Source organism: Mauremys mutica, chromosome 16 (genome assembly GCF_020497125.1).
Source record: "Mauremys mutica isolate MM-2020 ecotype Southern chromosome 16, ASM2049712v1, whole genome shotgun sequence".
Classification (NCBI taxonomy): Eukaryota; Metazoa; Chordata; order Testudines; family Geoemydidae; genus Mauremys; species Mauremys mutica.
In genome coordinates this window covers 10,582,668-10,654,756 of record NC_059087.1, presented here as the reverse complement: position 1 = coordinate 10,654,756, position 72,089 = coordinate 10,582,668, and the positions used below count along the sequence as shown (strand labels likewise).

Below are 72,089 nucleotides of genomic sequence, written 5' to 3'. Positions count from 1 at the left end.
TGGTAAAACAATAGACAAAATTCAAGTTTTTTAATAAAAAGTTCATGACTCAGATGGACAAATAACAATAATTCCTGGCTGCGGGAATTGAAGAGCGGGCCCCCAGTTTGCCGTTGCCTGATACTTCGTGTAGCCTTTCACAGCAGTGTTAAGTGAAAGTGGAATGAAACCATGTCGGGATGGTAGTGTGACCCCCCCTGCACTGGTGTAATAGGCTACACAAGGTGTGGTGTTACTGGAGCAACACAGTAATGAGTCAAGCCCACAGCGCCAGAGCAGGGCAAAAGGTTTTCATGAAAAAATAGTGCAAAGGTTTTAACTGATTTGTTTCATGTGATTCTGGATCTCCTCCACCTTCTTCCTCTCCTGGGAATTTTGGGAGGCTGAATATTGTCATTAGCAAGGGGAGCAAAAACTCAACCGGTGTGTGCAAACTGGGGGAAGATAAGGAAGTAATGATGGCCCACAAAGGGGCCCCATACTGTGACCTCATGTTACAACTAAAATGTGTTTCAAGATCCATCTCCAATCCAGCCATAAACAGACAGAGCGTGGTTGTGAACCCTTGAAACCTGGTTGTGATTCCCAGGTTGAAGACCCATGGGCTTGAGGAATTAGATGAGCTAAGATCTCAAAATAGGGTTTACATGAGACTTGAGTGGTCCATAGGCACTGTGCTGGCCTTTTGCTCAGGGGTAAATTTCACACTCAATGTCCTTCTGTGCCCTCTCTCTTTTTCTGCCTGAGGTCTTTTCTTTTCTCACAACTTCAAACTTCTCCAGTTTCCTGTATCTTTTTTTCCTATGTTCCCTGACAACTTCAGATCTCTCCTCTGGATCCCAGACGTCTACTTTGTGCTAGCCCCTACATTTGTGGCTTTTCTTAATCTCCTAACAATGACACAACATTTTGATGCACTTAACGCCCCACTCTCTGACTCACTGCATATAACTGCATCCACCGTCTAGGTCTAATGGCTTGGTATCATCTCATTGTGTCGGTTCTATGAACTCATATTAACGGAACACAAAATGCAGCTTGTAACATGAAAATCATATTACATTTGTAAATAGTTCCAGAATCCTTTCTCCTGGTGATATGGAGCTCTATTAAGAATAACACAATTGCCAGGTAAATTCTAATGAGTCCAAGGATGTTATTGTGGCTCTGAACAGCCCATGCACAGAAAACATATCAAACAAACCTATTACAAGGACTATAATATTTATCTACAGTAGGATAGGATAAAAATAGAGTTTCAGTTGCAACACGGAACCTCCTTACTTGTGATTTGTCAGTCTTAGCCCTAATTAAAAATAAATTGAATTATTACAGTCTTTACATATATAGAGGAGGGTTCTGCCATTTTCAGAGGTTCTACTGGTTTGGGAGATACAACAATGAGATTGCTTGAAGAGAGGGTGAGTAGATACAACAATGAGACTGCTTGAAGAGAGGGTGAGTAGATATGGCAGAACTGGCACTTAATTATTAGATCTTTGTTAGTAGTAGTAGTAGTAGTTATATCATTGTGGTGTCTACAGGTCTAATCAAGATTGGGGGCATATTGTGCTAGGCCCTGTACAAATACACAGTGAGAGAAAATCCTTGCCCAGATGAGTTTACAACCTAATGAGAAAAACTGAAGGGTGGGAGGAGAAACAGAGGGATAAAGTCTCTTGGCCAATGTCACACAACCTATCAGTGGCAGACCTGGCAATGGAACCTAAGGGCTTGTCTACACTGTCCCACAATTCAAACTACGGGGGTGTGAGTAGCAGCGCACGCCAGAGTGCCGCACTGTAAGTCTCCTATACGGATGCGGCAGGCACAAACAAAATGGTCCTTAGTTAGCATTCACTTAGTCTTCTTCAAGTAGGATTATGACAGTGGGTACTAGGAACCTTTTAGTTCACCTGCAGCGTCCACACTGGGGAGTTACAGCACAGCGCTTTGGTGCGAACTGCTTGTCACACCCCCATAGGCTGAATTGCAGGGCAGTGGAGACATTGCCTAAGTCTCCCGACTGTCACTCCCCGTCTGGATCACAACCGAGACATGGGCACTTGGACCTAATGGTCAGAGCCAGGGAGTGACCAGGTCTGGGGGTTAGAGCAGAGCCAAGCTGGAGCCAAGAATCAAGGCCAAGGAACACCGAGGGGCATAGGTCAGAGCAGTGTCGAGGTCAGAGCCATGGATCAGAAGCCAAATGCTGAGCCAATGAGTGAGCCAGAGACGTGGTCGGGGAGCGGAGAGAGGGCTCAGAGCCAGGGGTGTCGAGGACAGGGAAGGGCAGGAAGCGAGGTGGGCGCAGTAGCAATGGGAACAGAATCAGGCACCGGGAGCAGGATCACATACACACACTGAGCAGCCAGCAAGCGCCGGCTGCTGCTTTGCTGGGTCCTCTCCTAGCTGCGCCCAGTCAGGAAGCGCAGTTGATCAGGCCGCTCCTGCAAGGGTCAGCTGGGCCCAGTGTGTTGCTAGGAGACCCTGCTGCAGCTGGCTCCCTGACACTGTCATCTCACATCCCCAAGACTACGCTGCCTCAGAACTGAACAAATATACGCCCTTCAGGACTTGGCTATTCTTTCTATACCTTCCTATCCGAAGAGTCCTCGAGCACTTTGTGTTTGTGAGGGTTCAGAATACACTGTCCACCAAGGGTAAATATTTCCCAGATCACCCAGGTGCTGAAGGAGCAAGCAAAGAAAACAGCAACTGTGACTGTCTAGCAGCCTGATGGCTTTTTTATTGCTCTCATTGTGAGACAGTTTTTCTATCACTTTTATCTGGGACAAATCTGTGACTCCAGTGGTGAAATATCAGCTGTCAGCACCATCTGATTGGTTATACAGTTTATCTTGACATCAGGCTTCTTGGATTTACTTTGACCAAGCCAGAAAACAAATGTTTGTATTTCCCCTTATTCCTCGGGGATAAATCATTAAATATGAAAAGATACCTCCAGACAAGAAAGCCTCCGTATATAGTCACTTGCCCATTAGTGCTCAGATACCATGGTGACGGGCACTAGAGAGACAGATCAGTAGCAATGGCGGTCCACGTTGCTGTAACATTTCAATATTTTCTCATGGATAAAGTCTAAAAAGGCAGAATGAAATATGAATTGGCTGCTGTTACAGAAGAGTTCCGTATTTGTATAAATGTAAATAGGTTGGCATTCAAGAATATGTAGCATAGTTGCCGTGTGTTGTAGGACAAATAAAACTTGCTTTTGTGTACTGCAGATGGCTTGTTGTGTGCAACCATTTACATCAACTCTCAACAATTGCAGAGGATTGAGGTATTTTAATGCCCTGTAGAAAACTGGGGATTGTTGAAGGAGAGTTGTCAAATTGTGAATGATGGGAATTGTACTTGCATAAGGATTGCATAAAAACTATGGGCCTGGTTCAAACCCCATTAAAATGAAGGGGAGTCTTTTCATTGGCTTCTGGGGCAGTGGATTGGGTCCTAAGGCAGGAGCTCAGAATCTGTCCCTTGAAGAGCAAATGTGCATCTGGATTCTGCTGAGAGTTGCTTCCGTCTTCTAATATACTTTGTATTATGCAAATATATGAATAGCAAAACATTGTATACATTAGCAGATGGAAATAAATAGATTTCTGGGCTATTATGGTTAAACTTTTAGTCCTAGCACTGCAGTTTAGCTAGCTGCCTTTACACAGAACTACAGCTGCAGAGAGGCCAGAAGAATTCAGCAATCAGATAACACAAGTACAGTAATTTTTAAAACACCCCTTCACGTGCCCTTTCTACTTATTTTGTTTCCCTTGTATCCTCTGCACACTATAGCACGTACTGGAGTCCGATTGGCAATCCCCAGAAGTAAGTAGTGGGCACTGGCATGTCATATGTGGCCTCATGTTGCAGCACTGGAGACCATGTCTCACGTTGGTTGATAGAGAGTCGCACACAGAAACACCCCAAAACTGATCTAATGCCAATGCATTTCTCTTTCCTAATGTGAAATTGCTACTGGATTAGCAAACCTAGTGACCTGAGTACTATATTTATCCCTGGTGCAGGAATAGGACAGGTGTATCCCACACACCTCCTGGGTGTTGTGCTCTGTCCTATCTAGTGCCACTGAGACCATTTAGAGAGAGATTAATTAATCTGCTCTACAGCCTTAGCTAAGGGCCATATGGCTTTTATCTCATGCAGTAGCAGCTCATGCACTAAGCTTCAGAGGTCTCAAGTGTGATCCTGCCCGCCGACGCCTGCGGTCTGTCAGCGTTACAAGTGGGGGCTCGTCCAGGATTTCAACTGGGAAGCCTCCGAAGCTCGGGACTCACTTCCTCAGCTAGGGGAAGTATGTAACCTGCACACCTTCTGGGTGTGATGCTCTGTCCCATCTAGTGGCACCAAGACCACTGAGAAAGAGAGATTAATGAGTCTGCTACAGCCTTAGCTAAGGGCCATGTGGCTTTTAGCTCATGCAGTAGAGGCTCATGCACAAAGCTTTAGAGATCCCAGGTTCGATCCTACCTGCCGACAACCAAGATCTCTCGGTGTTACACAGGCAGTGGTACTAAATGTTCCTTCATGCTCTCCCTAATAGGTTTCAACTCTTCTAGAACAAGAGGGATCATTTCCAATGCTAAGAGATCAGTCCACTCTCCATTCAGTTCTTGTCCTCTCTGTTGAGACTGCCAACTCTTGTGACACTCATTGGTAGCAGTTTTCCTGGTGTGGATGCCTGTCTATATAGGTCAGCATTACATTTCCAAAGCACAGCAAGTTCAATGGGACTTTTTCCAGTGGCCTACTTGGACTTTGGACCATGCTCTAGATGAACTGTGATCACCAAATCATTTCACGTGGGCCAGAATGTGTTACTGACCTCCAGCTGCCACTTTCTTATTCCAAAAAGCATTGGCTGAGGAGGGGAGTACTTCCAAGAATGACTTTCAGCTAGGAAATTCTTTATAGATATTGTCATGGTGAAATCATTTGAAGCACTGGCCGGTGGAGATGTCACTCTAGAAAAGACATCCAGTTTGGTGATACAGAGGTTGCTATTTAAAAGTCAGCAATGTGCCAACAGTTATCTGATGGTGGTGTCTGAGATCCTGTAGTCATCCCTCATTCGAAGAACAGGAGTTAGTTAGCTCACGGCACGCTGAGAGCTCACAACCCAGCAGCTCAGGCAAGGCACTTTAAAAATGAACACAGAGATGGCCCTTTCCTTCTGACTAACTCTCTTACTGCTGTCTCAAGTAGCCTTGTCCATACTCCCCCAGATAGGCAGAGCTACTGGTAAATGGTTGTGTATATAGTCCAATTTCTTTGATTTAACCTCATCCGGGGGTGGGGAAAAAGAAAGAAAGAAAAGAAATCCTTCAGAAATTGCAAGCTGGAAAGGGAAAATGCCGCCCAGCAGGAAAGAGCTTTCGGAGCCTTTGTACATCAAAGCTATGACGATAAATCTCACCCTTAAGGATTACAGATAAGTGTCATATGGATACTGGTGACAACAGGTCAGGGAATTATCTGAAAAAAGGCAAAATAAGGAATTACTGTTATGAGCCATTGAACAAAATTCTAGTTATGTTTTATGTGCTGCTGAATAAAGACCTCATTGTTATTTATTAAAGTATCATCACGAACTGATAATCTATGTTAGAAGAGGATGGATTTATTATTGTTCCCTTAAATGTAAAAGGTTAGCATGCTTCTGACTGGGAAATAATAATACACTTTGCAGCTAATGGGAGTATTTAGCATTTGATAGAGCTCTGGAAAAATGTCCTTGATATTTATTAATGGGCCAATAGAATTTTCCAGGCTTGACTTGTAAAACCTTCTGACACTGACGTGGCTTTCAGTTAGTTTTTCTTGAACAATCCAAACTCAAATGTTAACAAATGAAAATACAAATAAAAAAAGAACAGGAGGCTCCGAGCACAAATTGCTTCTGAATCTTTTTAAAAAATGGAATAAAAAATACAGGTAAGATTGGTGGAAAATCCCACTCTGTCCCAACACTTTCTTCTTACATCACCTTTAAAGCTCTGCATGCCATTTGTTAGTATCAAAAGTGTCCTGATGATAATGGAACTGCTAGGGTTGTTCTTTCCAGAGTCATTGAGACTATGTGGCATTGGGAGTGACTGTAACTTAATCGTGTTGTAATAATAAAGTGGCTGGTCTGAATGTGAGCAACACTAACCACTCCTAGATAGACTTAATACACTCACCTGTGTGTCACATCCCCTATACTTCAGTTAGTGGGGATCCTCCATTAGCTTACATGGCAGTGGTGAGCCTCCATTAGCTTACATGCTGTGAAGATCTGGTTTCTATCCTTGTTACTAGCCTGAAGTTCTTTAGGCCATTTGGTGGAGCACATTTACTGACAACCATGCATTTCCTAAGTGGGCCCAGATCTATCTTAAGAAAGACATGAGAAGTCAGCTGGTTGATGAAGCATTGATAGTGATGCAACTCTGTTGTCTGAAAGCCACCACATATGTTGAATAGTCAGGCTGGGATTTTCAAATCTGCATGGAAGATTTAGATGCCCCATTCCCATTAATTTTAATAGAAATTGGAGTGTACAAACCCCTTAGCTAGTTTTGAAAATCTCAGCCTAAAGTTATTCATCTTGAACACTTGGCTTGTCATCTTTAACACCTAGAGTACCACTTTCATAGGTGGTTCTTTGCAGGTGTAGCAATGGCTCTGTATTCCTGAATCATAGAATATCAGGGTTGGAAGGGACCTCAGGAGGTCATCTAGTCCAACCCCCTAAATTAGAGGTAGATCAAGGTAGCCTTCTGATTAGAGGGTAGCTCAAATAATTCCTTTTAAATGCTGTGGCTCATTTTGTGCTGCTAGCAAGGTTTCTACCTGGCTCACTGGTGTAAATGACAGGGTCTTTTCTGCAAAATGATACAGAACATTGAAAGCATAATCTTTAAGGATACATTAAAAAGTGTGAATATCAGCTCTTGGAGAGATCAGCCCACAAGTATAAATACAGGGTTTTTGCTTCTCTTGTATCGAGGAAACCCCATGGTCAGAAAGAGAAGACTGAGGCAGGGCAATGGGATGCCTGCAGACACTGAGCAAGAATGCTCAAGAGTGGTTAGGGCTTTAAGGGAGGGAACTGAAGTCTTTAAACCACTATTTGAGGACTTCAGTAACTCAGACATAGGTTAAGGGTTTGTTACAGGAGTGGGTGGGTGAGAGTCTGTGGCCTTCATTGTGCAGGAGGTCAGGCTAGATGATCATAATGGTCTCTTCTGACCTTAAGTCTATGAGTCTATGAGCAATTGCATACACATGTTTCTTTTTTTGCCTAGATAGATGGTTCTCCTGCGCTTTATCTATGAGTAAAAGGACTGGTTTAGAAATCCCTGTGCAAAGGCTGTGTCTTATTTCTGTCATATATCCCTAAAGGGTTAAACTATAAACCGAATACCCCTGAGCTGCAGGGAGGATGTGTTTGAGTGCCTGGGTGGCCTTAGGAGGGTCAGCACTGGTCCTGGGGGCCCAAGGCAGTAGGATTGCACAGTCCCATTCATTAGAAGTGGCCCCAGGCAGAGTGTCAGTACCTGGAAACTGTGCCCTAGAGGCCAGAGCCATGCAGGGATTAGAAGCCCACAAATCCAGCCTGGGGGTCCAGACATGGCTGTGTACTGAGCATCCAGAAGGGGGAGCTCAGGACGGTGACATCACCTTTACTGCAATCTTCTTTAGTGCCTTAAAAGATGAAAATGGGAACTCTCCGACTTCTAAGGGAGCTAAACTAATACCAAGCAACAGTGTTTAATAAACATTGACTCACTTATGCATCTTACTTCTTCATTCTAAGCACTTGCAATTTATCCTAATGTATCCAGCTAAAAGTGCTACGTTTGTTCCAAGAGAGAACCGTCTTCCACTTTGTACTTTTGTATGTAAATTAAACTGCTTAGGCCATAAAACCTTGGAAAAGATGGTCTAAAGTAAGTTTCAAGTGTTACTAAAAGCCCATGGGCATCTAGCTAAAGGCTTGTTTGTCATTTAAAATTAGGTTGTAGGATACTGCATATTTATGGCCTTATGCTGAAAATACTATACTGTAAATTATAAAGGAGTGCATCTCCTGGAGACTATAACTGCTTCTTTTACGGCAACAATATTTTCCCACAGATAAAGCAAAGATAAATTTCGCTGAGGTAGAGCTAACATCAGCACAGGTCATGTATTAAGCCTGACGTGATATAATGTCCAGTTGGATGCTGGAGAACAATAACCCAAGCCAAATGGAGTGAAGGCTGTACACACATGTGACAGAAAGTATTGTTAAAAGTTTCTGCTCTTTAGAGCTTATGGTTACGCTCATGTTCTATTCCAGGGGTTGGCAACCTATGGCACGCATGCCAAAGATGGCACGCGAGCCAATTTTTAATGACACACTGCGGCCGCTCTCTCTGGCGGGGGCAGGGAGCAGAAACAAGCTTGGTCCTGCCGGCTGCTGCTGTAGGGCAGGCTCCGCCGGCAGCCAAGCTTCCCCCAGCGAGCTGCGCCGTGCCCCGCCTCCTCTCCCTCCCTGCTGCCGATGGCCCTTGCGAGGGAGGGGAGAAGAGGAGCCCCAGCGCCCTCGCTGCTCAGACTGGGAAGGAGGTGGAGAAGAGGCAGGAGCGGGGCCTTGGGGAAGGGGGGTGGAATCGGGGTGTATCCCTCCAGCTCCCTGCCGTGAGCTGCTCAGCCCGCTGCCGGTCTGGGGTATCGGCCCCACTCAGCCCGCTGCTGGTCTAGGGTCCCGGCCCCTTGCCAGCTGGTGTCCTGGCCGCTAGCCCTGCTCAGCCTGCTGCCAGCCTGGGGTTCTGGCTGCTCGCCCCTTGCCAGCCAGGGTCCCGGCCACAGGCCCCGCTCAGCCCGCTGCCTGCCTAGGTGAACGGAACCCCAGGCCAACAGCGAGCTGAGCAGGCCGGCAGCGTAAGATCAGCATTTTAATTAATTTTAAATGAAGCTTCTTAAACATTTTGAAAACCTTGTTTACTTTATAAACAAGAAAGTATTGCTGGTTAACTTAACAGGTACTCCACAAGGAAAGAACCGAAATAACCGGGAGAATAAAAATAACATGTGTGTATGATCGAATCTGTATGTACATGTCATCAATATGCACAAACATACCAGCCTATGGAGTTAGTGTACCCTAACATTTTTGTTGGTGAGGACTGAAGTTTGGGCACAGAAGGAGGGTTCAGACACCTGTACCCCATAAAAGAGGGCCTTGTTAGAGAGCTTGTACTTGTTTTTCTTAAAACTTTTTAAGTTCTAAGGGGACTAGGCTAAGCTTGGTTTCCCTATAGAATCATAGACTTTAAGGTCAGAAGGGACCATTATGATCATCTAGTCTGACCTCCTGCACAACACAGGCCACAGAATCTCACCCACCCACTCCTGTATCAAACCTATGTCTGAGCCATTGAAGTCCTCAAATCATGGTTTAAAGACTTCAGGGTGCAGAGAATCTTCTAGCAAGTGGCCCGGGCCCCATACTGCAGAGGAAGGCAAAACCCCGCTAGGGCCTCTGCCAATCTGCCCTGGAGTAAAATTCCTTCCCGACTCCAAATATGGAGATCTACTAACCCCTGAGCATGTGTGCAAGACTCACCAGCCAGATACCCAGGAAAGAATTCTCTGTAGTAACTCAGATCCCACCCCATCCAACATCCCATCACAGGCCATTTGGCATATTTACCGCTAATAGTCAAATACCAATTAATTGCCAAAATTAGGCTATCCCGTCATACCATCCCCTCCATAAACTTATCAAGCTTACTCTTGAAGCCAGATATGTCTTTTACCCCCACTGCTCCCCTTGGAAGGCTGTTCCAGAACTTCACTCCTCTGATGGTTAGAAACCTTCGTCTAATTTCAAGTCTAAACTTCCTCATGGCCACTTTATATCCATTTGGTCTTGTGTCCACATTGGTACTGAACTTAAATAATTCCTCTCCCTCCCTGGTATTTATCCCTCTGATATACTTATAGAGAGCAATCATATCTCCCCTCAGCCTTCTTTTGATTAGGCTAAACAAGCCAAGCTCTTTGAGTCTCCTTTCATAAGACAGGTTTTCCATTCCTCGGATCATCCTAGTAGCCCTTCTCTGTACCTGTTCCAGTTTGAATTCACCCTTTTTAAACATGGGAGACCAGATCTGCACACAATATTCCAGGTGAGGTCTCACCAGTGCCTTGGATAACGGTACTAATACCTCCTTATCTCTACTGGAAATGCCTCACCTGATGCATCCCAAGACCGCATTAGCTTTTTTCACGGCTATATCACATTGGTGTCTCATAGTCATCCTGTGATTAAGTAATACGCCAAAGGTCCTTCTCCTACTCTTACTTCCAACTGATGCGTCCCCTGCTTATAACAATAATTCTTGTTATTAATCCCTAAATGCATGACCTTGCACTTTTCACTATTAAATTTCATCATATTATGATTACTCCAGTTTACAAGGTCATCCAGATCTTCCTGTATGATATCTCGGTCTTTCTCTGTATTGGCAATACCTCCCAGCTTTGTGTCATCCGCAAACTTTATTAGCACATTCACACTTTTTGTGCCAAGGTCAGTAATAAAAAGATTAAATAAGATTGGTCCCAAAACTGATCCCTGAGGAACTCCACTAGTAACCTCCCTCCAGACTTATAGTTCACTTTTCAGTATGACCGGTTGTAGTCTCCCCTTTAACCAGTTCCTTATCCACCTTTCAATTTTCATATTGATTGATCCCCATCTTTTCCAATTTAGCTAATAATTCCCCATGTGGAACTGTATCAAAATGCCTTACTGAAATCAAGGTAAATTAGATCCACTGCATTTCCTTTGTCTAGAAAATCTGTTACCTTCTCAAAGAAGGAGATCAGATTGGTTTGGCATGATCTACCTTTTGTAAAACCATGTTGTATTTTGTCCGAATTACCATTGACCTCAATGTCCTTAACTACTTCCTCCTTCAAATTTTTTTCCAAAATTTGTAGTTGCCTGGATCACTTTTTCCCCCTTTCTTAAAGAGAGGAACTATGTTAGTAATTCTCCAGCCATACGGTACAACCCCTGAGTTTACAGATTCATTAAAAATTCTTGCTAATGGGCTTGCAATTTCAGGTGCCAGTTCCTTTAATATTCTTGGATGAAGATTATCTGGGCCCCCTGATTTAGTTCCACTAAGATGGTCGAGTTTGGCTTTTACCTCGGATGTGGTAATATCTACCTCCATATCCTCATTCCTATTTCTTATCCTACCATTATCCCTAAACTCCTCATTAGACTCATTAAAGACTGAGGCAAAGTATTGTTTAGATATTGAGCCATGCCTAGATTATCCTTAACCTCCACTCCATCCTCCGTGTTTAGCGGTCCCACTTCTTCTTTCTTGGTTTTATTCTTATTTATATGGCTATAGAACCTTTTACTATTGGTTTTAATTCCCTTTACGAGGTCCAACTCTACATGGCTTTTGGCCTTTCTCACTTTATCCCTACATGTTCTGACCTCAATAAGGTAGCTTTCCTTGCTGATCACTCCCATCTTCCACTGCTTGTAGGCTTTCTGCTTTTTCTTAATCACCGCTCTGAGATGCTTGCTCATCCATCTTGGTCTACAACTCCTGCCTATGAATTTTTTCCCCTTTCTTGGGATGCAGGCTTCTGATACTTTCTGCAACTTTGACTTGAAGTAATTCCAGACCTCCTTTGTCTTTAGATCCACAAGTTCTTCAGTCCAATCCACTTCCCTAACTAACTTCCTTAATTTTTTTAAGTTAGCCTTTTTGAAATAAAAAACCCTAGTCACAGATCTATTTTTGTTTATCCTTCCATTTAGTTTAAACTTGGTTCATGATCACTTGAACCAAGGTTGTCCCATACAACCATTTCTTCTATGAGGTCCTCACTACTCACCAAAACCAAATCTAAAATGGCATTCCCTCTTGTTGGTTCAGCAACTACTTGGTGAAGGGATCCATCAGCTAACTCATCTAGGAAAATCTGAGCCCTAGGATTATTTCCAGCACTTGTCCTCCAGTCTATATCTGGGAAGTTAAAGTCTCCCATGATCACACAATTCCCATTAGTATTTACTTCATTAAAAACATTAAAAAGGTCTCTATCCATATCCAAATCAGATCCTGGTGGTCTATAGCACACCCAAGCACTATTGCAGGGGAGGCTTTAGTAGCTTTCTTCCCCAGTGTGATTTTTGCCCAGACAGACACTGTCTTATCCATTCCATCCCTTTTTATTTCTTTACAATCTACCTCATCATTGATATACAATGCTACTCCACCACCTTTGCCTTTATTTCTGTCTTTCCTAAACAGAACATACCCTTCAATACCTGTACTCCAGTCATGACTACTATTCCACCATGTTTCTGGTATCCCTATAATATCCGGTTTCACTTCCTGCACCAGTAACTCTAGTACCTCCATTTTGTTACCCAGGCTTCTCGCATTGGTGTACAAACATCTTAATTTTTACTGTTTGGCTTCGCTCACATTCTTTACCCGATTAGGCCCAGACATTCTACTGCCAGTATTACCTATTAAAATGGTATCTATACTACCCTTCCTCCTTATGTCCATTCTCCTACCCACAACCATATCCTTTCTTACTTAGTTTTTTCCCCTCTCGATGTTAAAATCCAGTGTGGAGATTATCTGGACATCTCCCAACCTTATCCCCCCAATTCCTAGTTTAAAGCTCTCTTAATCAGTTGTGCCAGCCTCTATCCTAAAAGTCTATTTCCCTCCTTACTCAAGTGAAGTCCATCCCAAGAGAACAGTCCTCAGTCCATGAATGCCTCCCAGTGGCCATTCATCCCAAAGCCCTCCTTATAGCACCAAAGCCTGAGCCATCTGTTGATCGTCATAATCTTGTCACACCTTTGTTGCCCTTCCCTAGGAACACTGAAGATCACCTGAGCCTCAATTTCCTTAAGTGTATTCCCCAGCCTGGCATAGTCTCTCTTGATACGTTCCAGCAAGAATCTAGCTGTATCATTTGTTCCCACATGAAGGATAATCAGTGGATTCTTTCCTGCTCCTGTTAGGATCCTCTTCAGCCTCAGGTCCACATCCTGTATCTTAGCACCTGGCAGACAGCACACCCTTCTGTTCTCTGGATCAGCTCTGGTTACAGGCCTATCTATTCTTCTCAGTAAGGAGTCCCCAATCACGTAGACCTGCCTTTTCCTGGTGATGGTGTGATTCTCCGGTCTATCCCGTTCCCTCTGGTTGCAAGTCCTCTTGATTCCTATTCACCCTTGCAATCCTCTGCAACCCATCCCGTATCCTCCTGGGGCTCATTTTTGGTGTTGTTATCTCCATTGACTCTTCCCCTCTTCCTATAGGACTAGCTGCTCTTCTCTTCTTCCTTGCCCCCTCACCTTCAGTGACCACCTGCTGTGCCCCTTCTTCATTTTCCAACTCCACAAACCTGTTCCTGAGCTTTATTTCTCCTTCACTGGCCCATCTTTTCCTCTGCCTGGTTCGCTTGGTCACATGCTTCCACTGTCCACTTTCCTCACCAAACAGTCTCCCCTCAGAGTTCTTTGGTCCTGCTTCCATCTGCAAGTCTGAGCTTTTCCCCTCAGACTCCTCAGGTTTTTGCTCCATCATCTGCTCGAACCCCCTTCTAAACTCAACCAGAGTTTCCACCTGCATCTCCAATCCTCGGATCTTTTCCTCCATCAGGCGGCACTTCATGCAGACCAAACTCTTTTTAGGTACCCCTTCCAGGATCATGTACATGCCGCAGCTTCCACGTCCAGTCATCTTCATTGTGTCTTCCACTGCTTGGGTCACTATGACTGCTGCCTCTGTATCTGTCATAGGCTTCCCATCTATATCCCGTACATCTGGGAAACAAACCAAACCACAGCACCACCACCCACAGCAAAACATACCCTCAACGAGCACTAAAACACTGCTAGAACACCACACACTCCCTTCACTAGCCTGTCTGTTTCTCTGCCTACCTCTTGGTCTTCCCCCCAAACCTCCCTTGCAAACTCCCACTCAAACTCCTCTATTTACAGCTCTGCTTGCTGGCTTCTGTAGCTGTCTGTGCTGCTGCCTGACTGGGTACCTTTATAGGACTCGTAGTCAAAGAAGCCTCACCCCAATCAGGGCTCAGCTTCTCTCCCAGCACACTTCCCCTACCAGCCTCTACACATACAAATACAACTACAAATACCTACGCTTTTGTTCTTAGTTTTGTGTATTAGGTTTTGATTTTAAGTTAAAGTTCGTTAAGTAAACTCTAAGGTAGCTCCGATAGCTCTTGGCTCTAGCTTCTTCTAAGCTTTACATCTCTCACTCAAGAATTGAGGAACCTGAACCACCAGAGCCAAGGCTGGTCCTGTGTCTCTTACCACCGGGTTATCAAGGAAGGGTGTGAGTATATTAATCAAAGCTTTGTAGCATACAATACCATATGTATCTTTTGAATAGCAATAATACAATTGTAACTTTGTAATTCTGATTATTTTACCATTTAATTACTACTTCATTTATCTTAATAAAAAGTCTTTAAGGCTATATCTGTCTCAGTGTGAGCTTCCTGTCAGATCCCCCAGGGTCATTTGTAAATTCTGTGGAGCCTGATTCCCGACAAGAACCTTATTGTCTTCTGATCAAACAGATTGGCAAGCCTAAAACCCATACTATCCAAATTAATGTTATTAACCTCCTAAATGAGGCAACACTACTCCTTTACTCCCTCTGCTGTGTACAAAGAAGATTAATTTAGAGGATGGCATGGTAAATGAAAGGCAGAAGTCCTCAACTTGGTGGGAGGAATAGCTCAGTGGTTTGAGCATTGGCCTGCTAAACCCATGGTTGTGAGCTCCATCCTTAAGAGGGCTATTTAGGGATCTGGAGCAAAAATCTGTTAGGGACAGTAATTGGTCCTGTGGTGAAGGCAGGGGATTGGACTCAATGACCTTTCAAGGTCCCTTCAGTTCTATAAGATAGGTATATCTCCATATTTAAAAAAAAAAGACTGAACTCCCCTCAGCCTCCATATCTGTTACACACGCATATTTTGTTGTGAATTTCTGCATAGGCCATGGTTTTCAGAAATGAATTCTGGAGCCTATATTAGGACATCTACATAAGTGGCCTATTTTTAAAAAGGCAGCTCCCATAGACTTCAGTGGCAGCACCTCTGTAAATCAGACCACTTATTTAGATGCCCAAATATGGATTTAGGAGTCTACATTTAGGCATCCATGTTTGAAAATACATGATATGCCTCATCTACCGCTAATTAAAGACTTGTATAATCCACCACATGGTTGTCTGCCCTCACGTTGCCTGGTGTGGATAAGTTTACTGGGTGAGGGTTTTATAGTAGAGAATATGTGGTGAGCTTTATGGTTTGCAAAGAAAGTGACAAATAATAATGATCTTGTCTCGGACCCCACTCTATGTCAACTCAGGTTTGATTTAATGCAAAGGCAATGGAGCCTTCTGAACTGGTTTCATACCAGACATGGAATTTGTGCTGCAGCAGAATTTCAGTGGTACTTTAGAGACCCTCCTATTTGTCCATGTGAGCAGCCACAAACCATGACACATATTATTGAGGACTTCAAAATGACTCAACTTCCTGGAGGTCTTTGTGCCTTGAACATGGTTGATAAGAATGCTATGATTTGGGTTGACTGGATTGCATACTTCAAATAAAAAATTGAAAATGTTTGCAATGATTTTCTTGGGCCTAATCTTCTGGACACTCCTGTTCCAGGAAGATATCTGCATGATGTGGAACTCACCTGTATAAGGGTGAAGTGCATTTCAAACAAGGCATTGATGCAAAGAGTTTAGAGCCAGCAAACCATAGAGCTTGACTAAAAGTCTTTGGACATCCCTGTTGCCTTTCTGAAAAGTTTCAGCTGTGAGAAATTCTGTTCTGCCAGAAAACTTCCGATAGCTTTAATTATGGCATTATGATGCAGAACAAGTGAGTGAATCTATTTCTGACATAGCGTTGACACAGAAAGATTACGATAGATGAAGGCCCTGCTGAGAAGAAATGTAATTCAGGTGTGGAGGGAAGAAAAGAGATTTTCAAAATGTATTTATGGGAAGAAAGGAAGGATGCTTGCCACCTTGTTAACATGCTTCGGAAAGGCAGGGAGGCCCAGAATGAATTAAGATAATTCTGTTTAATTAAGATGCAGTTACTTCTCAACTCTCTGGTTAGAATCCTAGTGGCTTTCCTTTCCTTAGACACTAATTTTTTGAAGCTCTCTCTGTAAGGGAAAGACATTCTGCTCATGCTATCCCCACTGGAACATCATTTCTCTGTCTTCATCACCTAGCCCCTCTGAACATCTTAAATCGTGAACTCAACCACTATAGAAATTTTAGACATTTGTTGCATAACTAATATGCTTAATCCGCAGAGGGAAGAAAACATGTCAGAACTGAGATGGTGTGATAAACTAATACTGTCATTTGGGGACAGAGCTAAAAGTAAATTAGTAAAATCAGAAAGCCATTTTCTCCATGATTAGTGACCATGATGATGACACTAATTTACCATTCACTCAATCGTCTGTCCAAGCTTGATGTAGAGGGAAGGACACATCCATCAAAAGAACATGTTTAATTAATTCACACTTCCTCTCAGGTCCTTATTTCATGTAATGTGCTAAACATTTTAACCTTATACAACATATTCATGTCCATATACAATATTCATGCCCATATGCAATAATTAGCAAATAATTTACATCCTGTAATGGCAGCCATAAAACATAGACTGGTCTAAAGTGTGACAATAGTATGATCATGCAAAACCTTGTGCAGTTTCCTAGAAAAGAGCCCAATCCTGCTCCCATTGAAATCAATGGCAAAACTTGTATTGATTTCAAGGAAGACAACAGTGAATAATACTCATGGTATCAAAGCACCTGATCTCAAAGCATTTTACAAAGATGAGTAAGTATCATTATCCCCATTTGACAGAGGGGAAAACACATACAGAGATGGTTAGTGATGTAATGATGTCCCTGTTAGGGTTTTCTGCAGGGATCAAACCCTGAACTTCTGGATCTAAAAAGCCTCTAGTGCATGAGCTAAAGAACAAGCTACATTATTCTGGAGATAGTATAATACTCAAACCTCTAAGTGGTTCAGCCACAGAAAGACATTTCGATCTGTTACATATGCCCCCTAGCTAGTGAGTTACAGTGCTTTACCTAAGGTCCTACAGTGGAACATACCATAGCAGGGAATTGAAGACAGATCTCCTGACTTTCTCTTCTCACTAGCTACTGGATTCTGGTGCCTTGGGCGGGTGCAAGAATAAATCACAGGGGAGGAACTGGGAATCTTTGCCTTCTTTCTTGAGATTACATCACAAGATAAACAAGTCACAGGTTCTCTTTGCACTTAGACCACTTTAGGAGTAGGCATTAATCCAACGGTTTTACGGCATGAGTTTTGCTCCTTTGAAGCCGATGCTCTGTGACGCGTCAGAAACATAGGCAATTAAAAAAAACCAACCACTTCCTAGGGGAAAATGTAAAAACCTGTTTTGATTGTTGTTTATACATTTTTAATTAATGTTTACTTCAGAAGTGCAGCAAATGATTCTGAAATTACTTTCACATATATGGGATGCAGCCTGACTTTATTGTACTGTGGAATTGTGATACTGTGGGTGTTTGCCATAGAGGTCAATGAATAATATGGGGAAAAAATTCCATGAATATATGTTCAGATCTGAAAGCCAATTTCGATTTTACCATACTCATACCAATGTCATGTTCACTTTCCCTGAATATACAATCATTTGAACTTTACTTATGCAAACACTCACAAAAAGAAAATTTTAAGTTTGAATCCTTGAATATTCAAGAAGGGTGAAATTCACCTGAGGTGTGGAGGACCAGCAAAAAAGACCCTGTGCACTAAATTAATTCTGCTTCCAGGCTACTGTTATTAGTTGAACAATAATGTATTCAGCAAACAGAATTTGACCAGCTTTAATCATTATTAAGATATAACATGCAATGCAATGCTCAGATTTTATTCTGAGACCTGTCTGTGGATTGTTATTAGTTAATATGTTTACTGGATAAGTGTTAGCCATATTTCAGTATTGCTGTTATGCTGGTTTTCTGCTCATTCATGTTACTTTATTCCTGCACACTGTTCATGACCTCCTGGGTTGGGAAGAACTACTGTGATTTTGCCACTGTCACAGTTACTGGGCTACCTGCATCTCTGAATGCATCCTCTACAGAATTAAGCTCCGGCCTTTACCTCCCTTAGGGTGGAATTGTCCTGGTCTTAGACCCAACTACAGTACCCCCTGTATCCACTGTGCTTACCCAGCAGGTCTGACTGTGTTTGGTATCTGCAGTTCTTCCCTTTGGGAGTCTGTGACCAGTGGGGCATATAGTCAGTAGACAGCTTTCTTAAACCAAAGTATTGTTTATTTAACCAGTAGGAATAAAGCTCTTAGATAAAAAGGATTTTAAAGCAGTCCAGATGCCTATCTGTCTTAGCTAAGCCCCACCATCCTGTGGCAGGCTTAGTTTCCTTGGATGCCTTTGTTAGTCAACCCCGAACAACACCCCAGCAACTACCTCCTCTCTTAAGAGAATGAATCCCTTTTAATCCAGCCGGAGTCCCTTTGTTCATGTCAATTCCCAGGCTTTGGTACTCTGTAACAAAGTGGGACTTGCCACCGTGGTGCCTCCTGCTGACCATCCTGGGAATTAGTTCTTGGCCCTTCCAGTCCACCTTCAGCTAGTGGTGTCACGCCTGCCATCACTGCAGTCGCCACTCTTTGGACCTGCGGTGCTCCCCAGACCGCAGCGTCCTCTTCTGGGCACAGTCTTCCGGCTGTGCCACCAACCCCAGTATCTCCCCGCTTCCGGGGGACCAGTAGTCCTTAGTTCCACCACTTGCCTCAGTGGCCAACTGCAATTCAAGGTCCAGTCCCTCACCTCAGGGGCAAACTGCAATCTGGATATCGGCCACTCTCCTCATTGGCAAGTGAGGTGCAAGGTGGGGTGGGGGTCCACTCACTTCTTGGAAAAGGCAGTTTGGTAGGCTCTGCAGGAGGTCGAGCTAGACTTCTCAGGGCCTATGACTCTGACATTGTCCCATAACAACCCTTACTTGTTTGCTGAAGGGTGGCTTATCTCGAGCTAGTCTTCCCTTCCTGCTTGTTTTCCCTTACAGCCCACTGTTAAACTAAACCTACATATCCATATGGTAAACCTCCCAATAACCAGGTCAGAAGTTATTCCAGGGCCGCTCCACATCCACCACAGCAATGTGCCCAGGAAGGGGCTAGCGCAGGGGTCGGCAACCTTTCAGAAGTGCTGTGCCGAATCTTCATTAATTCACTCTAATTTAAGGTTCCGCGTGCCAGTCATACATTTAACATTTTTAGAAGGTCTCTTTCTACAAGTCTATAATATATAACTAAACTATTGTTATATGTAAAGTAAAAAAGGTTTAAAAAATGTTTAAGAAGCTTCATTTAAAATTAAATTAAAATGCAGAGCCCCCCGGACCGGTGGCCAGGATCTGGGCAGTGTGAGTGCCACTGAAAATCAGCTCGGCACGCGTGCCATAGGTTGCCTACCCCTGGGTTAGCGTGATGTCATCAAACTTAGTTTCACTGGTGACCTTAATTAAAATGGGAAGTCATATCTCCAGAAGTGACATTTATAGTTAGCTGTTTTCATTCCTAGATCTCAAAGGGATCTGCAAAATAAGGTAAAGTATCACTATAAGAGAAACAGAGAGGTGAAGTAGCTTGCCCAGGGTCAGTGGCAGGAATGGCCCCTCTGTCTCCTAACTCACAGTCTAGTGTCCTAGCCACTTAACCACACTTGTGCTTCACTAACCTACTCTAATCAATGGGTGTCTTTCCATTACCCTCCCTCCCCCGACACTGACAATCTTTCATATATGTTTCCCTTTCTTGAATGGTTCAACAACAAAGTGCCGTACCCAATGCAAATATTGTCACATCTTGAAACTGAATATATGAAGTGCACTGCAGTTGTCTAAATTAGTCCTCATCATAATGTACTGTTGGTTTGAACTGTTGCCTCAAAGAATACCTAATTACAAAACTGTTTTGGTATCCTCTCCTCAAACTTCATTAGACATGGAGCACTACCCATCCTTGACTTGGTTGGGTTTTTTTTTAAAAGTCAATAAAGTACTAAACTACACTGCTGAAATATTTACAAACCATCTGGCTCATATTTAATTTTAATTAGACAGATTCTGTGAAAATAATTCCTGCTTCTTGTAATTAAGTTCACTAAAAGAACAACAATGACAAAGCAGCAGTTCTTGTTAATGATGCCTTCTTCACACCCGAGCATTACATTACAAATAGCTTCAGTTATTGAGAGACACCACACGGCATTTTCAAAAGCACTCAGCATTGGCCTAAATCTGCTCCCATTGGAGTCAATGGTTTCTTTTTTGCCATTGACTTCAGTGGAAGTGGAGGTAGGCCAAGACTGAGTGCTTTGAAAATCTCTCCTTTTGAGTTAACTGCAATATCCTACACCAGAGATGGGAACCAGAGGGTATGGCCCATCAGAGGAGGCAAGGTGAGGTTTACCCTGCTGACCTGCCCTTGGATTTCCACCAGAGGAAGGCTGTCTGAAAAATAATTGTCAATAGAGGGCCTCAGGGTTTGGCCCAATAGGAGCATGTGGTAACATAAATATAACTGACATAGGTCAATCTTTGCCAGTAAATTATTAACTAAGGGCCAAATTCTATCATCCTTGAGAGAAAAAAACCTCCCATTGCTCTACCGAGGACCATAGAATTTGATCCTAAATACACTCATAAGTGCTTTAGAGGGAAGAAATTATACTAATGAAAGTGCCCTCTCTCACATACATATACCTCATAGAGATCAGCATATTTTAAGAGATCAGTGACTACATTGCTCCCTCATCTGAGGTTTCTTGACTGCCTGTTGTCAAAGTGGTCACCAGTACTGAGGTCCTATTAGATTCCTCTGAGCTCCTGGTCACATGCATGGGCAAAAACATCTTCTTTCACCTTCAGCTGATGGAAGAAGTGCACCAAGTCTTCTCAGAGGCAGACCTTTGCCAGGGTTATCCATGTTTGTCTTACTTCAGGGGCTAGAAGGTTGCTATACCTGAGGCCAGTTGCTAGGCTACTCAGAAGCATTATTTAGTACAAAATACAGCTGCCAGCCCTCGAGGAAAAGCAGTGTGATAACAGCATTCGAACACAGGTGTAATATTATCTGCAAGTTAACTGACAGGTGGGATTCAAGGTGATGCCTAGTTGGTCTAGACTCCACTTATATCAGACCAGCTTTTCCACCTATACCATAACAACTACAATGGGAAGAGTGGGAGCAAAGCAGATTATCCCACATCTGCCTGCTGCGGGATCCTTATAGCATTCACAGAAGCTTCTGGTTCTGGCCACTGTCAAGGACAGGGTACTGGGCTAGATAGACCTTGGGTCATATCCAGTCTGGCAATTCCTGTGTTCCTAAGGAGTGCTTTAGCTCTCTGTCTCAAGGCTGAAGCTCATGGGAGCTGAGGTATTCAGTCTCACTGAACAGATGATGCCTGAGCCCAGTCCTAGCTGCTTTAGAGCAAAAGGTAAGATGCTTTCATTTTTTCAGACCTTCCACCAACCAACAGACCTCATTATCTCCTGAAAGTCTACTGGCTGCTATCTGATTCCATCAATCTTCCCAGAAGAGCTGAGACAGCTATTGCATGAGAAGCGAAGTATATACTTTAGGAAGATATTTGGGCCCATTAATAATGGGCCATAATGTGGAATCAATTTCTAAGCAGACCTCCCTATTGAGGTCAATGGGGAGTTGTGCTTTAACATGCTGATTGGATATGGCCTAAGATATACATTAACCTACTCACTTAGCTTCTTCATGATAGTTAGCCTTTTTTGATGGGATTTTATCTCGTCTGCTTTACTAAAAGTAAAAGATAAGAGATTATTCTCTGCTTCTCTTATAAAGTTGGCTAGAACACATGGAAGGATCAATGACTATAGCAGAAACGTAGGTGTTCAATGGGCCATTTTAGTGAAACAATGTTAACTTACTATCACAAATAGCTTCAGCTAGAAAGAGACAAATGATGTTATTTCAAGAGAAATAAAAGAATGTGAAGGGTTTTTTTTTTTTGGCATCAGGCTACAAAGAGGGATTAGAGTGTCCCCATGGAAAAAAAAAAGCCCCCACACTATGTGCTATGGACAGTACAATCATACTTTACAAGTGATATAAGCAAGATTCTCCTAAATCCAACACATGCAGACCTGTTTCAAACATGCTAAACTGTTCAAGGGTTTAAAGTCTGTTATATCTGTTAAAAATGTGACAGTTTCTGAAAACCATGACGATATTGTTTTAATTACTATTATTAATTGCTTGTAGCTCTTAGAAACCCCAACTGAGATCAGAGTCCCGTTGTGCTAGACCGGTATTTCTCAAACTGGCGGTCTTGACCCAAAAGGGAGTCTCAAGGCAATTGTATGGGGGACATGAGATCACAAAAAATATTGCCCAGGGGAAGGGGAGTACAGCAGCAGATGCTGCTCTCTGGCCGCCCAGCTCTGACAGCAGCGCTGCCGCCAGCAGCAGCGCAGAAGAAAGGGTGGCAATACCATGAGTATGCACCAATAAGTATGCACAGTAATTTGCTATCAGTTTTTTTGGGAGGGTGGGGAGGGGTCATCACAGCCGGAAATATTTTCAAAGACAGGGCCCAGCAAAAAAAGTTTGAGAACACCAGTGCTAGATACTATACCAACACATAATGGCAGACTGTCCCTGCTTCCAAGAGCTTTCGGTCTACATAGGGAAGACTTAAGAAGGATGGGAGAAATAATGTCATCCTCCTTTTATAAACGAGGAACTGAGGAACTAAGGTCTCACAGTAAAGTCCGTGATAGAGCTGGGAACTGGAGGCAGATCTCCTGACTCCCAGCTCAGTGCTTTAACTACACGACCATCTTCCCTTGCTGTATAATTGAATATTGTAAAACATAGCAGATAAAAATGGGAAAGATCTAATGTCCTAGACGACTGAGGGAACCTCACTACCTCCTGTCTTTTGGCAACAGATAACATTCCTTGTGATTTCTAAAAGCAAGAAAGCTGATGAAGGGCACAGGGCTTATTCAGCTTAGGTGACTCTTGAAGCAAGATTTATGCAGGATTTCCCCCCATCTTTAAGTGCATTAAAATAAATAATACCTGTTATTTAAAAAAAACAGCTGTAAAATGATCTCGCTGACATAAAAAGGATTTGCCTTAATTGTGAAATAATCCTTTGGCTCCAGAACCATACAGTAACTTTTCCATCCCCAGGGCAACATTTTACTGCTATTATTAGTCTCTAAACCAGACACATAACTGGCAAATCTACAGCAAAATTGAACGTCAAGTCACAGAAGAACTTCTGTTGCTCTTAAGGATTTGCTGCTAAAGTTTTTCTGTTCTGCTGGGACTGATCCAGCACCCAGTGAAGAAATAGGAATCTTTCTATAGACTTCAGTGGATATTGGAATTCGTTTTTGGAATTGAGGTATCCCTGTGAGGAGAAGTCAGACATTCCATAGATAAATCGTTTTGTATGGGAGCAGAAAATCACTTCTCTGGATCATATGATGTTAAAGGAACCTTGATGGATAAAATAAAGGCAGCTAGAGACCATTGATTTCATAAGTACCTCTTGCATGTTAATGGCTGACAATATGAACCATACTTAGTACAAGAAGGAAACATAGAAAGAGCAAACATCCTAAGCATGTGTGGAAACTTTCCTTTTTCACTGATCCTTGTGACTTAGAGGGATAGTGCCCAAATAAAAACATAACCTAGAAAATATATATATTCCTCAAATACAGTCATCTTTGAAGAACATTCTGAGCTCAGCAGTAGGAAAGCCAAGAACCCAAAGTATGTGGAGAAGGAGAAGCAATCAATAAAAGCCTTCTTATCAAGTTGCCCCTTGATAGAAAGGAGCTTTGGGATGACTTTATCCAATAACTTCCTTGTGATGGGGTAGTCTGCTCCCTTAAGGGTAGTGATACCTACTGGTCAGCACACCCTGTCATGTGGCTTGGCCCTTTAAAATTTTAGAAGGTCCAGTGTATTGATACAGACAAGGACCTAAGAGATATTGATAGAGAGGAAGCTGTCCTGGGAATAAGTAATGCTTGGGAGGAAATCCTGTCACTGCGTCTTTAAGGGCCTGGGGCCAGGAGCCTTGCAGAGAGGGTGCGGCAAGGCTCCCTCTCACTCAGCCAGTTGGGGATGAGGTAGGGGAAGGGGACCGGCATAAATGCTGTCTCTTCCCTCATAGCAGGGTAGCTACTAGCAGGAGAAGATTGGGCTGTTGAGTCTCTGGGTCTGAGGGCTAACTGGGGAAAAGAGGCCAGCTGAGGCAGAAGCTGGCTAAATTATAGCCCAGCTCCAAGGAGGAGAGCTGGGGACTTCTGTTCTGAACTTGTTGAGCGGGACATTTAGATGGACCCAGAGTAGGGTGAGCTGGGGCAACTAACCAAAGTGAGTAATGCTGGTAGAAAGACTTAATAAGTCAGACCTCATTAAGGGGAGCATGCCTTGAACCAATGCAGTCTGGGTACTTGACTGACAGAACTGCAGGGGGCCCTGAGCGTAATCCCCCTGACAGGCCATGAGAGGGCCACCAAGTGTTGTGCTGGAGAGCAGCACCCCATGACACCCCTCTTCTGCTAAACACGCACATGCTCTTTCAGAGTCCAGTACTGGCTGCAGTTATGAAATACAGCTTGGATGGAAACTTGTCAATGAGGCATGTGGCTCAAGTGAAACAAAAGAGCAGTGCCTGCCTTCAAAATGCAGAATATCGTTGCGCAGACCTGGTCTGGTGCTGCTGGCCTGCTCTGATGCTTTGCACAGTAATGCATCTGTTTACATACCCTAAGCTTGATTGTGACCTTCGGTTTTGATTTCTTAGCCAAGATGAGATCAAGTAAAACAAAACATCAACAATCAGTGACCTTCTTAACCCACAGGCTATAGAACCTGTTGATTTATGGCATGATGCTGGGGACATGATTTTTCTCTGTAGAAATCCTTGCCCTCCCTGAAACGATTTTTTTTAACATTTCTTTTTGAGGAGACACCTTGCATTTTCTTGAAGTGGTGATCCTGATGGAATTCCATACTTCCAGTTAGCTGGCCTCTTCTCTAATGTGATATTTTCTAATGCTGACATAACAGGTTACAACAAACTTCACCTGGAATGGTCCTTTAGAATATGTGCTAACTCCTTATGCTAAACTATCTATTCAATCTTGTATTTAATTGTGATACTCGGAGTTCCTTTCCCAGATCTGATGAAGAGCTCTGGGTAGCTCAAAAGCTTGTTTCTCTCACCAATAGAAGTTGGTCCAATAAAAGATATTACCTCATTCACTTTGTCTCTCCAATATCTTGGGACCAACACCGCATACAACAAAGAGGGCATGCTTATTGGTTCCATTTTCGTTCTCAATCTCATTACAAGATGGTTTGCAGAAACACCCGGGTATAAGAACCTGATCAGAAAACATGGTGCATTGTCTTGTTGAAAGCATCTTTGCATTTTCCACATGAGGAAAAAGTGGGTGGTCCATGCAAAGCATTGGTTCCTAGTTAAATCTTTTATCGAGTACTTAACCATTCAAATAGTCAGCCTCATGGTGGAAGAACTGGAAGATTATTGGTAAACAAACTACATTCATCTTGTGCCTTTCTTCCCAAAGCAATTTACAAAGTGATACAAGCCAGGCATCTCCTCATTCATCACTGAAAAACAACCTGCTCTGGAGTGAAGGGTGGCAACTAGTTTCAATGATATACAGCAGTTTAGGACAAGAAGCACAGAATATATTTACTCTATTGAAACTGCAGTGGTTGTTTAGAGAGACAATATAATAAAACAGGATGAAATTTGGCCGGAACGCTAGTGTTTACACCTTCTCTTACAAAAATCCAAAGGCCTTTGTTTTATGTCTCATCCAAAAGATAGCACTTCCAGCAGTGCAGTGACCCATCTCAACATGAGAGCCATGCCTCCTGCTGAATAACAAACATTGCCTTCAGATGCTCTTTTGAGACTTTAGAAAGGCATACTGGCTCTTTAAGGGTGTGTCTGGCCCAGTGGGCCTTTTCCTTGGGTCACAGTCTCTTTTTGGGTATTCTGGGTGTTGTAGTTCCCAGAAGGAGCACGTGACAGAGCAAGGCTTGCTGGGAAGCAGGAGAAAGGACAGGTCCTAGCCCTCAGTAAGAAGAGAGCCTAGGTAGGGAGTAAGAAGTTGGGTAGAGGTTCCTCATGCTGAGAGCTGGGGGAAGAAAGAACCTGGTGAATAGCTACAGAGAGCTAGGCAAGTTGGGGAGCAGTGATGCATTAATAGAGGTGAACCTGAAGATTTAGATAGCTGCAAGTTGGTGTGAGATCAGTGGTGTGACCTTGAAGCCTGTTGTCTGCACCTGCTCGGTTTAGGGGCTCCAAGTTAAGGCTTCCAGAGATAGAGAGGAAGTTGCACCCCTTGCATTAGGGGGATGACTGTGTCCCAGGGAGGCCATGGATCTGTGTTTTACTTGGACTTAATTACCCAGGAAGAAGTAGCCTTTTAACCAAAACAAAAGCCTTCATCACCCAACCAGCCAGAGGGAAACCTGCTGCCATAAAGGTAAGAGTCCCCTACAGATCAATTCTGTTCAAGTAGGAGTTCAGTATGACTCAGTTAATCTGGTGAAATCTGACAGGGTGGAAACCATAATATAGTATAGTAAGATGGGGAGAAAACTCTAATGACATGAAGCTTTTGACCCAGTTGTATCAATCTATCCAGTGACAAGCAGATTGGATTAAAATCTGCATTGTCCCCAGAGTGTTGTTTTCTCTGTAGCTTGCTTTTCCTAGAAAAGGAAGCTACACACTTGATTTATGTCTCCTGTTTACTAAAATCATGATGCTTTAATATGAGACCCACTCTTCAAATGTTACTTAATGCTACCTTTCCTTCTACTGTTCACTTAAAAAAAAGTTGGTAATTGTCCCTCTGCTATTTCTGGTATTGAGCCTTCAGCAAACCTTCTGGATGATCGTGATTTATGACTTAATTTCATTTGTTCTTGCTCTGTGTTTTGGTGTGTTTTTTAAATTGTGGCATTGAAACTTTAACCTAGGGTTTGGAGTGCTTACTGGAAAATCATGGTTTTAGTTGACTGGCACGTATATCTGCAAAGGGAAAGTAATTCTAGTGACCCAAACCTTTGTGTAGTAAAATAACACACATCCTGCATTAGATTATGACTTCCTGAGCTGTCTCTTTCGGTGTTTTATAGGCTTAAGTAAAATTAGCACAAATCTGCAGTTTCTGCAAGTCAATCATGTGTTTTAAAACCTATGACGAAAGAATCTGATTATGTTACAACTTTAGGGTGGTTATTGCTAACCTCTAATAAAACCATGGCAGTACCTTACTCTCTAAGAATAAAAAAGTTGGCCTCTAGGTCATGACACTTAGTTTCTGTAGCATTAGCCCAGACTGCTGTGTGCCTAAATTATTGGCTTTGTGAGCTGTTAGCTGAATATTAACTCTACATTTAATAAAATCTTGACATCTGTAGTGTCTCATCTAGTGGGGTATCCTAATGAAGACCATGACTGATTGTTTCTCTGATGCAGCCATTGGAGAATTCTGTAGCTGCTGCAGTTCACATCAGAGCATTTCCAGATCAATTTCAGGAGGCAGTACTCCCTGCGAACACACCCTTTTAGAAGACAGCCCAGGTGTGGTCCATGTTGATATCATAGTCGCAGCCAGAGGTCCCAATCAAGATTAGTACTCTTGGTGTGCTATACAAGGTCAGGTGAAGCCCCTTTTCTGCAAATGAGCCCCTTTTCTGCAAACATATGCCTCAGATGTTGAATGTTTTAGTGAGATCTGGTGGGAAGAACTAAATACTGTGTGTTGGTCATTGACGAAGACTGGACAAGAGAACTGAAATAGCATAATATGAAACTCACATTCTGTCGATATCTGCATTTACCGTAACTGTAAAATTACTGGGACTCCTCAATACTTTTGTGAACAATTTTGCTGCTTTTGTTTACCTGCTCATATAACAGTTAGCTTTTGGAGAAGCAGTCACTGTTAGTTGTGATTGTTTTCTGTTTAGCATATGACTAATAAAGTCTGTCTTGTCTGGTCACTGACAGAGAACCCCCCCTTTTTTTTTTTTTGCTGCCCTTTCACCAAATGGTCAACAACAGGCAGTAAGTGCTCAGTTGTGACTGTTTAAATTATTTTGGTTTCTTTGGGCATGGTAGTCAGATGGTATTCTGAGTGGAATGATTATTATCTAATTATGGATTTAGATCGGGGTCAGCAACCTTTCAGAAGTGGTGAGCAGAGTCTTCATTTATTCACTTTAATTTAAAGTTTCGTGTGCCAGTAATACATTTTAACGTTTTTTAGAAGGTCTCGCTTTATAAGTCTATATATTATATAACTAAACTACTGTTGTATGTAAAGTAAACAAGGTTTTCAAAATGTTTAAGAAGCTTCATTTAAAATTAAATTAAAATGCTGATCTTACGCTGCCGGCCTGCTCAGCCCGCTGTCGGCCTGGGGTTCCATTCACCTAGGCCGGCAGCGGGCTGAGTGGTGCCTGCAGCTGGGACCCCGGCTGGCAAGGGGCCAGCAGCCAGGACCCCAGGCTGGCAGTGGGCTGAGAGGGGCCTGCGGCCGAGACCCCAGCTGTCAAGGGGCCAGGATTGGGGTTCCATCTGCTGGCTCCTGCCAGCCAGAGACCCGGCTGCTGCCCCGCTTAGCCCGCTGCTGGTCTGGGGTCCTGGCCCTGCCAACACAGACTGGTACCTACCTTCTCCCTGGTTCTGCCCCATTGTCTTCCCCTCTCTCTGCACTGAGCTGAGGGTGGGGGTGCACTGAGCACAGGGCTGGGGTGAAGGAGCAGGTTGGGGTGCAGGGTCTGGCCAGGAGCTAGAATGAGGGAGGGGGCTCAGGGTTGGGGCAGGAGGTTTGGGTGTGGAGTGCTTCCCTGGGAAGCTCCCATTTGGTGTGAGGGGTGCAGGTGGGAATGTGGGTGGGGGGGGCGGGCAGGAGCTCCTGTTTGGTGCTCAGGGTGGGAGGGGTGCAAGAGTCAGGGCATTGGGGGGCTGGGGATGTGTGGGAGGCCAGAGTCAGAGCTGGGGTTGTGGGGTGGGTGCAGGGGGCTGAGGTGTGTGGGGGGGGTGCAGGGGTCAGGGCAGAGGGCTGGGATCAGGGGGCTGGAGGGATATGCCCTGATTCCAACCCCCCTTCCCCAAGGCCCCACTCCTGCCTCTTCTCCGCCTCATTCCTGGTCTGAGCATCGAGGGCGCTGGGGCTCCTCTTCTCCCCCCCCCCCACAAGGGCCAGCGGCGGCAGGGAGGGAGAGGAGGTGGGGCACGGCGCAGCTCGCTGGGGGAAGCTTGGCTGCCGGTGGAGCCTGCCCTACAGCAGCAGCAGCCAGCAGGACCAAGTTTGCTTCTGCCCCCGCCAGAGAGAGCGGTAGGTGGGGGGTGGGGGGCAGAGAAGAGCAGACTGGGCCGGGCAGGATTATTAATGGCACGCTGCTGCCTGCCGGGGTCCCGGCCGTCGGCCCCGCTCAGCCCACTGCCGGGGTTCGGCAGCGGGCTGAGCGGGGCCAGCAGTGGCTGCAGAGTGTCATTAAAAATCGGCTCGGCACGCGTGCCATAGGTTGCTGACTCCTGATTTAGATCCTACTTAATTCAGGGGAAGTCAAGCTCTACGTTTGGCTCCATCTCTTTATAGGCTTACTGGAGTACCATGTCTGTTTAACCCAAAACTGTCTCCAGCGTAATGCTCCCTATGGAAGTTTATCCTACCTGGCAGCAACAATGAATTTCAATGATGGCAAAACTAGATGCCAGTTTATGCTGCTTGAGCACGTAATCTGAATGCCTGTATTGTTTTAGGGTTGTGAGGAAAACCTGTGGAATGTGACTCTTTAAACTAGACCTCCTCATAACCCTCAAATCAGTTCAGCAACACATGACTGCCTTTAGGATTTGGCAAAATCTGCTATGCTGCAGATGATTGGGGGGTCCCCTAATTAAAAAGACATTTTTCCAGTGGATAGCAATCACCAAGTATTCAAGGTTAATCCAGAGCGATTCCCCTCAGAATGCTGGCAAATTGTTATGCTTGCCCATGCATGAAAGAGTTCGCTTGAGTGTTTTCTGTGTCACTTATTCTAAACATCCCGTGGTTTTTTTTTTCTGTAGCACAAAATTCTTTTTTTAATGCAGCTGACATGCGAACCACAATGGTATCACATGTGTTACATTGATGTGTTGTCAGTTCCCATTTCCTGACTATTAATCCCTCTTCTCATGTGTGAAATTTTACATTTCAATCAGTAGATCTTTCCTTTGAACACCTAATTCTTCTAAGACCAAGGTTCCCAAACTGTGGTCCACTGCTGATCACATGGTGTTGCTTCTCCCAGGACTCAGTAGGCCTGCTAAACCCACACTTCTTTCCTATGTCCCTTATATCCAGAGGATATAATAAGCTACCTGCCTCAGGAAGTCAGCAGAAGGGACATAACCTTCCCCACTAGTATCAACACCTGCCAACAGGATGGGGTGCTTCTGTGTAAGACAACTTCTGTACCAGGTTGGCTATATCCCCTATAGTGTAAGACACTTTTGTAGATGAGCTAATCTTAATCTCTATACATTTTCTTATCAAGAACAGAGTAGGCATAGAGCAAAAATCTATGAAACATTAAAAGCATCCAATCCAACCATAGTATTAAACGTGTGTTTTTCCACCATCTCCTCTAGCAGAAGGATAGGAAATGGGAGGTATGGCTGAAAATGATTCATCACCTGCCTGAAACTGATGTTTATCAATTTGAGGCATATCATCTCAGCTGAGCAATAGAACTCCAGCAGATGTCAAAAGCAGTTACACTGCCTGCCTGATCTGTCACGCTTCAGAATAACCTTACTGCTAATGACAATCTACTGTTGATGGAGCGCTTGTTGTTGGTCTAGAATAGTAAGGTGGTCTCAACTCGTCTGTTAGCCTGGAAAGTTGTTTGTGTGTGGTCTAGTGTTACCGTATTGCACTATAATGTGAAAAAGGCACCCTGCTCACTTTATTTTTTCAAACACGGCCCATACTTCGTAATAGTGCTATCCCTATCAAAAACAACAGTTAATATAGTAAGGTGACCTCATCCTCCTGTTTAAATTCACCCATCTTCCACGCTCCCCTTTGAGACTAAAATTTCTCATACTAGGGGCAGGTCTACACTATGGCAAGGATTGATGCTCTGAGAGTGATCCACGGGCAGTCGATTTAGCGGGTCTAGTAAAGAACCACCAAATCAACTGCAGATTGCTCTCCAGTCGATCCCTGTACTCTGTCCCCCGACGAGAAGAGTAAGGTAAGTCGACAGGAGATTTTTCTCCCGTCAACACCCCACGGTAACTCAATCTAAGGTACTTTGACTCCAGCTACATTATGGTTGTGTAGACATAGCCACACAGGCCATTGTGTTACACCTATCTTTAATTTCAACTATGTGCCGAGACCAAGGCTATGTCTACACTAATGAGGTAAGTCAGCCTACGCGATGCAACTCCAGCTACATGAATAACGTAGCTGCAGTTTACTTACCTTACTCTTCTCATCCGGGGGTAGAGTACAATGATCGACTGGAGAGCGATCTGCAGTCGAGTTGGTGGTTCTTTACTAGGCCCGCTAAATCAACCGCCTGTGGATCAGTCTCAGGGAGTTGATCCCTGCCATAGTGTAGACCTGCTCACATGTGATCATGATTCCCTCTAGTGGCTGGTCCCAGAAACTGTGCCATACTACAATTGGTATGAAAAAGCTCCTTGCTCAGGGGAGAGACATTCTCTCTGTCCTTCTATTTGCATTGCAGAAGCTAAGTGTAATCAACTCCACATGGGTCCCAGTGGGGTTTGAACCCAGGACCTGAAGCTCTAAAAGAATGAACCTCTACCCTTAATTTAATAGGATTTAGCTCCATAGCTAGCAGTTAACAGACTCATTAACCTCTTATGTGGCCTAGGCACTTGACGAGTACATGTACAAGCACAGTTGTACAAAGGGGAGGAGAACCTGGCCCCACAATTGTACATTTAAACATGTAAAGATGTAATTAGAATGTTACTAGGTGCTAAAGGTAAGAGAAACCATGGGAGGGGACACAGCTCCCCTTCATCTTGTTGGTTTGGCTAAGCAGCGCTCCCCAGCAGCTTTCCTCCCCTCAGCTAATGCGGGGACAACTGACTGTGTCTAACCACTGAAGGTTACCTCTTGCAAATGGAACTGTACAATGTGCTCCTTGCAGAGGAGGTCCAGACTATAGGGTGACTCTTTGTTTTCTTACTTAAAAAAAAAATCCCTATAAACCAGCCCTACCTACCAGAAAGGGAGGAAGTTTAGGCGGACAAGACAGCTGTAGTTTTGGTTATCTATGACGTGCAGTATCAGCAAAGTAAACCCCAGACTGCAGTGAGATATGGGAGTAAGACAGTCCTAGCTTTGTCACTGCCTGACTTTTGTGTGCTGGAAAGTGCAGTCTTCATATTGCAGTTCACGTAAGCTAAATGCAACACTTACCTTGGAAGGAGAATGAGGAAACCCTACCTCTTTGTACAGTGTTTCTCAGTAGAACTCCCCTTGTAGGGCAGAGAGAATTCTAAGGCTCTAGGAGTGGCTAGGATTGAACACTTGTGCTGTTAAATGAACTCCCTCAGTACAAACCAGCTCTCCCTACTAGTTGCCAAAATTCTCCCTGAGCCACAATGAATGGCCTGTGCCTGACTCCATCCCAGCTGACACAATCTTCCTCTTCTACACCATGCGCTGAGCCCTCTGCACATCACACCCTACTCACGCCATAGCCAAACTAAGAGCTGTCCCTGACGATACCCTTGTGACTGGGATGATCTCCTTTCTTTCAGATTAACAATAAGGGCCATGAAGAAGTCAGTGTACCTGAGGTTTGCCTCTTTGCAGCTGGAATATCCCCACACGCAGGACAGTGCAAGCTGCGTCTATTTTCAGATGCTTCCAACATAGGGACCCCAAAAGATTTCATTCTTAAGTGCACTCCTTTAAAGAATTTCTACTGCTAGGAGGGATTGGATTAAAATAGGAAAGGAAAATCACTCTCTCCTTAGCTGCGAAGAACCTTTTTGAGTTTATTTGTAAATGCTGGTCACTCACAGTCGTACTGGTCACTTGCTACTGCAGTGAAGGAATGCTTTTATTGGCTAGCAAAATGGGCTTGTTCCATAGACAAGCAGCGCATGGGATGAGAAAGCTGACTGACAGCTAGAAAGAACGGGGAGGACACAAATATACTGTCATAATTCCTCTCGCAGTAAGCAACTGCATTAAGCCTTGCCTAAAGGCATTTTGATTAGCTCCCAAATTGCTATCTTTCATAAGGTGCTAATCACTTTTAGCTGTGAATAGACTGATTTGCTAACCATACTGAAACCAAGGGCTGAGGCAAATGCTGATCCGTTGTCAAATTCTAATTGGCTGTTGAAGAGAGAAGCTGTCATTTATGGCTCACACCTCTTTTGTGCATGCTCCTTCCAGTTTGTGATAGATGAATTACATCAGCCAAGAGAAGTTTGAATAGCATTGTATTTTGCATGGGAGGATCTATGTATTCAACTCCCCTTACTGCCTGAAAGCCTGAAAGACACGTGACCTGATGTGTCTGAACTTCAAAGTCTTTCATAAGACTTATTAAAATGAGGTTTAAAATGGAGCTGAGGTTTTGGAAAAAAAATTTGTTTTTCTCTTCTAGCCATAAAAGGAAGCTCCACACATCGAGGGATACAATTTGAGAACTGCTGCTTGACAGTTCAACATAAACAATCCCAGTGATGAAAGCACAATATAAGGATAATTATCTGTTCAAATAAATCTGCTTGATGCTAATGAGCATTTGAACAATCCATTAAGCAGTCAGATTTTCCTGGGCAATCTTCTTTGGTAAGCAAAAATGACACATTTAAAACTTTTATTAAGTATACAGTTTCCTTCCTGCGTCTCCTCTGCCTTGGATAGGAATCCCTTTCCTAATACAGAAAGAGATACTGTATCTCCATTAGCAAGGATTTAGTCCCACATGGCAGTGCACCCATCTTAGTTCAGTGACAGTCAATAGATGAAGGATGGATGGACTAGTTCAGATAAAATAAGAACTGACCCAAATCTTCACTGCCCCACCAACGTGGGCAACCAGACCCAAGACCAGTTTCCAGTCTGAGCTTCAGAGTCACTTTTTGGAGACAGCTGTGGATGTAGCAGTCTTCCATGATTGCATAGTGCCCTAGTGGGCTATGCAGGAATTGCACAAAATACATCTCCCTAGCTCACCTCTTCTGCACTCCAGCTCCCTCTGAACCTCTGCTATGAGGGCACCTAATGTCTTTACCATGCATATCCCAAAGCTGAGTTTACATTGGAGCAAGAGGTTCTCTGTCAGCCACAGTTTTGCCCCTTCAGAGATTTGCTGGATCTGCTCCCAAAATTTGAAAAATTCTAATCAGTTTCCATTCCTTGAGGGTAGAATTCACCCCTATGCTGACTTATGGGACTTATGCTGGCCCTCTGTATAGATCCCACTTAAGGTCCCAGTTCAGAAAAATTCTACAGCAGGTACTTTAAGCACATGTTTAAGTCTAGTTGAGGTCCAATATGACTAAGCATAGGCTTAAAGTTAAACATGTGTTTCCCTGAATCAGTGCCTCACATCCCACTGAAGCTCTCAAAACAGGATGAAAGTGATGCAAAGTCCTTGCACAGGACTTCTGCATCGGGGTGAATTTCTCCATGAGTATTATTTCACTTTTCATTGCCTGCTGGAATGGGACTGTGACACTGCACCCCATGTTCTTCATAATGATGATATGATATGATTATGGCATAATTTTGATGCATTTTGTACAAGACAGGTCATGTGAGGTATCATCCAGCAAATCATAAAATTTTTCCAATATGATTATCCTATTTGTATGCATGTATCATTTTTGTATCCAACGTTAGGAAGATTGACTATGTATCTGTATTTCAATTGTGCTTACTCTGGGTGACACCCACAACTAGCTTTTCTGGTACAACAATGAAGAAGCCAGACAGTGCTGATGGCCCATCAACAAAGACAATGAACCCTGGAAGAACTTAACCTTCCTGTGAATGTTCTAGACAGTCTGTAAGTAATGGCTGCTATAACTCAGCAAGGTCATGTGACCAGACCACCTGTCTCTGGACTCCATCTTGGGATGTCAGTATTTTTCCACAAACCAGTCTGGGAACCAAGTTTTAAAACAAAGGGTTCCCATCATATTGCTAAAGCTATATAAGGCAGGGAGTGAAATCATCTGTGGTTCTTCACTCCCTGCACAAGAAGACTCCTGGAAACACCTGAGTGGGGGGGAGGGAGGGGGGGAGACTGAACTAGGGGACCCAGGCTAAAGGGATTTCTAGCCTATGTGAGAGAGACCTGGGGATTCCAAGCTGTAAACCCAGTGTAGCTTGTCCCTTAAGAATCTGCAGCCTGCTTGTATAATCAGCCAGGGTGAGAATTGGCTAATTCATACGCTATCTTTCTAGTATCTTAGGCTTAGTTTGCATTTTTGTTTATTTGCTAGGTAATCTGCTTTGATCTGTTTGCTATCTCTTATAATCACTTAATCTATCTTTTGTAGTTAATAAACTTGTTTTTGCTTTATCTAAACCAATCAGTTTGGACTGAAGTGCTTGGCAATCTTCACTCAGAGAGGCAGTTGCTTATTCCTCTCCACTTTGAGGGGGGGTTACCTCTGAGCTTATGCTGTACGGTTCCCTGTGCAGTGCAAGACGGTATAATTTTGGGTTTATGCTCCAGAGGGGGTGCGTGCCTGTGGAGCTGAGTTACCTTGGCTTTAGCTTTTCTACTGTTGGTTTGTGGAGTGGCTAGTTAGAGAGCCTGCATGTAACTGCAGCTGGGTGTGCCCGTACCTGTGTGAATGCTGGTGGAATTGTAAGACCAGGAGTGTGTCTGCAGCTTGTCACAGCAGCGCAGTGTGAGAGGGAGCCCAGGTTGGTGGGTCAGAGGGCTCAATGGTTACCCCAGTTACAGGTGGCACCCTGGGGGGAACCCATCACAGGGACATCTTCAGAAACACCCAAGAAATGAATCCAACTTCATCACTGTTTTCTTTAATCCATCTAATTCCCACAATGAGAATGTTAAAAGCTTTGATAACTCCACACATGGGAAGTTACTGGTTACTTTCTTCTGCTGCTTAAGCCAGGTCAAGGCTCCAACGGGGCTAATGGATTTAGAAATGGATATAGATTTTTTTTAAAAGGAACTTTGAGATCTTATTTAATTCTTACCATCTATTTGGACATAAGTTATTTATTATAAAAATAAAATGAAAGCAGATTTTTAATTGAACTTTGAATTAATTTCAAAATGCAATTTCCCCCCCCTTGTGTGAGAATCAATTTTGTGTGTGTGCTTTATTTCACAATTAAATTTGAGACAAATGTATTTTATGGATGCTTAGACTTTGAAATGGTTGTACACTGAAATGATTTTCAGATACATGGAAATTTCACTTGCTGCAACAATAATGAACACATGTAATGGAAAAATACCTTAAAACTATTTTTGGAAATATTAGCAGAAGCTTAATAAGAGTATAAAACTTGTTACAATAAGCTTTTGGAGTTGGAAGTGTATGCTGTAAACAATTTGCTTCTTTGCCCTGAAGAGACAATTTCCTTTATTAAATATCTTGAGCTGAGAGTTATTAAAAATGTGTCCTTTCATTAGTTCAGGTTACTGGTGTCATAAACATTTTGTCCATAAAAATGCTAATTTCTTTTACAAGTTTCGACTCCCATATTCACTTCTCAGTTTTCAATAACAAAAATAATTTTTTTTTTGGCTTGGTACCTGAGAGTTTATTTTGAACAGATCTTGCTTTTTTTTCAAATTTACTTAAGATCCTGCTGTAAATGGAACAATACATTTGAAAACTGGTTTTCTTTTTGCCTGTAAATTAGGAATAGCTAAATAATTTCAGCCCAGTTTTTATAATGTGGCAAGATGTACTTCAAGCACATTCCTTGCTTTTTATCAGCATTTTATGCTAGGATAAATCACCACGGGAGAGCCAGTGAGAGCACAGGATTGTAAATGCCCCTTTTATTTGGGCTGCTTTTGCATAGTGAAAGGCCAATAGCAATATTAATTTGATCATCAGCTGACTCTGATGAATACCTGTAAGCAAAATCTCTTTGAGAAAGCATTTTGAAGGGGAAAAATATGGTGGTTGCCTAGGATCACAAGTTGCCACATCAGAACAAACCAAGAGACCATCTAGGTTCCAACCAGACTATCCCTGCTCCCAAAGGACTTTGTCAGTGATAGTTAGAAATAGAATCTTGGTCACTTGACTCTCAAACGCTTGCTCTGTATGTAGATGTGCTGCCAAACCATTGGGTGCTATTCTGTGTTTTTCCATATTGTATTAACTGATACATCGTAGGGAAATCTATACTTCAAAGCACTGCTGAAGTAAGCAGATAGAACTCCATGGAATTAAATGGAGTTTGAAAATCCAGACCCAACATTGTTTTGGGAGGGATAGTGTTAAACGAATATTCTTAGATTTCATGTAAATGCCTTTGCCCTAATAGCCCCATGAGGGTCCTCAGACTTCCCATTTTGGGAGGATGGAAGAGGGGTGATAGGAGGTAGATTGGAATACAGATCAGGAAGCTGTCAGCAAAATGTTGTTTTACCAAAACTGAAAACATTGGTGGGAACAGGTTGGGTTGGTTTTGACAAGTTTTCTCAACTCCATGTTTTTTGAAAAAATTATCAAAACCAAAACCTTGTTGTTTAGACATTTAAGGTAAACCTAGTACAACTTACTACTATTTAGTACCATTACTTGGTGGGAAACAGCAGAAGATGCTCTGGTCATGGCAGTGAATAGGTGACTTTCCTACCTGCTCTAAGCCACAGTCCACTATCTATGTAGAGTGAAAACACATCCCCCTTCCTGGGGCTTGACTTTATCAACAGAAAATAAACACTAAGACAACATAGGGCTTGACTTTCCAAAGCACCCCGTGCAACTGACAAAGCCAATAATAAATCTGAGTGTTCAGGACCTGTTAAGATTAGACCCATAAAATCAACTCCGAGTCTTCTCTGCCCTACGAGAGCAGCCCAGATCTGAAATCTGCTTCCTTCCTTTTTCATTCCCTCCTGGCTTAATATTGCTGGCAGTTGGTGCAGGGTGGGGACCATTAACTCCCTTCTGCCTTGGTCTGGTGTGAGGTCAGTCCATCTCATCAGAGGGCAACAGCAGTAAAGCTGTCCCACTTGCACCCACATGGCATTCAGTGGGTGCAGGGCTGGCTCCAGGCACCAGCTGACCAAGCACGTGCTTGGGGTGGGCCCTTATAAGCGGTGGCCAATCCTGGTTCGGTGGGGCAGTGCTCGGGGGGGCAGGGGAGGGTTGGTTTTAGTTCAGCGGGGCGGCGCTCAGGGTTTTTTGTTTGTTTTGGCTTGGGGCGGCAAAAAAAGTTAGAGCCGGCCCTGAGTGGATGTGCAAAAGGAGTGCAATTTACAAGGGGTGAGAAGGGCAGAGAAAGTAGGATGTGGTGGGAGGTGTGATATGCCAGAGGATGCAAGATGAAGATCCTCACCCCCAGCAGGGTCCAGGAAGCAAATACAGCATGCTCTGTAAGTGAGGGAGGCAGAAAATCTTTGCATAAGGAAGATGTTGGCTTATACAGAAGCATTAAGTGGCAAATGAGGCTGCACTCAAAGGCTGGGAGAAATGTTTGCTCTGAAACCTTGACAGCTAAATGTAATAATAAAGGCCTAAACTGAAGCACGCCGCAGACTTCCTTCTCTCACTTGCTGTTATGTGGGAGTTCGAAGCAGTTTATTATTCTGGGTCCTATTCTCTGTCTCACCTAATGACTGGGAAGAAGAACCCTGTTTTTATGATTGGCTTTGTCAAGCTGTCAATGGAGCTAACGCCGGCTGCTAACAGGGACAGCTCCGCTATCGTCGCATAGGTGTAAGGGGTGAAGGTATTTCTCACAGCTTGGGTTGTAGAGTTTCCCTTAATTTCCCCTTCTCCAACCCCGGGAGCTATTTTCGTCAGTTCTGATCAGACAGGACTTGTACGGTTGTCAGCGCTTCTGTCAGTCACAGGAGCTACAGAAGGCTGCAGTGGGGGAAGGAGAGGCATTAATGTTTCTAGATGTGCCAAAGCCCTACCCTAGGGCACTGTATTGAGTGCAGGACTTTTTTTGATCTTCTGTGGGGAATCTTTTTCTCCTGGGTGTAGAAGATTGAACATGGGGGATAGAAGCCAGGAGCTGTTGAGTTCTAATCCCAACCCTGACTTGCTGTATGTCCTTGGGCAGATCATTTAAATTCTCTGCATCAAATTCATCCCTCCTGTAACTTCAGTGTGTAGTTACCACTGGCACAGATCTGGCCCTCTGAGTGTCCGTTTCCTCACATACAAACTGAAGATACTTGTCTACCTCACAGAGGGTAAGGTGAGGTAACTATGGTGTTCATGGTTTTGTTCAGAGCTTTGTAAATACAGCTTACTAGCCGTAGGTAAGCATAATTGACCACAGACTGCCCCAGCCTCTACCCTTGGGCTCTAGTCGGGCTGTACAGAATATAAATATGGGGTAGGATTTGGCCATTCACATTATTCTGGTATCACTAGTGTGATAGAGGATATGAGTGTAGATATAGGGCGAACAATGCCAGCCTTAAAGTGCTTGGTGGCCAGATGCCAACGTTCTGCCTTTTCCTGGTCAGGGCAAGCCTGCTTGATGCCCATCCAGGCCATGAGAGTTGGTAGCAGACCTCATCTGCCTGGGGAGAGACCATCTTTTGATGGATGAACAGTGGGGCTGTTTTTTGGGGAAGGATTTTTTTTTCCTGTGTTTCAATCACACATTGTAAATCTCACTCATTTAAAAAAACTAAACACTGACCTATCCCTCTATCACAATGTTACAGCTTGATAGCCCCAAAGGGGAGCAAGCAGAGCCTGCTCCCCTGGCCTCAGGAGGGGCACATAGATCACATGCACTGAGGCAGTCAGGTGCAGCTGCTGCAGATGATTTCGTAAGCCCCTGGTTAAGGTGCCAGTAGACAGAAAGCTGTGCATTGACTGGGATGATTTGTTCCAAGATGCATGAGCCACTTGCCATCAACAGAAGCAAGCAGGGTTGAATTAAGGCAAGCCAAGGCCTAGACACACCATGATACAAAGCCCCACATGGTTCTACCCCCATAGTCCCATCTCCCACTTGGAATGAGACTGATAGAGGGATTCCCTCCCTTCCAAAGAGGCAGGGGCAGCAGCCTGGGGCTCTGCTGTGTTTGGGTGCAGCAGAAGGGCTGAGCACCCCCAGGTCCAAGGGAACTGAATGTGAGCTGCAAGTGCTTGGTGCTTCTGGAAATCAAGCCAAGCACATCTCAAGTTGGGTGTGCAAAAATAGGGGCAGGCCAGGCGAGGCGCCACTTCTGAACATTTTGGCCATAGAGGCTTGTGGAAGATGTCACACCCAGGCAAGGGGCAGAGGTTGGATTTGAACTCCAGTCTTCTAACAACCAGTGCTGTGCTTTAGCTACTTGCCCAAGCAACCAGCCAATAGCCATTGCTCTTAAATATAACTTCAGTTCCCTGGGAGATGTCTGGATGAAGTGGATTTGCCACATCAAGCACATTTACAGTGCCTAGTCCTGGTCTATGGTTAGGGAGTAATAATTCTAATTAAGTGGACTGACTTGTGCCCTCTTTTGAGTAAGAGACCATTTAAGTCTTGTAGGAGGCAAGTAAAGCCAGTGCCTGGCTGGAGTGCTGGACCCCTGTGGCACCTGTGCATAAGGCCGGGGATGAGGCTGCGTCTGGTGCGTGACTAGAATGGTTTTTAGAAATGGCAGGGCATGCTGGGGTGCCTAGCTCAGTTATATAAGAGCACAGCAATGTTCTCCTTGTTGCTCACAAAAGGGAGATCCAAGTCAGAAGGTGGTTGAAGGATGCTGATGATTCTTTTTTTTTCTTTGTCAAGCTTATCCCTGTTTTTCAATAAACAGGCCACAGTGTGAGAAAACACAGAGGCTAGCTTTCCCCACCTCCCTGACGTGCCCTTTGAAAACTGCCCAATGATCTCACCCTCGTGGCTTTCTTTTTCTGCATCGCTCCAGGAAAGTGCTTATTTCCCTGGCATGTCTTCCCTCCACCCCCAAAGTATCTGTCCCCCCCCGTGCTATTCATCTTGTTCTGCTATTTGAATCTCCCATTCCTTCCTGTGTGCCACTGGTGAAGGCACCTAGTAGTAATAAAGGCAGGAGCTGGCTCTTGGCTAAACATGAATCTCTCTAACTTAAATATTCTAATAGAGCCACACAGGCCTCTTCCTGAGAAGAACGAGGCAGTGCAAGAACTGGCTGGCATTGTTTCAGACAGGGGAAAGCCCTGTACCATCCCGGAGGAGGGTCCTTTGTCCTCACAGATCCCGCTGCTGTGAAGATGACTTTATTTTTTGTAACCCTTCCCATCTGCTGTTTTCCCCTTCGCTTTTCCATTTGTTATACTGACGGATGATCTCCCAATCACACTGCTTGCTTTTCTCCGCTGAGCCTTTCTTTAGAAACAAAGATACGAAGCTACTCGCCTCTGTGGCCAACTGCAGCCCAAGGTTTTAGCCATTTGCCTTGGTGGCGAGGGGAGACCCAGGCCTGCCCACGACTTCAGGTCCCGACCCAGGGACCCTTTAGGCGGCAGCCACGTGCTGCGTCTCCTTCAACTCCTACTGTCTGTTTCCCTGGGCCACTTCCCCATAGCCCTAGCACCTTCTCTGCCCCGTACCTGGGCTTCAGTCTTTCAGCCAGTTGTGCTGGAGCTCCCTCTCGTTCCCCTGACCTGGCCCAGCACTGCTCTGTCCAGGGTGCTGGCGGTTCCCTCAGCCCTTCAGGGACCCAGTTCTTTCTCCCTGGGCTCTTAAGAGGGAACTGATTCCTCTGCCATGCAGCTCTCTTTATATATGGGCCTGCTCTGCCCTGATTGGCTGCTCCTTGCAGCCCCTCACTGATTGGCTGTCTGCTGTGGAGCCTCCCCTTTTAACCCTTTCTCCACCAGTGTGGGGGCAGACAATGCATCACAGGCCCCCAGAGTTCTTTTTTATAAGTAACTTTATTAGCCCCCTGATCTGCCTAGCTGTTGTCACTTCCAGTCTAGTAATGAAACCAACCCCACTGTGTAAACACATTACCTGAGTAGTATGATGGCAAAACTTTACAAAATATTGAATGAAATAACCTCCAACTTCTGCAGATGGCTGGGAAGGGAGCAGCAGTGAAATAATGTTACTGTAAGAGGCGGTAACAGCTCTCTTTTTATTTTTTTAAGTTGTAGAATTTAATAAATAAGTCATCTTTGATATGAAGACACTATTTTTTCATCTGAAGGATCTCAAAGCTCTCTATAGATACAGTAATCTCTACCTCACCCTCCATGAGGTAGGTAGGTATAATATTCTCCATTCTACAGATGGAAATTGAGAGACACAGGGTGTTTGGTCTGCTCGAGCACTCACAGCTGGAAATAAAACACAAGTCCTAACTCTATTGTGCTAAAGTACTTTGCCACACTGAATGCATGTGCATGTACACACTGTGGAATTCTCTGCCATTCCATGGATCTGCATACAAGCTACCTGGTCTCAGGTGACCCACAGTGGCCAGCAGAAAAGAGGAGAGACTCACCCAGAGCACCCCCATTGAAAGGAGATATCTAACCAACCCATGCAGCCTTTACAGGAGAGGTGGAATAAAAGGGGGGAGGGGGAAGTGTGAGTCTTGGAACTTCCTTCCGCTCTTGGATGTTTGCACGAGCCAAACTTTTGAACAATCTTATTGAGCACTATGCAGCTCCTGCTGTAGTCAAGGTTGCCACTCAAGTCCTTGCCCTGCAGGATCAGGAAGAAGATAATTACTTCTACATGTCATGTGCCTCTTGATCTGCCATCTAGGAAGCTGAATCCTTACAGCATTTACCCTCAAGGGAAGAGATAAATTAAAAAAAAATCTGTTAAGTGACTTTCTACTTCTGTGCATTCCTTGTCAGCCTGCTCACCATGCTAACAAGTGTCACTATGGTCTTTGCTAAAGAACTTCAGGGATGAGGATGACAGGTACTGGAAAGGGGAAGGGAAAATGACAGATAAAAAGGATTGTCTGTGTCACTTCTGTGGCACCTGTCATTGAATTCAGCACTTCGTGTAGTTCTGAGTGATGGCCTTCCTATATTTTTAAATGGTAAGGTGGCCAGTGAACAGATGTGCTAATTCTTCTACGGTAGAGATGTTTTAATTGTGGGTATTGTGTAACAGGACCTAATCATGGGTTTCTTTTGGTTGTTGTTTATTTGTAATATTCATAGTTTAATTCTCGGCATCAACTACTTGCTAAATCGGATTTTGGAACTTAATTTGTCAAGCGTGGTTTTTTCTTTTCTTTTCTTCTCCTCCCCCCCTTAAGTTGATTTGGTCATACTGAGAGTTCTCTGTGTAGGAATTTAAAAAACCCCTCTTGATTAGCTGAAAGGGGAGTGAAATGAAATATACAAATACAACTTTATTTCCCCTCCACTCTCTCGATGAATATCTTGAGGCTATTCTCAACTTATTTTATGTCACATGAGTGAGTGTGAAAATGGAAATGCATAGGGAAAATGGAAAAACATGAACATTCCTGTTACTGAAACAAAACTAAATTATTATGACAAAATGATCATGAATATGGAAAGGAAAACAAGAATAAGTGGTTTTTCCCATTGCCTAGCCCTAAATCTTGTGTGATTTGTACAATGGAAATTCAACACACGAATGACCATAAAATTGAGATGTGGAGAGCTGAGACCATTGTAATATATAGAAGATATACAAACTGTTTAAAAATAAATATTAAAAAACAGCCTATCACTTCTTTCTGAACAATAAAACATCCATCCTCCAATCCTTATGGCCTAGCTGCTTCAGTTCAGAGAATCCTAGCAATTAGAGCATATTATTTCAAGTAGTCCATCCACCAGCACATGCAGGGTTGTTCCCTACTCTACGAGTGAAATAATGGCCCCATTGAAGTCAGTGGCAAAACTGCCTTTGACTCCAAAGTGGCCAGGATTCCACCCAATATTTCCTAGTGATTTGTCCAGTCTCGTGTTCTGGAGGAACGTATCTGCTTTGATACCTAAGTGTGCAGTAGGATCAGCTAGGATGGGAGTTTTAGAGCCAAATCATCCTCTCCCTGGGAAGAATCAGACATAGGCATCAGGAAGTTGCCAAATGATCATTTTCTGCAGTTTTAAACCTTTAGGGTCTCTCTAGATGGGGGAACGGGGATTGTTCCTTTTCTTCTGTGACCTGTGCAAGAGTTTTGGCTTTAGGGCTTAAGGATCATCCAGACTCATGAAGACTCACTTCCTTGGCAAACCTGTACACTATACCCCTGCCTTCAGTTCTTTTCATTGCCAACTTAAGCAATCCTGCCTTGGCTGAACGGATCGCTGGGTAGCACCAACGATAGAGACAATGCCTAGTCTCAGGGGAAACAGTCATGACGAGATGACCTTTTGTAGTCTCCTTTTGTCATCTACGCAGAAAAGAACCTCGTAGTTCAAAACCTTGCTCCCTCCCAAGTTTCTCTCATATTGATGAAACTCAGACATGGCTGCAAAACAACTGTATCTTTGGTTAGCTCTTTTTCCCCTCCTCCATTAGTTTTCATTTTGCCATTCTGCACTTTTGCGATCGTAATCAGGACAACTAGTGGAACTGTCAAAATGCCATGAAAAAGTCCATATTTTTGGCTCAACCAGAAAGTACCCATAAATTTCATATTTCTCATGACATTTCTAGCTAGATTTCACAGATGCAAGAAGTTCGGTTAGTTCACTAAGCTTTGGATGAATATCTGAACCAACCCACTCCCCCCGCCAGATATTTTTGAGGTTCACTCAGCAGCTGTAACTCAATAAGCAAAGAATCAGCTTTGCTGAGCAGAGGTTTTGGGTGATTTGTTTAGCTCTCTTGATGATGTAACAAAAGACTGATATTGCCACTAATTTCTTGCCTACATCAGCTATGGATTGTGATCACTATTCTGATTTTTATAAACAGCACACTGTTAGACAGTTCATCAGCTATTGAGGCTTACAGTATCCAAAGTGTGTGTTCATGAACAATATCTTTTTAATACCTCATTTTACACAGGTTCCTTTAAGAAAGATGAAAGTGTAGAAATGTCAGCTGTTGCTAGTTATGCATAGTCAGTGAAGTTGCTTGCCCTCTGCAGATGGTGTGTGTGTATATAACTTCTAAAGTGCCACATTTTTGTGGCACGTCTGGATCATGAATATACATTTTCCACGGAAGGAATGTTTACTGATCTTGGTTCAGAACAGGAGTTAGGGATGGAATAATCGGATTCTTTTTAGGCCTGACTTTTAACTCTGACTGGTCTTCAGTAAATAAGTGTCCCAGGTAGGCAGTTCCATGAACTCTGTTAATTAGCCGAGCCAGGAGGGTTCTAATATAGAACAGCTAAATGTGCATTTTTGTTAACTACCTTGCTTAATAATAATAACAAAAATCTATAAAATTAGCTTTTTTTTCTCAAAACACCCTACTGATGCACTAGGCCAGTTTTTCAGATGACTTCAGTTATCTTCCAGCATCTGCCCTGTAAATTTTACTCACTGATCTGACTGCAAAATGCCTTTTTATGTCTGCAATTTTAAAAAAATCTTTCTATTGTGCCCATGCCCAGGATATCTCTGCACCTGCACCAACACATACAAAACTTGCAATTCTGGCTGGTGTAAAGAATTGTGGACACAGTTTCAACTGCTGCATTTGAAAATTGAACCCATTAAGACAGAAATCAAGAGTTCCAACGTTCAGATCGCATTCCCTAAAGTGACACACGAGCCAGCCGATACATCTCTGTGTCCTGTCTCGATGCTCTCTGAGGAATTATGTAGGGAGAGATTTCCCCTAACAGATGTATTTGTATTAGTATTTACTGCTCATGGAGAAAATTCTGGGCTGCTGTTCAGTGCCTAGATTTTTATTACAATTTTTTTAAAAATCTGACATCTGGGTTAAGGCCAATCACACCCTTTCTCTTTTCTGGCAAAGGTAGTTGATTTGAAGTATATATTCCTGTCTTTTGTTTTACCCTGCCTCATTGTCTAAGAAAAGATGGTGAAATAGATGGGCAGTGTACGTATATATTATTTCACAGAACTTGTGGTCAGCTTGTGGCATTCTCTTCCACAGAAGGTCGTCAAATGCAGTCTGCTGTAACTAGATTTTTAAAAAGGAAGGGTTTGACTATGTCATATCCACAAACACAAGGGGCCTCACTGCCGGTATCTTGAATTTGGGCTTTTTTTTCACGTTTCGAGACACTTGCTCCTCTGGTCCCTAGGAGTCGCAGTGCCAGGGACTCACTTCCTCTCCTTCACCTGCAATCTCCAGCCCCAGAGTCGGTGTCTATACAAGGAGCTGCATATTAACTTCTGAAGAGCTGCATGTGGCTCTGGAGCCACAGGTTGGCCACCCCTGTTCCAATCGGTATTCATAGTCCAGCGTTGGTAGTGCTTTGTGGTTCACTCCTCTCCCACTGAAGATCCTTGACTTGCTGTGGCTGGTGTTAAGTGCTTCGCTTGCTGAAAATCTTTGAGATAATACATTCTTCCTTCCTCATTTGCACAGTGAAGTATGAAGCTGAAAGGGCAAGAGAAAAGATTAGTGGCCCTAAAATCTTCTTTCTTTCTGTGATAGAGCTCGGAGATTGACTCCAAAAATCTGGTTAGCTGGCAAATACAAATTCAGACACACTGGCGGCCAGATATGCCCAGCTGTATGTGTGCCACCTGCTGATCCGTGTGTTGTATGGGCTGCCTGCCACTTGCATTACTTACTTTGTGCTGGGATGCAATAGCAGAGAACAGGAGCCAAATGCAAAGTTAAGCAGCATCTTTTTCTCTAGTTGAAGTTTTCTTCTCTGGTTGATTTGCTTTGTTAGTTTTCTCCTGTCTCATCCTACAGCAGCAGGCAAGAATGCCAGTGATGACACCATTTTTTGTTCAAACCTCAGATGCTGGTTTAGGGAGAGACGTTCACCTGACCTGAAATTTATAGCTAATTGATAGGGAAGGATTAAATTTTTCTGATGATGAAATGGGGAAAACCCTCAGATAATATCTTGAGGTTTGAAAACATCTGTGTGTGTAGTTACACTTCACGATTGTGCAAATGTTCGCTGTGGATTGTCCTCACAACTCCCCAGTAAAATAATTGTATTATTACAATGGCACCTAGAAGCCTCAATTGTGCGGGTGCTGTGTGCGCACATGACAAAATGGAGGTTCCTACCCTAAAGAATTTGCAGTCTAGGTACATGAGTGAAAACAGGTGGATACAGCAATAGATAGCAGAGCTGAAGTTAACGGTAAGCTCATCGGCATTGTCATCCTCCGCAATTGGTCCCCTCTTCCTTTGTCTATCCTAAGCATTTGGCGCCTGGCGCCTCACCCTCAAAGTCCATTGAAGTAAATGCAAATATTCCCATGGGTTTTGGGATGAGACCCATACACAGTGGTCATCACTATGACCTCTAGCCACTCTGTTGTCTTGGGTTTCTCTGTTAAGCCTGCCATGGAGAGAGACTGGACTACATTGCAGTGGTTTCTCCACTGGCTGGGCAGTTTGAAGAAGACTGCTCAACTGTAGTATCCACTCTGTGGGCCAGCTGAGAGCTTGGGCCTTGAGGGCATCCTTCGACTGTGCTCAACAAGGGAAAATGTTCGGTGCTGCTAACACTGCCCTTCACTCTTGTAGTGACACATTCCCATCTCTGCTTTTCTTAATCATAGAGTGAATTATGGCCAGAATGAAGGCTGACACTCTGAACTTTCCGGTTCTTGTTAGCTTGTGACGACCTGAATGCTTTAGAACTTGGTTCTTTCAAATTGATCAGTGGAGACTTAACCATGGAGGTATTAATGTGCCTTGTGATGGGCTCATGCCTTATGGTGGTGTGTGTGTGTGTGTGATAGAAAGGCCTTAAAATAAATTGGTTTTGCCCAGTTGTGCAGCACACGGAATCACTGTTATACTGATCTAACTGTAGTGAATTTCTTTCAGCCTACAGAAGATCTTTGTAAAATAAAGGGAATACGTTGTGGAAAGAACACTCGAGGCTCATTTTAGGAGAGTAAGGCCCTTGAGTTAGTATACAATATACACTGCAATCATTGCTTGTTTATATGTATCAGAACATGTCCATATTGCCGAAGCCCCTAGGCTCCTTTAAATCAATGAGATAGAATACATCAACATCTTGTGATTTATAACAGCTGGCACCATCCACATAGTCCCCAAGATCATGAGTGCAAAGATCATGAGTGCAAATGCCATCCAAAGTGTGTGAATCCGTGGACACCCTTCTCCAAAATTGACTAAGATCATCATTTAGAATTTAGGTTATGCATATGTTTCATTCAGCCTCTTTCAGAGACAGTGTGACCAAAACAATAGGCCTTCCTTTGAACCCACCATGTCCTGATTTGGTAGGAGCAGAAAGGGAGAGAATTCCAGACTCATGAACCATTAACTGAAATTCCTTGTTGCCAAGGCCTCTCCTCCCATAATTCAAGGGAATTGATATCGGCTGTCTTAAGGGTACTCAAAAAGCATGATAATTTCTTTAGTAGTACTGCCTCAGGTCATACAAGGGTTAGTTGACTGACATCTACTCCTTGAATTGCACTCAGAAGCAGAGAGTACACCAATACTGCAGGTGGATCACCAGTATAATCTCAATTCAGTTCACACAGCTAAGCACTACAGTGGACTGCTATTTTCTGCATTAGGGGATTGATCCTGTATCCTCTGAGTTTGTGAATTGGTTGAATCCCATTGACTTGAACAGAAGATGGAGCAAGCCCTAGCTGAAGCTTTCAGGTGATCTACAAGGATCTCTCTAAGTGCATCTCATCATATGAACATCACAATGGTGAGGTGACAGAGGCTTTGTCTACATGAAGTTGTATGGGTTAAACCAAAGTAATTAAACTAGGGCCAACTCCTGTGTGGACAGTCCTATTTCAGTTTAAACCTCACGTTATTTTGGTTTAGCTGAAACTGAGGAAGCTGTTTAAGCTTAGACCAAAATAAAAGTCACTCTCTTATACCAGAGTGTCTGCACAAAAATTTGAACCGGTATAAGTAAATTGCTTTAAAAAACAATTTAAATTAAACCCATGCAAGGTTCTTATGTAGACAGTGCCAAAACCATGAAGAACTGTGGTGTGGTCTCTTGCTAGAGAAAGGGTTGGAACCTCTTACCCAAATACAATTAGAAAAAGCTGTTTTGATGTCTCACCCACTGCTGCTCCTTGGGATGCCAGATGCCAATGAGATGCAAAATAATTGCTAACCTGCAATCTTCTGGCAAACCATGGGCAATGCCTCTGACTAGATGGAGCAGATATAACCCAGGCCAAATCTTTTAGAGGCGTATAGTGCTCCGATCCCTATTAGTATGATCACAGGAATTATTATTTGTAAATGTTTGTAATAAATGGACAGTGCGGCCAAATTTAAGCTAGCTTTGTTAAGAATGTAACATCCCCAAAACTATGGGATGGTTGGAAATGCTTGGTATGCTACATATGACAGCATGTAAATCATTTTACAGGTAAAAGGGCATATCATGTCAGAAGTTTCTAAGATTGAGGAATTGTGTCTACATGCTGATGGCATCATAGGGCTCATTAAGTTTCAACACTCGGTGAGGTAGGTAAGAATTATTTTCATATAGCAGGTGGGTAAAATGAGGCACTGCTTGGGTAAAGTACTTGCCCAAGATTGCATAGGAAGTCAGTGGCAAAACCAAGAGTGTGTCCCATAGACCCCCGCTATTGCCCTAGACAACACTGACGCAACAAGTTGAGTAGCAGGCAAGGTCTTCGCGGAGGGGGGCACGCCGAGGCTTTCCTAACACAAGCCTGCACAGAACTTTTCAAGCCAAGGCGTGGAGAGTAAATCTACTGTTTAACTGTGTTAGCTCAGTTTGACTAATGCTTAGAGGACTCTGTCACAAACAGTAAATTACTGGAAGAAGAAATTCCCACCAAGGTAACGAGTGCCAAATAAAATGCATTAGCCAATAAAAGCACTATTAGAAAGCAAGCACTTTTAACATGATTTACAACAGGCTGGAGCTCCACAATGGCAAATGGAAGGAAAGGAAATTACACCATGGGAGGACTACTACTTTTGTGGTACATGCTGGAAACCAACAGGGACAACTTTAAGTTGCTGCTGCACATGGCACACCTGAGTTTAGCCTCCCAGAAGAAAGAGTATTTGAAAGAACAAATACCAAGGAGGGAGATGGAATTGTTAAGCATAGTCCAAGGGCTAACTAGCAGGTGCCAGAATCTGTTTTTTCTGATTTAGGAGCATATTACTTCATGGACTTCTCGTGAAATCAGGTACCTTACTCCCACTGAGTGGTATCGGGGCAAGAAAGAGGAAAGATGAGCCTCAGATCAACTAGTAATGATTGCTGACGGATAGTGTAAGAGTTTGTGCCATTGGATAATTTGGTGGCTAGACGATCCATTTGCAATATGAGATTTAAAAAGAGAAGGTGGGTAAAGGGAGGTATTGTGGCTCAGTGGATTCACAGTGGCTGGGGGCTCAAGAGCTCTGGATTCTAGGCCCATCTCTGCCATTGGCCTGTTGGGTCACCTCAGGCAAGGCATATCACCCCTCAGTGATGGAGAAACTAAAGCATAAGCATGGGAATAATGATACTTACCTCCGTTGTACGGTGCTTGGTGGTCAACTGACCGGAATCTCTACAGAAGAGCGAGGAATTAAGAAGGGAATTTTCAGGATGCTGAACTAACACAGCCTAGGGAGGCATTTTACTGTCATCAAACAAACCTTATTAGCACAATACTGAAGGAACAAGACCTCTCCCAGGGACCAATCTGACAAGGAAGGGAGAAAAACCTTGTCATGTTAACCGTAGCCCACTTTGTACTTCAGAGAAGGTGCATGTTTTCCATTTGGAATTAGCACCATTCTACTCTAACGAAGGGATGATCACAGGGAGTAGTCCCAAGGAGGCCAACATGAAGAAAGCAATCTATATATTGAGCTGCCTCTCCCTGTTTAAATGCTGTGTCATTTAACAATCTAACAAAATGTTGCTACAGTGTTGTAATTAAGTGATTATTTTACACAGGCGGCTGCCTTACAAGCTCTGTATTGAATTACCAAGTTGATATGCTGATGGCTTGAAATCATATTAAAATGATTTAGTGCCAGATTGGTGTTGCTGCATTAGGGCAGTTGGTACAAAACAGTTCTCATGCACTGTTCTTTTAAAAGGCACCAAGGCTAATCACACGCTACCTGGCCCAATGGCCTCTTTTTAAAAGGATATTTCCTGTTGCAAAGAGAATGTGGGGAAACAGAACAACCCTTCATCTGTGATGTTAAAGTTTCTTTATTACATTTCACAGTGATCTTCCTGAGCCACTAGGAGCTTGGCACCAACATGGAGCTAGAGTTTTGGTGGAAGGCTCTCCAGCCGCTCCTGTGTAACAATATCCATATACTGGTCTTTCTTGGCACTCCTGTGTACAGGAAGTTCTGGTCAGGTTTTAATATTCTCTAAATGACCTCCTCATTCCCCTGAAAGAATCCTTTTGCATGTCTCACTGTACGTGCTATTGTTTCAGTTTGTAAATCTGTCGTAGTTTTACTGCCAAGGCACAGAAATATAAATTATGATGCCCAACAAACTCCCCTCCCCCCCATGGTCTTACCTTTGACCATGCAAATCTTTCTGCCAAGGGATTGAGCTCTGTCCTTAGCCAGAGTAAAGGCCCTTCTTACATGTGCAATGGTGTTATAGCATCCTTATGCCCCTTTTTATAGCTACTGGCACCTCATTGACTCCCGTCCACATTCAGAGAATAAGAGGGTGACAACCGTTCAAAAGATAGTTGGGAATCTAGACAGAGGTGTCACAATATTGTGGTGTACTTTGGGCCCTAGATCCTTTTCAAAGAACCCAAAGGAGGGGTAGTGGGTCCTAATTCACCAAAAGAGAGGGGGTGGGGCTGGGGTTTGCCGAAGGACTGGGTGGGGAAGGAAATAATTGTTCTTCCGAAAAGGAGACTGGAATGCTAGAGAGTGGAAGTGGACCGTGGGAAGACTGAGAGGTGGGAGGCCTACTGGATTAACTCCGAGAAGGCTATCTAGAAGATGGAGAGGAGGGGATGTGCCTATTAGTGGAGTGAAGATTGTGTTAGAATGGGAGAGAACAGGTCATGGACCCTGGAAGCGTATTTTAACGGTTTGGATTATTCATATCCGCTTCTGATATGCAAAATGGAGACAACAACCACTTTTTGTTGTTGTTGGCACAAAGCTTTTGGGGCCAAAATGATGATAAAGTGGAATAAGCTGCACCTCTGCAAGGCCCTGTGAAGGATACAATTTTTAGAGTCATAAACTACTTTTTATGCTTATGGTTCAGATGTTCACCCCGGGCAGCAACTTGCAATCAATCCAATGTTTTCTCTTATAATTCTGCTGGAAAACGGTGGTGATGATATAAAATACAACTATTCTATGATTCTAAAGGAAGCCTGAGAGAGAGAGGGGAAAAAATGATAGATTAAATTCTTAGCTTGTTTACTTGGTTACAGCTCCCAGTGGAGAAGACAAGGCTGAATTTCTCGCAGGTCGCTACAAGAAGCACTCACTTCAACTTGTGCTGTAGCCTCAAAAAAACAACAACATTTTACACTGGTTTATATGTACGGTTGTCCTGCCTGTTAAGGAAAGGCAGGTTGGTCTTGTGGTTAAGACACAGTGCTGGGGGTTTAAAAGATCTGCAGTTCAACATCTACTCCAGCACAGACCCAGTCTTATGTGACTGTGGGCAAGTGATGTGGGATGGTTTTGTTTTGTTTTAAAGCACTTAAGTGACTTAGGAGCAGCAACTTGGGGTACATAAGACACATCAGATTCCTGAAAGGGGTACAGTAGTCTGGAAAGGTTGAGAACCCCTGGAAGATGCTAGGGCTAGATATCTGAGAACAGCTGTAACCAACCAAACATTAGATTAGATATTTCTTGAAATATGATGACGGTTTGTTGCCCCAAGGAAAGGGGGTCATGGCTCTGGGTATTTTTAAATTTGTTGTTCCTTTTTTCATACGTAGGGTAATTTCATTAAAATATTTTGGATTTAATATCTGTAGCTTATGTACTCATGATTATTCTCTGAGCTGCATCTTTAAATATGGGGTGAAATTTTGGTCCCACTGAAATCCAATGAGGGTTTTGCCATTGACTTCAGTGGGGCTAGGATTTCATCCAAGAGGTCTAGCTGCTTGTCTGCTATGAGGTAGGACCAAAAAGGGATTCCAAACAGGGCCGGCTCCAGGCACCAGCATTCCAAGCTGGTGCTTGGGGTGGCAATCTGCAAAGGGGGCACGGACAGCTAAACGCTAAACATAGAAGCTGCCGCAGAATTGCCGCCACCGCGGAAACGTGCCTGCTGCCCTAAGGGCGCACGGACTGCCCCCGCCCTCCGCGGCGGCAATTCGGTGTGCTGCTTGGGGCAGCGAAAACTGTAGAGCCGGCCTTGATTCAGAACAGATGAGTTCACAGAATTGGATGCATTCAGCTTTCTTACACACTGTCCATGGGCAATAAATGGTGACTATTGCCTTGAGTTATGGGGGGGTTATGTCCCTTTATAAACTTGCATCCAATAAATTCTTTATATTAATAGGTAACCCGTATTTGAATCCTGCTAAATTCCTGACCTCCCTATCATGAGGCACTGAGTTCCTCTGGCTAATGGTGTATTTTTCAAAAAGGAGGGAAAGCATTTCCTTTCAACTGTTTTTTAAACATTTCTTTTAATTTCACTAGGCAAATTGCATCTGATAACACAACAGGACCCCAACCAACCACGAAGGATCAATTGGGTATGATGCTTTCTGCTGCTAAATCTGGTAACACCCCCAAGTGAGGCAGACTCTAGAAAGAACTAGAAGACAATAGAGAGCTACAGAGCAAAATCCGTCTTTAACAGTACTCTAATATCATGAAAAATCCAGCCTTGCAGCCAAATTGGATATAATTCAAGATTGTTTAAATGAGCCAACTTCTACATTGGTGCCGGCTGAGAAAACTATTGAAGTATTATCTGTATCGGCAGTGTAGCAAGAACCAAAAAAAAAAAAAGGTCTTTGCAAGCTGTGACAACCTCCGTTGGTGCATGACAATATTGCCTTACGGCAGAAGCAAGGGAATATAAGAAACAAAGTGAAATACTGTAGCCTTGGAGTGATTAACTTTTCAATGAAAATAAAGGAAGAACCCTTTGACTACTTTTAAATACTTTTTTTTTCTTTTGGAACATAGAACAATATTGCTTCTTTTATTTGTACTTGGAAGGATTTTTTTTCTTTTTTTTTTTAATAAATACCAGCAACAGGGATGGTGGCTTTGACAGCATTGTCACAATAGAAGCTGGAAAGAGGGGAGTGTCTTGCAATTAAGTCTGGATTACAGTAGAGGAAACACATGGATAAGAAATGAACCTCTAATTCCACTAATCTTGTCTGGGTGGTGTTTTGTCTGTAGACCCAGGCCATATCACATGATATGATCCCATGCATGGATTCTCAGGCTTGCTTGTCAGCCCAACAATTTTTTTTTTCAGAAGGGGCACACTATTATCTTTATCTGCTTTGTAGGGATAGTGTGAGGTTTGTTTAATGCTTTTTGATCCTCTGTTGAGAAGGCTACATATAAATGGGAAGTATTATTAATGGTAGTATTAATTGCCTGCTAACTCAGCATCCTATTTAATCTTCCTGTTGTATTTCATTGGCAAAAATATATTACAAATATGGAAGATGCCCAGAGGAGATACATACTTTTTAGCATCAAGCTCTGTCTAAGCAATTGGGTGTACTGTATTTTTATTTGTGACAAAATCCACGTATATGATTTTGATACATCTGAAAAGGGAATTACATTTGCCTGCCACTTTTATCAGACCTTTGAGAATTTGTATTATAAATTCATGAATTAGGATGGCAAGGGATTAACTAGGTTATCCAGATTAGGTTTGTATTACAAATCTATTTCATTAATATGAAAGCCTCTTTCAGCTCTAAAACCTGATTTACTAACCTCTTTTCCTAGAAAGGTGCTGATTCTCTTCCCGCTGCTCTCTTGCGCCAATGTCACTGCATGTTATAAAAGCTGGAGAAGGGAAGGGGTTAAGGACTGGCCAGTTCTATACAGAAGTGGGATAGAGTGACCAGATGTCCCAATTTTATAGGGACAGTCCCAATTTTGGGGGTCTTTTTCTTATATAGGTTCCTATTATCCCCCCCCACCCCACCCCCTCATCCCGATGTTTCCCATTTGCTGTCTGGTCACCCTAAAGTGGGACAAGATTGTAATCCTGGTATTACCAGGCCCTGCAATGGAAACCCATTGATGCCCACCTAGAACGTGCCTGTTCTGCACAGTGTAGCCATTCAAGGCTTTACATAGGGATGGAATTCAAGTCTTGCTCCCAGAAAAGAGGCACCTACCAGTTGAGCTCCAGATGAATTTCCACTAGTTGTAGCGGTATTAGCACATGTAATTGGGCAGTTGTTATTCCTTTCACTAGGGGGCAGTGGCAAACACAGGAATTCGCCAATACAGTCAGTATAATGCACAGAGTGCACGAGCCCTGAGAATGGCTGCACTTTTTAGAAAACAGTAAATGGGCGCCCTAAAAAGTCTCTTCAGCGCATTGCAGTTGCACCAAGAATGAGAATGATTGTTGCTCGTCCGTTTTGCGGCTTTGCTATTGACCCATTCCCGGTCCTGTATTCTATAGATTCAGGGGCAGAAATGTAGCCACTTATGTACTAACACTTTTTTTTTTATGGGCTTGGGGATTAAATCAGCAGTAAGATAGGCAAGACCAATTTTAAAACCAGCCGGGCTACACAGGATAAGTGCGTCTCACCTGATGACCTCTGTCTTAAAGGCAGGTTCCCTTTTTGTCTCTCATAAACAATCACTTTTCCCTTCCTGCTTCTGTCCTATAAACAATAGGACATCAAAGCCCAGCGAGTGTTCTCCTATTCTGATTTACCAGTGGCCTCTCTGACCGCAGTGCTGCAGTGTTTTTCATCTGAAACAGCTCCAAAGGTGAGAGAGGTGGTTTTTTTTTGTTTTTTTTTTACAATGGCATTTATAAAAGTCTTTAGAGCAAATGGTAATTTTCTATCTACAGTACATAGCAACAGCAGTGTATTCTGACAACCACTTAGAGGGGATTATACATAAGTACTCAAAATCAGTTCTTATTGCCATCTGTTCCCTGAACAGGGGGAACTGAGCTCAGGCAGTTGTATGCTACATTCTTCATAGACTGTTGCTGCTTGGAACTCTGTGTTTTAATACGTTATCTATTTACTTCTGGTGCTATTATCTAAGATGCACCCTTGAGCTGTCAGCATCTGATATTGCAATCAATGGTAAATGTGTAAACTCTCATTACACACTGCCTTTATACCAGATTGGACAGCAACATTAATAAAACATGAAATCTAAGTGCAAGAATTAATTCAGTTTGAGAGCTATTTGAAGATGTCAGCTAATTAGTAACCCTTCTTTTCAGCTGAAAGGATTTAACTCAATTTCCTATTGATAGATTGCTGCCAGGAATGCCAGATCAATAATGGAAGGCACTTCAGGATTATAACAAAAGACATAATATGCTCACTTTTGTTAAGTACCAGACAGTGGACTTGGTCTTGTGGGATGTAATGTCCCATTTGTGAAGATCCAGAGGAAGACTGTCCTGTGCTGAAGGGGAGTGTAGAACTCTGTGTTCCTTCACTCTGCAGCTGCTTAAAACAATGAATTGCTCCTACTCCTGCTGAAGCAAACGGTAAAGCTCCCATTGACTTGAAAATGAGTAAGATCCATCCAATGCACAGGCTTTAAACTAGACACGAAGCAAGTAGTATCATTATTTATTTCTAGCATGGTAGTGCAAAATGGTCCAATCACAATCAGGACCCCGTTGCTCTAGGTGCATTACAAACCTACAGGAAGACATAGTATGTGCCCCAATGAGTTGATAGTTTTAGTCTAGACTAGTCTCATACAGCTGCTAGTCACGGCAGAAATGCCAGAACTAATTGAAGTTAGGTGACCAGTGTCTTGCATTTCCAAAATAATGTGTACGTCCAACATGAGAAATAAGGCCAAAGATGTTGTTCTGAAGCAGAAGATGAACTATAAAGAGGAGTGTTAACGTGCTAAAGTGGCTTAGGGTGACCAGATGTCCTGATTTTATAGGGACAGTCCCGATTTTTGGGTCTTTTTTGTATATAGGCTCCTATTACCCCCCCCCACACACCCCCCGTCCCGATTTTTCACACTTGCTGTCTGGTCACCCTAAAGTGGCTGCACGTAAATGCAGAGCCTTGGAAAATTAAGCATTACATCACCCAACCTGGGTTCGGAATAAACCAGGGTAGCTAGCGTGGGGCTTCATCTTTGCTTTCAGCTGTGATGTTGCTGCCCGATCGCATTAGTCACTGTTTTTATGAAATCTGAACTCGTGGGGTGGTGGGATCTGGTTTCAGTTTTATCAGAGGTCTGTGTGTTTTTAAAATAACTGGTTCCATCTTTCACTAGTGAAGCTCCGCTGTCATAGTGCGGAGAGACAGCTGCTGGGTTTGCTGAGGGTGGAGGGAGGGGAGGGAAGAGAAGCCGATTTGGAAAGGGAGAAAACAAGGCCTCATTTTAAAGATAATGCAGGCCCTGTGATCCTGTAATGCTTCCTGACCCTTTCCCTGGGACGAAGAGGTGTGAGGGGGGGTTCATTCAAAGCACGCTGAGGTCATCGGAAATCTTAGTGGGCTTTGGATTGGAACAATTATGCTGTTAATAACCATTTGGGGGCACTTTCATTTCTTGCACTCTTGTGGTTTTTTTTTTAATTATATCCCAAACTTCTACAGGGTAAAATTCAAGGGGGGGGGCATTTGACATGAAATCTAAACAAATGCAAAACCCAAATCTGTTTTTCCAGTTTCACTATCCAAGCGGAGTAAACAAGGCACGAATCATGAAAACACAGAGGCATACTGTGACCCACCGTCCGTGGCTGCACAGGAAACAAGAGGGTATAATGCACCACCTTACTTCACCCTGTGTACTGCCTGCCTCTTTCACAGGTCACAGCACTAGAGGGAGAACAGCCTGGGAGGGGCTGCTGCTCCGCCTCCCTCACAGAGGAGTGAGGAAGGGACAGGCAGGGCCTGACTGCTTTCTCCTTTCCCATCTAAGAGGAAGGACGGCCTCGTGGTTAGACTGCTAGCCTGGGATTTGAGACCCCAAATCGATTCCCTACTCTGCCTCAGACTTCCTGTGTGTCCTTGAACAAGTCATTTAGTCTCTGTGCCTCAGTTCCCCATCTGCAGAATGGAGATAACAGCTCTGCCCTACCTGCCAGAGATGCAGTGAGGAGTAATACATTAAAAGCTGTGAGGTGCTCAGAGCTGTGGTCCTAGGGGCCAGGTAAGCATCCAAGAGAACCTGCTGGCTAGCACAGCTGAGCTGCTTGGAGGGGGATGTGAACAGGTCACTGGCATAGGGCTGGTGCAGACATCCCTCCTTCCTCAGAGTAGGAACCAGAGACCTGATTGTCTGTGGTCTATGTCTATTTTAGGTGATGCTGTCAAGCATGTCATGTTACAATGATTCATCTTAAACCGCCATAGAACAGATGAAGTCTACAGTAACACGACATGCGTTACCAAGGTGTATATAGTCTTCACTTGATGTAGGTGCCTAATTCCCATTAGTGCTAATGGGAGCTAATGTGTCCATGCTACTAGAGAAGGCTATTTCCCCGATTTTCAACAACTAATAAAAATGGCGTTTCAATCTGGATACTCAACCTTCAATTTAGGAAGCAGGCACTTGAGCTGAATTTTTGACAGCTCCTGTACCATAATTAACTTCGGGCTCAAATAGAATTGTTTATGCCATTTCTCAAGTTTGGTCATGGGGAATTAATTCTTCTTTTGCATCCTTTACAAAGGCAAAGCAAGCAAGATTTCTTGTAGTTTGGTCCTCCTGAGCTTTGAAGAGGGAATAACCAAGAAGAAGAGATTTTTGTCTGTAGCAGGCTATTCTCTGGTTTCCAGCAAATAAATGATACAGGGCTTCCACTGAGTTCAGAGTGGTTTCAATCAGGCCCACAGAGGAAACAGAATTAATTTGGGGCACTATAAATCTGACAACATTTAGTTGCAGTCCTTAGAGAGAGCTTGGTTCTGGAATTTTTGCAAGCCCCAGTAGCTTCTTCATGTTGTGGATGGAATGGTGACTAAGTTTTATAGCAGGAATCAAATGAAAACAAGCCATTAACTTTTCCCGGTGAAGGTGGGAGTCCATATGTGCTCATTTTATTCCAGGAAAATTTCAGAAAGGATTAACACACAACCACATCTGAAGGAGCTGGTAAGGTCTACTGAGACAATAGCCCCTGTAAAGAATGGTTTAAATGATCTGCTGCATTGGAACAAGTCTTCTACTTCAGCAATTCTCAAACTGTGGGTCAGGACCCCAAAGGACCCCTGAGGGCTTCATCCCTGGACGGCAGGGCTCAGATTACAGGCCCAATGCCCACGACTGAATTCTTTGAGCTTTGGCCTCCCCACCCAAGGTGATGGGGCTTGGGCAGGTTCAGGCTTCGGTCCCACCTCCTGGGGTCATGTAGTAGTTTTTGTTGTCAGAAGTGGGTCGCGGTGCAATGAATTTTGAGAACCGCTGCTCTACTTCATTGCATTGTAGACTTAAAAATTCAACATTTTGAATGAATGCTTCAGCAAGCACGCTTTTAAGGGTCTGATCCCTCAACTCATAGACACTTACTCTACTGATTTTTAACTCCCATTAGCTATGTTAGTTCTGCAGTCGAGTAGAAGAGTGAGCTGGATTCAATTCATGAACAGAATCACCAGCATCAACAGGCAGAATTGCTAACCAGGTGCTGGGGTTTGGTCCAACACACACACTGGAGGCAGAGAGTTGCAAGGAGGCCCAAAATTATTTGGGGGCAACTGTGCTGCACAAATATTCCTGAGGGCAAATACTGATCTGCATAAACTTGGTTCTCAGAGACCAGGGTGTGTCTGTAGAGTTGGCAGTTAGATCAAACCATCCATTGAGCAAACTGGCTAAGGAAGTCATTGATGGACAACAAATATGGAAACCCACAATGCCTCTTTACAGAGTTGAGCTGTCCTTGTTGTTTTTCGTCTGCCACAAAAGCATGAGTTAAAGTTGCAATGTCTGTGTTTATTTTGAGCATCCTTCTTTGCCTCAGAGAGAGTCATACCATCAGGATGGTTTGTTTAATCATTCATGACTTTGAAAGCATTGGTTGCGAGGTTGCTTTATGTAATGACTTTGGGTATGGACTGTGGTGGAAGTAGCCATGCAGGTTGCTTATGGCAGAAGCCAATTTATAATAGCTAGGGGGAGTGTATTTTAACTAGCCAGCAGTCACAAGAATCATTTAATTTTCTTCTCAGCACATTTCACTGGATGCTTTGTGCCTTACAAAACTAAGCTACAGTACGTGTACAAGATGGAATCTCTCAGCTGTCGGATCCCTTTGATGTTTTGCTCAACTGAGTGGAAAATATCTAGGTAGCACCTACTGAATAATAGTGTCTAGCAGGCTAGAATAAGTATCTTGTATTGTTAACAGATGTGATTAGATGGTTCATTTAGCGGTTCAGGATTTTACACTGTAGTACTTCTCATCTAAGTTTAATTCCTGCGCTGTCTGCTGAAAGAATCCAGCTCATTAAAGGAAATCAAGGCAGTTTTACTGGTAACTAGAGAAATTCTCACACACTCTGTTCAAATCTGGTCTCTGTTTTCCTGAAACTGGGTTATTTGGTTGCACCTGACAAATTACTTTGGAATCCCAGAATACCGATTCTTAATCCTGGTCACCTCTATTTGTAATAGTTGTTCAGCTATGAGTGGTGCTTGGCTTATGGTGGTGTTGAGCTGCTGTTGGTAATCAACTAGCTGACATGCTGCTTCCCCTCAAAGGGATACGATCTAGTTTCCTGGGAGGCGCCACACGTTCGTGGATGAGCTGCTCACATTGCTCAAAGACTTAACTAAAGTTTGCCCAAGTGAATAATTAAACGTAGAATTGCCAGGCTGAGCCTGGTGGTGGTATTTTATCCATTAAAGCCATCGTGCTCCCTGTCAGCTCATCTGAGCAGTGGCATTATGGGTAGATCTCTCACAGCTCTCCTGTAGCCTTTGTCTAGATGTCAATAAGAAGGCTTAAAAAAAAGAGGAACCACCAATAACATGCATGGAACCTAAGTCTGTAGCAAGCTCTTTTGCTTGTATTTCTGCTCTTCAGGCTTTGTCCTTTGCCTGTTAACTCTTCTGGGGTTACATGCATAACTCAGGGCTGGATTTCGATACCTTTAGTCAGGTTAGGCAGCTCCTCCCTCCACAGCTAGAATATAAGGTTTTACATGAAGTCAGTGAGATGAAGCTCCTTAGAGCCTGTATTTGTTCTGTACCATAAATCACAATGCACCGCTGTCGTGTAACCAGAGCAATAAAGAACGGTGCTTATAAGAACCGTGACTCTCAAAAAAGGAATCTTTGGTTACTAATAACAATGAGGCCATATCTCCTACCATTTAGGCTGGGCTGGAGAGTTGCATTTGAGCGCACAGCAGAAGGTTCTCCATTGAAACCATATCGAGGTCATTCTGATCTTTCAGTTCTCCACAGCAAGTCCCTGCAGTGGGTTAAAGGTCATCTCTTCGATCACAAGACTCCATCCCACACAAGGCTCTTCTGGTGTGTTTAAGTGAAGCGTGCTTGTTTTGTCAATGAGGTGAGAAATAGTCCTGTACTTGGCTTTGTCCTCTCCCCTGTGGCACTCCAGATTGCTGTTAGACTTGGTGGATCCGGTTGTAATCCGAGACCAGTGGTGTGGGGTAGCTGTCAGGGTCAAACAGCCCTGTGAGTCTGTTTGAGGCCATGCTCGTGAGGAGGTGACACTGAGTTGTCATGTTCTATTTGCTATTGTGCATTGCTCAGGAGGAGTGTTGTCATCAATGAAGCTGCTATTATTTTTTAACTCCAAATGATAAATCAATACTGACATTTTTAAATTTTTTTTTTTTTGGTTTTTAAAAGTTGTCATATTAGGCGGTTTTCGTTGTGTACATTTTTCACTGATTCCTTAACACAAACAGCGGATACCATCACTCACCCTGCTGGCAATCTGCAAAAAGGCTGTGCCAATGGCCCTGGGTCAAAATCATACACTGAGTAACATAGGGAGTCTCTTCCCTCCCCGTGAGCAGCAGGGCCGGATCTCTCCCTATCACCCCAGCTGTTCATAGGTTTGGATAGTGGCTGCTGTGTGGCAAAAGACACCATATCTGCTAGGTGTGTCCAGCCCCTCAGCTGGCTATGCATAACTGCCATATTTTGTCAGACCAGCAGCCTGATATCTGATGTTTGATATCCTGTCTCCAGCAATGGATAGTCACACATGAGCCAACAGAGAGCTAAGCATACAGAACCCCCCTCTTATTCTATTGACTGTGCTGGTAGAAGAGCTGCCTTGAAATCCCAGATAACTTTATTTACAGTGTAAAAAGAGGATGAGAAAGCAAAGCAATAGTTGCTCTATTACATTCTTGGTTGAGCAACACTGCATTCTGTCAGATAGACAAGGTAGGGGAGGTACAATCTTGTATTGGACCCATGTCTGTTGGTGAGACAGAGAGGTTTTTGAGCCGCACAGAGCTCTTCTTCATGTCTGGGAAAGGAACTCCAGTCGCACAGCAAAATGCAAGATGGAACAGATTACTTAGCATAGGTAGTTAGTACGTATTGTAAGGGACTGTACGCTACATACTCAGGGGCGGCTCTAGCCATTTCGCCATCCCAAGCACGGCGGCACGCCACGGGGGGCGCTCTGTCGGTCACCGGTCCCGCGGCTCCGGTGGACCCTCTGCAGGGACGTCTGCGGGAGGTCCACCGGAGCCCTGCCTGCCGCCCTCCCGGCGACCAGCAGAGCGCCCCCCGCGGCATGCCGCCCCAACCACGCGCTTGGCGTGCTGGGGCCTGGAGCCGCCCCTGTACATACTACATTCTATGTCAGCATCCTACAAACTGGCTTTGAAAAGAGGCTTCACCTTTACGGTCTTCTGTGGGATAACACTCTCAGTAACATAAACAGGGAACTTGCCCAAATTATCCGATGGCGTCTCCTGCATTGTACGGATTGGGTTGTGACTGTGTCACAAAGGGCACTGAAATTCTTGAATGCTTGCCTTCTTGGGTATATGGGAAACCGGAATGAGAGGAGGTTAACAGAACTGAGTAGGTAGCAAGTGTATTGCCATTAAGAAGGAGGGTGTTCATCTTTCTTTGGCTCTGTGAAGGTGAAAAAAATTAATCTGGTCCCTTTTATTTTCTCTTTGAGGTATTTTAAAATGTGTGGCTGCTATTTTTGCTACTTGTCCTCAGTAAATCATAGTGTTTTGGCAACCTTATTCTAGAGTTCTAAATGTGACTGTTTACAAAGGGACAGAAGCACGTTGACAATCAGTTCTGCCTTAATAGGTCCCACTCCCCACTTCTGTCAACTAAACTCTTAGCCTCAAGGAAGTTCATCAGAAGAGAATTGTTCCAGAGATCTCTTATTCTCTGTATCTCAATTAGGTCCTAATTCTGCCATTCTTATTTATACTGAGTGGCACTTTACTTCATGAATAGTCCTGATGGATATTGGTGGGACCCCTTGAGGAGTAAGGCACTTTTTGACAAGGCGGTAGAATAAGCAGGCCCTCAGGAAGTTAATCAGTATTGCAATGTGTGATACACTCATTAGGAACAACATGGTAGTCCTTCCTTAAAGAGCAGTGGGTTCAGTCCTGGCAGGTGCTGTGTTGAGCTGGAAAATGGTTTCCCATCCTGTGAACATTTTCAAGATTTTGTAACTTTTTTCCCCTGAATCAGGACAAAAAGTCCATCTCAAAATTTTTTACAAAGCACAAATATTTTTTAAAAATCGGTTCTGGTCAATCAGATCATTTTTGTTTTTGACCATTTTTAATTTAAAATATAATATAGTACAGCTGAAATTTGAAACAAAAAGTTGCTTCAAACTAGAAGACCAGAATTTTCAGTTAGAACATGTCAATTGAAACATTTTGACAACTTAAAAGTTTTTTAGTTGAAAAATTACTCAATACTGACCCTTTCCGATACAAAGTTTTGGTTTTGGCAAATCATCGTTTTCTGGAAAAAAATGGCTTGTTGCAGAACGCCTGACCGGCTTTAGTGATGAGCATTCTCAGCTGGGAACAACCGCACCTTGGAGGATCAGGGGTAACGTGTTACCTTTTACCTTTGGAGACCTGGGTTTGATTACATCTGAGGTGGAAGTGTGCATGGGTGTTTTAGCCTTGCCTTCTGCGGCGATATGTTACCTGGGTCACAAAACCACCATGGAATGTGCCCGACTGTAGTGCCATTACTTACTGAGGTGGAGGTGGAATAGCACTCGGAACTGCAAGACAGGATTGAAGGAAGAGGGAGTTTATACAGCATCTGCCTGTCTGTGTGCGGGGGTGGGGGAGAGGAGGGCTGTATGACTACTATTGTTATCTGTCCCTCCTATTCATGACTACTCCATTTCAATGAGATTACTTGGAGGAAGGTAATTATCAGTATGAGCAAGCAGGACACAATGTGATCCATACCAGTTCTGAGTCTGGACCCATTTGAACAAAAATTTCCAGTGAGGATATCAGATACATAGGGTCTCTGTTGGTGTAACTCAAAGTAGCCATTAATTTCAATGGAATGATGCAAGTCTGAGGATCTAGCTGAGTAGCTTTGCTAGGAACGGAGGTAATTCAGTGCTTGTAAAGACACCTAACAGGGTGGTGGTTGTTTTTTTACTCACGACATTGCTTACAAATAAGTGCCTTCAGACATAAAATCAGCTGATTTAAATCCAGCTCCTAAAGTTCTGTTCCTCTAATTTAGGTAAGAGTTTACTCTAGATGTTCAGCTCTGGCTAGAAGACAATTGCCTGTGCAGTGTAAACAGTGTGTCTTTGATTTCCTCGTACAGATATATTAACACTTGTTAATGAATGAGCTTCAAGTTGATTGACTGCGGTTTTTAGTACAAGCAGTTAAAGGCCTCCCTTTTTCCTTCTAGTATGCAATGCAAAAGTGCAGAATATTAAATTCTACACTACATCCATTAGGAAGTCAAGCAATTAAACAACTATGTAATCCTCAGCAGTTTAAAAGCTTTTCCATTTGCTGTTAACTACACATTAGCAAAAACCGATACTTAATGTCAAAAAGCCTTCAATATCTCAAATACAAGTAAAATTAAAAAAAAAAAAGCTGGCACACCTTCAAAGTATCTTTAAATGATAGGGGCATTTTAAAATAAAATATAAATAAAACTTTCAGGATAAGCCAATCAGAAGCTCCCAGATCCTGTATGACATGATCCCAAGGAGATGTCAGGAATGGTTGATTATGAAGAAATATCGCCAGCTGATGCCTAATATTCTGATTTTTTTTTAAAGTGGATTTTCACAGTGGAGCAAATATAGGAAGAATTTTCCATTGAAATAGACTTGTGTAGTATTTTTGTGTTCTCTTGGCAGCTATTTATATTTAGATGAGTTTTCTCCCCCACCACTCAGCTTTCTTTGTTGGATGCTGTGGTAAAGTCCTAATTGTGTGTTTGATGTTACACAATTGTTTACAGCAGTGACTAGGATCTTACACCACTTGTGCCTGGATGGCTTCAATGTGGGAATCAAAAGAAGGAGGAAATGCGCTCTGAGCAACTAAACCTTTGTTCAGGTATAAAGTAATATTTTGCATTTACATGTTGCCTTTCATGCTAAAGGACTTGTGTGTGTTTGGTGTTAATAATAAAATGTGACCACTGAATTGTAGCTATTACTGAGGAGAAAAAATTTGGCCAAGAATACCAGGACCAACTTTTACTCTTGTTTAAAGTACAACAGGTTCATCTTTTAGATTCACACAGAGTGGAATGGACGTAATTTTTTAGAGCTGGTTGGAACACCAACCCGGCACATTGGGAGTCTGTGTGGTAGAGTGCCAAGAACTTGTCTCCTGGTAGACCAATTCACGTGTTGTATGAGTTAGCGGGGAAACTTCCTGGCTGAGGAAGAACCATGGTCCCTGCAGGAGGGTGGGACTGAGTGAGGACCGGAATGGGGTAGGGTGGGGATTGGAATTTGCCCCCCTTCCCAAAGAAATATCTGAATAGGTTTCAACCAGTGGTGCCAATCTATTTCCACCAGAGAAACACTCCATAGCTGGGGATAATTAGGGCACTGGCCTGGAACATGGGAGACCTGGGTTCATGTCCGTGCTCCGCACGATCAGGGATGGAAAAACCTCTGCTCTGAATCAGGCAGAGCAGGGACTTGAACCTGGCTCTACCACATCACATACCCTAACCCCACACAACTCCTCTTCAGCGCAGAACCAAAGCTTAGTTGCAGTGACAAGGAATTGTCATCTCTAATCAGGAGTCTCCTCTTAGACGGTTTGGAAAGGCAGGTGCCCTGTAGGATTACTCATGATGTGATTTGGTTAAAGAAAAATAACCAAAATCTGGAAAGAGACTTTAGGCTAAGCCCTGAGCAAGGAGCCGTAGATAAGCTAGACACCCCCAGGTGCAGCTGCGGAGACACTGTGACACCATCTTGCACCAGAGGGCTGGTAATTTGCTGTGGCCTGTTCAGCAGCCAAATACAACACCCCAGCACTGGCTCAGCTGAGCTGTCCAGCACGTAGGACATGTACAGCCAAGGATCTGCTCGTGGGAGTGGAGGAGGGTGTGTGTAATTCCTACTTACTATTACACACTTGGATTCAACGTCCAGTTGCTTGCGCGGATGCGTCACGGGAGGTCTTGTTCCTTTTGACATCCTTGCTCTGACATACAGTCCGAGTCGCAGTCTAGCACTAAGAATGTTCCTATCTATAACTTAAGCTTCTAAAGATCTTAATAGGCTCAGTTAAACCAAAAGCACAATCATAGGATGAGCTCGCCCAGCTACTGATAAACACTTGAAGGCCCAAACCATTTATTAGTATGGCAGTGATTAACCAAATTAGAGAGCCTCATAAGGAGAGTTGAAATGTTACCATTCACAGGCTCCAACGCAAGAGTGCATCCCTAATTAGCACAGCACACTGGCACTTGCTTAGGTTGACACATGCTTAAGTCCCATTGAAGTCAAGTTTAAGCGTGTGTTTAAGTGCTGTCCTGAATAGAGGCCTTAGTGCTCAAGAGGTGTGGTGTGTTTTTGCTAAATCTGTTTCCTGTAGGTCACTTGCGGCTAAAAGGTGGAGAGGTGAAAATTAGCACTGACATTTGGATCTGCCAGCTGAGTTCCCATCCTACTGTCTCTTTTCAGATTTTACCAATATGGCACAGTATGTTTGTCTCAAAGGATATGCCAAAAAAAGACCCTCCGCAGGGAGTCTCAGAGCCTCAGCCAGCTACTAGGATACATGGGGTAAAAATAGCAGTGTAGACATTTGGGCTTGGGCAGGAGTGTGGGCTCTGAAACCCACTGAGAGGGGGGTGGGATCTCAGACTCCAGCCTGAGCTGGAACATCTATGCTGCTATTTTTAGCCCCGAGCCCGAGTCAGTTGCCCTGGGGTCTGAGAATTGCTGCTGTGGGTTGCTTTTTTTTCTCTGTATAGGCATACCCAAAAGGGAGAAGAAGCTCGTCTTCCCTATGAATTAATTTTCTTGGTGTGGGGGGAAAAGGTGAAATAAGAAAGATTGTAAGCTCTAAATTCTCTGGCCCTGGACTGGTCATATATCACAGCCACAGCTAGAAGCCTGCTGTGCAATATGCTCCCACGTGGCTCCAGCAATTTCCTCATTGCTCAGTTTAGAGGAGCACCCTGAGTTAAGGGACTTGTGGCCTAGATCTCTTCAGAAGGGGCAGGGGGTTGTCAGATATTTCAGCAATCAGCGTTGTACTAATGCCTATAAAAAGCCGATTACTAATTGGGAAACCTGTGTTCCTGGTTTGGCAAAAGCCCTTTAATGGGTGCTCACCTTTAAGGACAAGTGGCCCCTTTGACTTCAGTGGGAATTGAAGGCACTTAGCACTTTGCAGGATTGGGCCCTATGCAAGTGTATCGTGTGCGGCTCACAATGAAGGCGCTATTGTGGAGGCATTGCCCTTAAAGACTTGGCATTCTTTGCACCTAGATAACTTTACCTTAGTGCTTGTTTTATTCTTGGATTCCTTTGGTATAGGGAGTACTACAAGCAGGTCCCGTTCCAAAGGCCGTTGAAGTCAGCAGGAGGCTAGCCACTGACTTATGTGGACTTTGGATCGGGTCCATACGAAGTAGCATTATTTAGCTGTCTAAGGCTGATGCCAAGCTCATAGAGGTAATCACTTTATATAAGTGCCAGAAGCTGGGAATGGGCGACAGGCTGGATCACTTGATGATTTCCTGGTTTATTCATTCCCTCTGGGGCACCTGGCATTGGCCACTGTCAAAGACAGGATACTGAGCTAGATGGACCTTTGGTCTGACCCAGTATGGCCGTTCTTATGCTCTTAAGTAAGAGTTTCTAACAGCACTAGGATATTCTTGAAGAATCCAGGTCTCCCAAATAATAAATGTGTATCCTGTGGGGTGTGTGTGTGTGTGTGTGTGTGTGTGTGTGTTTTTTGTTTTGTTTTGTTTTGTTTTAAACCCACTGAGCCATGCAGTCCCCTCCTGATTTCATTTATCCACAGTAAACTTTTTTTTTTACGCAAGAAAATTGCTGTCTGCTAAAGCTTTATCTTGAAATGATTTTCATAATTATTGTTTAGGTTTCACACTGATAAAAGAGAGTGGGCTAGCTAATTCCTGGGAATCTTTCTACACCTCATTTATCAAACTTAATCCCCCTTTGCGTTTACCACATACGCTTCTCCCCTCCACCTACCTCCCCGCCCCAATAGCTACCATGAGAAATGAGCATATTATACAAGAAATGCCACCCCCCTGGAGAAATGTTTGAATGTACTCCTAGCCTCACACATTACTTCTCTGTAAAATTAGGGCATGAAAAAGGATAATGAATGTTAAACAAAGTTAAAAGGAGATTTGCAGAGAATTAACAGACACAAATGTAAGATTAGGTTGAACTCGCACTTGGAGGGATTAAAAGACTTTGTTTGTCCTTTGATCTCGTTCCTGTTGCTATAAAGATCTTCAGGGTCAATGGCATGGAGGATTATCACTGTTCTAAATTACTGTTCATTTTTGCAGGGATGGGTTACATACAGGAAAAATGATCTGCCATGGAAGTTTTAGTTACCCTACTTTGTTCCAACCTCCCATTCAAACGAAGGCACCAAATCCCAGGGAACACTCTCCACCTAATTAGCGTAGAGATATTAATAGCAGTCATTCTTTTTTGCTCGGTTTGCCAGGGAAGGCGGGGAGGAAAGCTATGACATGTTGGATTGTTTCACTTCACATTGATTTGCTGCCATCAGCCAAAAAAAAGGTGAAGAGAAGCCTAGGCCTTGACTCAGTAAAACCAAGAACGGAGAGTGGAGGAATAACCTTTTTTCCCTAAAACTGCCTGACTTTTACCCGCATGGCGCTGGTGAATTTCAACAGCGAGAGATGCGGAGGGTGGGGGGGAGGGAAACCTCTAACTTCTCTTCATCCAGGAAAAAAGAAAATGTTGGATCCTCAGCTCATGTGAACTGGTAAAGCTCCGTTTGAAGTCAATGGAGCTTTGTCCATCAACAACAGCTCAAGGTCTGGTCCTGTATACATTATCACAATTACTATAAAAAACACCCTGTTAAATTCCAGTTGAGGATGGAAAAGAGCCATCTTGGTGTGTCCTTTTCCTTCTATCTTCCCTGTTCCCTCTCCTTTCCTGTCTGTATAGTAATGACTCCCTTGGTAAAGGTTCTTCTGGGGTTTCCTTCTTTGTTAGTGAAGTGCCTACATGCAGCTCAGGGCTGTAGAATGAGCATGCATTGGTGTCCTGTTAACTAGCCTTTAGGGTTGTAGTCCCACTCCCTTTCTATCTGGTAGCTCAGGTTGACATGTTGCATTATCTAGCCATACTAGTTCGCAGTATCAAGCTTTGCATTTCGAAGCCATGGAGCCAGAAATTCAAATCCCGGGTGGGCTCTCCTCACCCTTGATCCTTCTGAGGTAGAGAAATTGAATTCCATGCAGTTCAGTGTGTGAGATCTTTCTGGATTAGACCTTATTTAACCAAAGTCCTGTATGTTTTGTGCAGAATTTCCTTCCTTGTTGTGCAGGGCTTTGTTGAGTGGTTGCTTCCCAGCCACCCCCGATGTGGCTGTGTTTCAGAAATGCCTTCTGTGTAGCACTTCAAAATCCTTCAGGATGAAAGCTGCTATATAACTATGGCCCCGATCCTGCAGATATTTAAAAACATGCTTAACTTCTTATGTTACCAGGCTCACTTTAGGGCGGGTTAAATTGTATGTTGTACATTTTTTGAATATTGTAGGGCAGGTTAAACCCAAAAGCAACATACCTGTCACTGTGAAAGTATAGCTTGAAGGCCTTATGAATGTCATCGTGAGCTAAAATTAACACATTAAGGTAGATTATGATGGTCCCTTCTGGCCTTAAAGTCTGAGTCTCTGGGAATGCCATGGGATTACTTAACAGTAGCAAGCACTGTAGCCAGAAGCTAATGTTTGCAGGTTTGAGGCCATAGGAAGCACAGATTAAGTATTCCACTGAGATTCATGTATCTTTGAAATATTATTAAAATTATCCTTTTCCATGCTGGTTGTAGGATCTATTCCATGTTGCTTAGTTACATAGGTTAAAAATTCTTTGAAAAAGAGAGGAAGGTGGATGCACAAAAATGAAGTTGGGATGGGGCGCTGGTACAATTTATATAAGGGGGGTGCTAGGAGCCATTGAACCAAACTGTAAACCCTGTATATGATGGAGTCCACTTCAAGCCGGGGGTGTGGCAGCACCCCTAGTTCCAGCATTTATGAGTCAGGAGGAAAAAGACTCTAACATATGAAAAGTGAAGGATCCTAGTATACGTTGAAAGTAAATGACCATTGGCCATTACTTTAACTACATAATTGACACCAGCTCTTTGCTGATCACTAAGCAAGAGGCTCTGCTAATATCGTAAATGATTGTAATCTGAAGTGCAGAAAGAATGGGATCAAGTCCGGCAAAGTGCTGAGCACCAAACGAGTCACCAGGAGTTGAGAAGGCTGGGCAACTCACGAAGGGATCGGGGGCCATTTTTAGTACTGCTTTTGTGTAATTGGAGAGAAACGACATCAGGTACCCAAAATTTCGTGTGTCCCCTGTGGAGGGCTATGTTATACAAGTGAAGGTTTGCTTTATGTGCAAGTCACACAGGGGAGAGGAATGATTATAAAATTACTGCAAGCTCTTACAGTGCAGCAATCAATTTTATCTGTTGCGCATGACACTAATGTGTTTGACAAGTCATAGTTTTTTTAAAAAAGATACAGTAATAAGTCTTATAACAAACTATATTCTGTAGACCCAATCCTTCAACCCTTACTCACACGAGTCATTCCACTG

General features: G+C 43.5%; 1 long non-coding RNA gene across 1 annotated transcript; it reads left to right on the top strand.

The window, feature by feature from the left end:
- The first annotated feature begins 26,284 nt into the window (after positions 1 to 26,284).
- LOC123351167 lies at positions 26,285 to 55,195 on the top strand. The gene is made up of 3 exons (XR_006573943.1): positions 26,285 to 26,774; positions 49,975 to 50,076; positions 54,246 to 55,195. It is a non-coding gene; the product is annotated as an uncharacterized LOC123351167 (long non-coding RNA).
- The last annotated feature ends 16,894 nt before the right edge of the window (positions 55,196 to 72,089 follow it).